We start from the raw sequence: 70,755 nt of genomic DNA, 5'->3' as shown, positions 1-70,755 counted from the left end.
ACTGTTTCTGCACGTCAGAGCTGTCTCAGCTAGTTTCCTGTGAGCTGGAGCAATAACCAAATAAAACAGGTTTTGTGTCATGATTGCAAAACAGTGATTCCCTGTGTCTGTGTGTGTATGTGAACGGTGACCTCTTTCAGAAGACTTAATGGGAAGGTTATAAGTGGCACCTGCTACCCGATACATTAAGAATGCAAGGTTTTATATACGGGAGGCAAATATGTTTCTCCCCTCTGGCAAAAAAAAAGGAAAACAATAAAACCGGAGGGGAGCAGCATTAAAACAGAGTTACGGTAGTGGCTGTCCCCCTGACACGTGCTGACAATACATTAATAATTTGTGAGTTCCAATTCATTACACTCACAATTAATTTGTGAGTGTAATGTGGATGCTGACGTGACCTTTAGAGGCCGTTCACCAGTGACAAATCACACATGGAGGGAGGCCGAGCGTGCAGACGCGCCCGCCGGGGCAGGGCGTGGCCACGCCGCCAGGGCGACAGACTGACGAGCTGGCGGCTCATGGAGCGGGTCACCAGCCTCGGCCGACCCATGATCCTCAGGGAGACGGGCCTGGCTCCCCGGGGCTGCTCTTCCTCCCCGGCGTCCCCTCCCGAGCAGCGGGCCCCTGAGCTTGGGCCAGGGGTCATTCAGGAGCCCTGTTCCTGCAGCAGGGCACGGACAGGCCAGAGCTAAAAACTGGATAGAAAAGCAGAGCTCTTCCTTGACCCCTCTGGGGAAGGAGCTGCCTATTTTACCTGTTAATGCGCTTGTGATACTTATCCCTCAACAGGCAGCTTGTTAGCCTGTTCAACACTGTTATCTGTAACATGAAAAGAATGAGGCCACAGTTTTTTTTTACAGCTGCCGCGTCTGCATCTGCAGTCAACGAGTGTCGTTTTTGCTCTTTTAGGGCCAAAAAAGGACAAATCCAGCCTTGACTTAATCTGAAAGGGGGGAAATAAGCCTTCAAGGCCCGGTTTGGCCTTTAAGTTGCTGAAGAAGAAGGAATCCATTAAAAAGAACGGAGGTGCATGTGTAACTAAGCCTATTAAAAATCCCATTTTAAAGCTCCCTGTCCTGACTGGGTTTCCTTTCCTTCTTTACAAAATCTGATTTGCGACAGCGAATTAGCTTATTAGCTCTCTTCATTGGTAGCTCTCTTCATTGGCTTCCTGTCAGGTGCAGGGCGAACTTCAAAATCCTTCTACTTATTTACAAGGCTTTCTGAGGTCAGGCACCTGTCCATCTAGTGGAACTTATTAATGTTTACCATCCAAGTCGCCCACTTAGATCACAGAATGCAGGTCTCCTTCATATTCCATGCATTAATAATGAAATAGTTGGCGATAAAGCCTTTAGTTACAGGGCCCCTAGCTTATGGAACAGTCTTCCACCCCATATTTGGGGTGCCAAGTCAATCTCAGTATTCAAATCCAGACTGAAGAGCTATTACTTCAGCCTAGCCTACTCACACCTTACATTGTAGCCTGCTGCAACCATGGCTGCTGGTGCTGCTGTACATGCCATTGTGTGTCTCTGTGTTGGCCCACCAGGTAGATACATCTGTTCTGACCAGACTATCCTATTCTCCTCCCCACATGTCCTGAGTTGGATGCTGCATCACTGCCATGGATCCAAGAGGGACATTGTGGATATAGCTATCGTTTAGGGGGATTTTGCTGGTCTACAGGGATCTACATAGAGTACTGACATACAGAAGACATGATGGATGGATTAATACCCTCATTCATGTATTTCTTTTTTAATTGTACGATGTTGTAGCATGCTCAAAGGGGTTGGGCCGCCAGTTGACCTTGGACCCCTAGAGGTTTTTTTTGGTTCCTCTCCTCTGTTGCCTTCTGGTCTTTTCTGTTCTGTATTCACATGTATGGTCACTTGCATTGTTAAGCGCCTTGGGGCAACCTTGTTGTGAAAGGCGCTATATAAAAATAAATTGAATTGAATTGAAGTGAGTGAGTCCCCGTACTCCCAACATCTGTCCTACAGGAAACGAAACTGCAGCTTAATGAACGGGGTGCTTGTCCTGTTCAGCTGTGCTAAGAGAAGGAAAGGCTGGGGGTCAAGAACATGTCCACTATACAGTGACCGGAGGCAGAAAGGTAGGACATCCTTTGAGAACCATTTTTATTAGGAGCAGATTTCTCCCCATAGACAAATTGAAACTGTGCGGAGTATTCGAAGAGTTTTCCAACAGCATTTCCTCTTTGTTTTCAAATAGCAGCTTCAGTCGTTGAGAAATAACATGTTGTCACTCACCAGCTAGATCTAAAGAGGCTTAGATTACAGCTGGAATGGGCCATGTGTGAGGGGCTTTATTCTGTGCAGTGTGGCTGTCAGTAATCACATGCACAGTGTTCAAAGCTGGCATTAAACTCAATAAGCCAGTATCGATTCCACCCCCAGGACGTGATCAAGGGGGCAGTTGACAGGCTCTTTATCTGTATCTTACCTTGTAGTCTTTACCTTTATCTGTGTCTGATTTCTCTTTACTCCTAATAAACTGCCAACACATCTATTTTTTTCCTGTGCTGGCTGGTCTTTAAAAAATGCCCACACAATGGTGTGTTGGCAGTGGGCACTTGAACCATGAAACCGCCAAACCTGATAGTTACTTTGTCATCTCTGTCACTTGTGTCCTGCAAGTTTGGGAGTTCAGTTTTCATCGCGGGAGACATCACTGTATGCAATTGTGATTCCCTGTGAAAGACTCCAAAACTCTGCTGAGATTGAAACAGATCTTGAGCTACTTTTCACTTCACAACCTTGAGCTGCGAGAAACACAACATACTGACAATATTCATCTAAGCAAATGAGATATATGAAAGGTAATTCACAATAATCAGAATGTAGAATAATTATGATTAATGATGATACAGTAGATGCCCTGCAATAGACCTTGCATCCCGTCCAGGGTGTACCTGCCTTGTGCTCATTGCTTGCTCTGAGCAGTCTCTCCTCTAAGCCGAATTCTCCCTGCTTGCTTTTTGTTTCTTTTTGTTATGTTCTCACCTGATTTGGGATCACCTTTTGCGGGTGAATGGCTCACAGGTACGATACTGGCACCTACAGGTGGGGGAGAATGCGGAAGCTGTGTGTCAGGATGGGCCAGTCTCTCAGCTCCTACTGTGGCCTCCCGATCTCCTCCTAGCAGAGACGGCCCTCCTGGTGTTGGCTGTGGAGCTCCTACAGTGTCAGAAACAGATAATGGGGTGGCTGAACCTCCTTGCTCATTCTGTGTAGGCACAGGGCTCATTGCTGTGAGTCAGCCGATAATGCAGACACAATACAGCCACTTCAGATTTCGCTGGGCGTTTTCATAAAAAATTATTAGCTATTCTGAACTTTCTATAAAGAGATTTATGCAAACTGGAGATGGGTCTTTCATTTGAAATCAGTTTTAGTGACTAACATTTAAAGCCCAGCAGTTGTACAGCACACATACAGCTATTACTGTAGTGTTCAGCATATGTTTTGTAAGATTTCAGGGTGTAGTTTCCCTACAATTCCAATCTGAGATTCTGCTCTTTTTATGACATTTCTAGTCTGTTCACTAAAACTGTATTTTAGTTTTCCCAAAGGGTTTTTAGAGTTTTGGAAGTGACATTATTATTTTTTAATTCTTATTTAGAAATAGGATCATGAGATATTATTGAAATGGTATCACTTATGTATCTTTAATGAAAAGGAAATAATATTGTGATGAAACCACAGTCTTGTGGCGCAGAATTGTCAGGGAGTGGTTTCAAGATGGCTTCTCATTACAACACATTAGTAACGCATGCCACTTTGTGTTATTTACAACACAAACAAAACAGATCTGTGCATGTCAGGCTGCAAAGGAAACTGCCCAGTTAGCTTGCAAAACAACTGTCGAAGAGACATACACATTGCATGTTTTGTAAAGACCACAACTGGCAGGGCAGTAAAATCTACTTGATGCGGCACTACAGCCATAGCATTTCAGCCAATGAACGGTCCCTGAGTGGCAATCAGTATCCTTAACATATTGGTTATTTGAAAAACCGTAACAGCAAAGGAGGTTTCTGACGCAGGGAAGAACACAACTCGGAACCACTTGAGTTTCTTCAGCAGAGAGCCTGGCTGCCTATGTAGTATAAGTAGAATATTGGGGTCCTTTCCTGGTCTTTTTCAAGCTGCACACAGTGCACAACAGGTACAGTGGCTTTCCTGTGTCGGTAACTCAGTTGCAGAAATGGTCTGAGCCAGAGGAGTTGTGCAAGAGGGGTAAAAGGAGGCAGCTGGCATCATCAACAGCAGTCTCTACCTGTTCCTGGTCTAATCAGCGCAGTTTAATGCCTCCATCAACAACATTTTAGAATACACATTCATCTCACAATCGTGAATATAAATTGCTTGACCGTGGAGCAAACCAACAGTTTTGAATTTGTACTGCCAGTACTTCTGGAGGACGCTGTATTTATTTTTTAAACAAAGTCTCCTCTTTTCTTTGCACATGATGGTCGCAGTTAAAAGGATAAACGAATAAGTAGATAGGCAGAAGGATAAACGGCTAAGGTTCTGGATGCATCCAGGATGTACATGGAAACAGCGCTTGTGTTGGTCTGAGTGCTTCTTCCATTCCTGTGTGAGAGGAGTAATAATCAGCTTTTCACTGACACCACCAAAGGCCTTCCTCACATCTGCCATCAGTGAGAACACAGGAGACATAAACACTCTCCGTTTGATGTGAGTCCCCAGCTCTTAACTGCGCTGTTGAAGGGGTGTAATTACTCTAAGTGGACCACTTGTTCATAAGCCTTCAATGTCCTGAAAACAAGGACTAAAGACTATAGGTGAAGAGTTAGCTCTCCTGCAACATGGTGATGAGAGAGAGAGAGACACAGATGGATAGACACACACTGCGACAGCTCAAGCAGAGGGAGTTTAGGCCCCATGTGTTTTGGTGACAAAAGCCCCCCTGATCAGGGTAGAACAGTAGGGAATGCAGGTATCTCTAACCTTCTGCACTGCACCTGAATTCCCTCAGGCATTCTTGTCTGTTTAGTTAAAATGGCCCAGGCCTGGATCAACACAAAAGCTCGGCCCCTCCGGCCGCCCGCCAGCTCCCAGCGTTGTGCCCGATCACAGTGGCGTTCCTGTAGGACTCAGCAAGTGAAGTGGGCTTTCGGATCAACCTGGGTCTTAATTTGACAAATCACCTGCTCAACTGCTCAAAATGAACTTGCCCCAAGTCTTTAGTGAGTGGTAACATGAGGGTAGCTGATAATCTGCGTCCGCATTTTGGCTCTCCGGATGCGTGTTAAAAACCCCATGGGGCGTGTTGTTAGCAGACAGCAGGCTGGCTCAGGTTGAGCACTCTACATGCGGCACAGCGCCTGGAGTTTACACAAGCCATTCAGGCTCGGTGAGACTCCCACCGCCTTAATTACAATGGCTCATATTCCTCTTGTTCCCACTTCAGATAAACAGCAAACACCAATACGAGTGAGCCGGAAAATTTCTTTTCCTGTCAATAGGATCGTGTTGGCTGCCTGTCAGTGGTTAAATGGATTGAATTGTTATGAACTGAATTGCAGTGGTGTGATTTGATTTGCCATTATTGAAATCAATAATAATCCTGAATTTTATTACACTGGCAGTATGAGTCGTACAGCAGCCGGCCCTGCCATCAGAGTGCTGTTTAAGGCAAACTGCGCCTGCTGATTAGATGGATTGGATGAAGAGCTGCTTGACGCAACGTGCGAGACTCTCATGTGGATGTAACTCTTTAGCTCCTTGAGTAAAGGTGGACTGGAGCAGAGGACAGCAGCTAGCCATGAGCGCTACATCTAAAGGTTTCGTCACAGCCAAGACCTGGCAAATCTCTAATGAACCTACTAATATATTCATATACAGAGTCCTACCATATTACTGCAATTATTTAATCTGACCTTTATTTAGAGCAACATCAGCTTCATTCAGCAGCAAAGCTGTATTCTGTGCAATAAACATTGTTACACTATGTGACTTTTACTAGGTTTTACAGTGCAGAACCCCATGCAGTTTTGCAGTGAACTGCAGGATGTACAGTAGCACAAATCTACCTATTGGGCTGACAAAAGCAAAGCAATTCCTGATGCGATTGTAGAACAGCTGCCGCAGATCAGGCGCAGGAGTCTGATAGGCTTGAACAGCCAAGTGAGAAATGATATCAGTAGACTGAGAAAAGACATGCAGCGCTGGCGATGACTGATTGGAGATTGCAAGGCAGCAGGATGAATCATAGAACTGCTTGAAGATGTGGTTGGAACAGTCCTGAGGAGTTCTGGGAATACCACCGGATAGGTGGACACAGATGGTGCAGTTGATCAGGAACTCAACCACCACTCCGAACCAGAGCTTCATAGAACAGATTCCCTTCTTCCGCTGGTTCTATTTTAAAGAGACTTCTAGACACTCCCTGGGATGAAAACACAAACTTTAATAAATACCTGCTGTTACAAAACAGAAACAGGGAAAAATGTATGAAAGGACAAAATACATTTCCCCATGTTTATGAGGCCGATAACATCTAATTCGGGAAATTATCCATCAAAAATCCTGATCCTGTCATGGAGATTAATTCAATACATTTTGCAGCGGGAGATGCAAAACTGCAAAAAAAGCATGAGACTGCAATGATCCTAAAACCTGCGTCTTAGACTCACTTGTCTGCTGGATAGAGACAATCTGACATTTTCCTATACCCTTTTTATTTTGCAAAGGCTCGTTGGTTGTAGTTTTCTGTGAGGTTCCACTCTCTCTTTTTGTCCAAGGGTGCAGTGACACACTCAAGAAACCACTTGGAATTTGTTCAAATAGCTTGTTCTTTGACTAATACCTCTCCTACCCAGGAGCCTGGTTTATAGTTTCCTTTTCCCCAGACTGTTGCATGTCATCATATCTTGCAGTGTTCTCTGTTTATTACTGCAATTCTTCTTTGTTGGAAGCTGTTGATGCAGACGATGAGGGTTTTCAGAGCAGCCCTGTGGGGTGGAGGCAGGAATGATGGAAGAGGACGTAGTTCCTTGGGCAAGAGAAGGGAGGTAGTGAACTCCTGAATGCACACTCAGGATAAGTCATTTTGTTACTTCTGAAATGAGTTGTCTCTTTAGTCTCACAGCATTCAAAAATGAATATCCTCTGCAGTACGTGAAGATTTCTGATAGCTGGAGGTTGCTGGCTCCAATCTTGTCTGTGCCACCAATCAGTTGAGACAAGAGGTTCCACTGGGGACAATTCAAAGTTGGCCGATAAAAATTGTTGCAGTTGCAGTTTTTTTTTCTGATATTGGTGCTGGCAACCAGTGGGACTCTTCATGGATTCGTCTGCTTGCTGTGGCTACACGCTGCAGTGGCAGAAGATTCGTTCGATTGTTTTAATTTCTGCAGTGATAAATCAAATCGCTCATAGTTTAGGAATAAGGGCTACAGCACAGTCCTGCAGAGAGGAGGATGTGTAAATTCATTAACACAGGCGATGTGCAGGTCAGGCTTTGCAGCCCCCCCTTCACTACTCCACCTAGTCATGGGATTACTCATCCTGCATGTCTGCAGACTGAGTTCCTATCGGTATGTCTGCTCTGCGGGACATCAAAGAGCCAGGAAGATCAATGGTGTTTATTCCTTGATATATCCAAGATCTACAGCTTGTCCAGCATGGCTCTTATCATGCCTGGGGCAGTTCTTCCATGCTGATCCCTCTTGAAAGCTTATCCTGGAAAACCGATAGTTTCACTGTGGGTTTTTCTGCCATATTTCCCCATTCTTTCCTGGTGCTTTCCTTCACTAGGGCACTATGGCACGGCCGATAAAAAAAACCCTGCAATGGTTGGTCATGATGCTCAGACTTGGTGTATTAAAACACAAAGGCAGCATGGTACATGTGTCAAATCCATAGGAGAAGCATGGTGAGATTAGGAACGGCCCCTAGAGGGGTAAAGAGTCTTTATGGTGGGAGAGGACGGCTGCAGAGATGCGCAGGGACAGGGATGCAGGCCAAGGGTTCAGTCAGCACAGGTGGGAGAGGCACCAGCAGCATTTCAGCTAAAGCCTGTCCTCCCAGACTGGCTGTTCGGAAAAGTGTCCTTGCTCCCACTTCCACATGCAGATCCGATCCCTGAGGGTGCTCTTCCAGTGTTCCTTCCTTTCCTTCTTCTTCGGGATCGCCACCAGAGCCTTCAGCATCCCCCTTGCTCCCTGCTCGGCATCGGCAGGACCAGCACCTGTGCGAAAGCAGCAGGAGAGCGGTATTCCAAAGGAATGGGGATCAGTAAGAATGCCCTGTGACCACAAAGCACAAAACAGCTCAGACTGATGCAATCCTGAGCTGTCTCTGGGAGGACCACAGCTGCTTCCTCCTGAGCCCCAAAACACACACACCCACCCACGCAGCGATGGACACACACCCTAAGCCACTGCACTAAAATATGCACGCAGAAAAGAGGCAGAGGCCATTAATGGATGTGAATAAATGAAAGATGAAAACACCAATTATCCTGCCCTGTGCCCTTAATAAATATGCACATGTGACAGCTCCACTGGTCTGGTTTGTAAGATACCAATTATTCTGCTTGTGTTTCATAGAGGACCAGTTTGTAGATGTCAGAGATCATTGATGCAGCAGGAAATGGTCTCTAGCCCTGACAGGCTGAATTCTCTTTTTGCCATTTTCATTAGTTAGGAATTGCACTGTTTTCATGAAGGGGAACAAGGAGACAGTGGCAATGCCTGTAATGTAGCATTTCTTTGCTAAAGCACTTTTAATTAAGTCCCTTTGTGAAAGCAAACAAAGCTCCCATTTGTTTGTGTTTGTAAGGGCTGTGGTTTGATTTTCTATGCTATGGCTATGCAGTTGTACAGGTGAAGGTCCAGCATCTGAAACATCTGGACTCCCCAGTCGAATGTGCAGAGGCAGAGCTAACACATCGCCATTGCCCAAGAGTGACAGGTGCAGAGTGTTATACTGTATGCCTTGCTGACACACCCATGATATACCCCTTTCAGGGCTGTGAAATATTGGAAGCACCACTCTGTGACCAGAACATACTGTATTTCGTAAGACGTTTTAGGCCACAGTTGGCGCAGAGCTTTTTTCTGTATATTTTGCCTCGTTCTATAAAACCCTCTTTTCAAACTTACATCTCTATGATAAGCCTTTAATGATACACTCAGGACCTGGAAGGGAACTTCAGCTGCATTAACTACAATTTTCAACCATTTACACAGTCTTAGCCTTTAAAGGTCAGGTTACGTGCCAAAGTTTCGCCAGAATGTGTAAGATTTAGGAAAAGATCCCGGTTTTGAGAGATCAAGTCTCTTTAAAGTCACATGATGCCTTTAACAGAGAGTTTAGGAAATACTTCTTTAGCAGGCTGGTTGGAGACATTTTTGAATATATCTTAAAAAACAAAAGCGAGGAATTGTGGGATAAATGCAGCCATGCTGAGAATTATGGATTGTCTTAAAAAAATAACTTAGAGTAGTTCCATATGTATTTCATTCTAAGTTGATTGATTTAAATAAGATCATATTTCAAGAACAATTAGTTTCATGCCGCCTCAGATCGATCTGGTTAGTGCAAAGATTTCTTCAGTCATTTCGGGGGCTTGCTGGTTGAGTTAGAGGCACAAACTCAAAACAGCTTTTCTAGGCAAATTCTTCAATGACAAAAAAAGGATCTTGATTCCATCTTTTCTAATCTTTTACCCTCCTGTGCTTGACAGGTTTTGGTTTGGCCTACGGGGATAAGCATCCGAAGATGATGATCACAAGACAAAGGATTATGCGGAGGGGGAGGAGGAATTCTGTTAACGAAAAAGGAGTTTTTCGTGATAAAAATGTTCCTATTTCTCGGAATAAAAAGAAGAACGAACTCAGTCTGACGGTGATCTCAGTGAAAAAGAAGCTCAGGTGGCTGAGCAGGAACATGGGGATCCTGGGTTTGTGTGGCTGTCTTGATAAATCAGAAACTCTTTTGCACATGGAAGGTCTACCTCTTCAAAAGACAGATCACATCATCCTCTTTGTGACAAGAAGCAGTTCCACTCCATTAATTTATTTTAAAAAGAAATGTTTAATAGATTTGTCTGATAAATTAAATACACACACTGAATAAATAATTCATACGGAAAGAAAAAAGACAATCAATTTAATATTGGGTGTATTTTTGTGGGGAAAACAGATATCAGTTACCAGAAAGGAATTCACATTGACCAGGTCACAGAATGTACTGAATGGGCATGAGAATAATTGACATATTGCACTAGGTATTCTCTCTTGGAACTTCTCCCTGCTCCCACCTACCTACCTCTTCAGCACCTCCTGACACATTCACAATCTGAGCAAGAAACAGAGATTTAATCCTTTATGTACAGTAACTCAATACTTCAACTCAGAGACAATTCTCAGGTATAATATCCCAGTCATTCAGAATCTCACCCCAGTGCTCCTTATCTCTTAGGTCCAGACTCCCAAACACCACTCATGGTGCTGCCAATGAGATAAGAGATGTTTACAACCTACCAGGTTAGTAGTCTGTAGTTAATCTTATCCAACTGTTTCCTGAAGGACGCCAACGTATCAGCTTCAGCCACATGGCTGGGCAGCTTGTGTCAGACTCCCACAACACTTTGTGTAAAGAATTGCCTCCTGTTCTTTGATTTAGATGCCCTTCCACAAAGGTTCCACATGTGGCCCCTGGGTTGTATTTCATGGTTCATTTTCAAGCAGTCCTCTGGGTTGGCTTTGTTGATCCCTTTGAGGATTTTGAATACTTTTATCAGGTCCCCCCGTAGTCTTCTCTCTTCAAGACCAAAACGGGCCAGTTCCTTCAGTCAGTCAGTGTATAAGTATTCAGCAATCTAATTGCACATGGTTTTGGAGGTTAGAAGGAGAGGTATGGAGGGACACGTGTCTGTTGACTCTTACTCATGTGGTGTTTGATCATGTTTCTCTCGGTACCTCTGCCCTGTGCTGCATCTCAGTTTTGGATATGTTTTGCCCAAAAGCTGCATGCCCTGCCACTCTGACCACAAACACACCTGAGAGGACATGGGCAAGGATGTTGTCAGTATTCTCTGGGGGCACTCTTGGAAGGACCTCAAGTCACAGCGAGGCACATTAAAAACAAAAAAACAGGCAAAAGCAAACAGGGATTCATGCAATCAGAATCCCTCTGTGCAATGTCCAACCATGACTTGGATATGAACATTTCCCAGATGTTTGGCCTCTTTCTCCGGGAAGGGAACACCATGCATTTTAATACTGGCTTGTCTTGAATTTGTTTAATCTCTCCTGGAGTCATTAGATCTTCCTTAGCTCCAAAAACACCCACCCCTCTGCCTGACGAGTGGCTGAGCCACAGTTAAGGGCTCCAGAATGCTGTCGTCACTCTGGGCTGATTGATCCTTTGACAATCCATTAGGACCAACTTGAGCAAATAGCACGGAACAGCATTTTAGCAAAGAAAAAAGCAGAACCTATCAATGTACACAGACTGAAAGTCCCTTTTACTCATGCAGGAGGTATTATACTGTATGTACAGTATATTGTATTTACTTGTATTGTATGTGTACATGGATTCAGCCTCCCAACACAGAGTGCTTATCCTCTGTGCCTTTAAAGAAAATCACAGGCACAGTAAAACCACCTTCATGCCATCTTTATGTAATGTAACAATAAAAACAGCGCTTGCGTAAAATGTATCTAAAATAAATAAATTAGGCTTCAACAGTACTCTGTGCAACAACAGAACACTTTTTTAGGCTGTTGTGGTGCCAAACCATTACTTTTAGAAAATGAAACTAGTATAAAATGATTTGATTAAATTGTGAAGCAATGGCTACATACTGTACAAGAGAGGGAGGGATTCTGATAAAGGTGCTTTAAAAAGGGGAAATGGATCAAAAATGCTCTTCAACCGCTGTAACCAGATATGTGCAGAAAAATATTTTGATGACATACTGAGAGAGACCTGCACATTAAGGTTAGAGTTGTCACACTCAGCAACAGAAAGCCTGTGTCGACCAGGAACGTTTCACTGATGAAAGTCTTCCACGTTATTCGGGCAGCTCTGACCCCAGATACATTTAGTCCTGCGCATCAGCGGTTTGGGTTTATTCTGCCCGCTCCAAGCCAGACTCCCTTTGCTCATCTCAAAGCTCTACTTTATTGTGGAGCTATCAGGTGATTACAGAGAAGTCTTTTGAAGAATGTTATCCATTACGTGCCCGTTCGTTAAACCTGGCAGCCACGGGCGGCTCACGGTACTCCTGGTAACAGAGGACCGCAGTTTAGAAACGCGCCCCGGGGTGTTAATTTGCAGACACCGCGCCCGGAGGCTGTGAGGAGGAAATGGGGGAAATGTGTCACCGAAGACACTACATCGACGCTTCCGGCCGGCGTGGTGAGTCTTCCCATTCGTTAGCGTCCCGTCTGGAGCTGGTGGTGACAGGAGAGCTCGGTGATGTAGGGTGCTGTTTATTTACCCTAATTGTTTTCTCTCGTTCAAGTCTCGGGGCTGCGGTTTTCTAAGACGTTGATTGAACGCACTGCCCAGGGTTCAGTCTTGCACGCAGCCAGCGAAGGTGGCTTAGAACGAGGTGCTTAAAAAGTCAGCAAAGTTTGTTTTTTTTCCTCTTCCAACCTACTTGATTTTAAAAGTTGCGGCAAGAACTGTTTTTACTGGCCCACTTGAGCACGGGAACGATGAGTCTGATGGTTCTGCTAATGAGATCCAAAGCGAATAAAATACCAAGAGAGACCTGCAACTCAACGTCCAAGAGTGCTGTTCTCTCCAGGAGGCTGCTGTGCGATATGTAGAACGGAGATTCGCGAGGATTGATATTGTAGTGTATCGGCAACGTTTAATGTGAAAAATACACTTTTCAGGGTAATACAAGATTAACATCTACTTTTGTCTCTACTTTCTAAACTAATTATGATTGAAGATTTCAAAAAACAGGTACAAATAGCCCCGTGTTGTGCAAACTGCGCAGGTTTCGTTTTGCGCTTCACCGCCATGTTTTGTGCTGCATTAGACAAGTGAGAGTCTGAGAAGAAAGAAAACAAAAACTCATCTTGTTCATATGTTTTCTCGTTACATAATGAAGGTCAGAAAGGGTTATTTTAATAATTAAAAAAAAATCTGAATTAACCAAGATTTGGGATCCAAGAATTTGGCAGATTGAGCGACCAGTGTATTACAGTCCTAACAACTGGACCAGCAGTTACTCTAGACAGCTCCCTCTGCTGGTCAGAAGTAAGAAATACCGCGTTGTGAACTCACCCCAAATTGAGTTTGGGACAACTGAAGAAGTTGTGATGGGTGAAATCTTCACAACCTAAGAAATACCACTTGCTCTTGGTTGTAGAGCAGGCGGTGTTTAAATGGGGGGCCTTAAATACCTTTCCTTTATGTCTGTGTTTTACAAGTGCGGTAATTGTGCGGTAATTCAAATTTAGCAAACCTCCAAAATCGTTCAAGAAACGAGGCATCACTGGATACCATAACTTCAAACGTTCTGTGCACAAATTTCCACAGAGTATGGAATTTCCCTCAACGTTTTTTTAAATTACAGACATATCTCCATTGAGCTCGATGAGCCCAGCTGATGTGCAGCGAACAAGAAGCCGAATCTAATTAAGCCTTTCTTTGCCATTTTTAAAGGTCTAGTTAAATTGTGGGCAGAATGTTTTTTTTTTGTTTGTTTTTGTTGGGCAGTTTCGTTGAACGTGCTCAAATCAATTTCAGATTGAAATAAATTCAACACACAGAGCTGGAATGCGCCGGCGCAACAGCGAACCCCCTGCTGGAAGGTGTGGGTATTGCACTGTAATGTGACAACAGAGCAGTTCCCATGACCTGGATCAATAAGGTCTGAAATGACCAATGGGTGGAGACCTCTTCACCAGGGCCTTCGTGGGTTGTACAAACAGCACCTGGCATAACTGGCGAAGCATAATGATTGAGCTTGGAAAACAGGGACAGTGAAATATTAACTGATGAACTTGCCCAGCAATGTGACCACCATCAGAATGATGATGACAGGAACTGGCCTTTCTACAGCAGCTGAAGAAACACACGTGAGAAGCACTCGCTTCCCAAATGTCACTGTTTCAAGTTGCATTGGGAAAAATAAAAGGAGGGTGCCGAAGACAATGTTCTGCACAATGGTCAGGTTTCGTTTTCGTTTTTTAATTGGACAGCAAAATGAGTGACCATGGTACCTGAGAGTGCACAATTGTTCCCCACCAAGAGTCTTTAATTACAAGACCAAATCACAGAGTGACTACAGCAACCATAACAGAATCGACACAACACACCTGAAAAGGAGAAATCCCAAGATCTCATGGAACACACTTTCACTCTTACAAATTATCAATGCGACATGCTGCTCTTTTTTTTTCAGTAGGCACTTGTGTGAGATCAGAAAACCTTCTTTGGTCACAGTTGAGTCTTCTCAGCTTCAGTGTCAAGGGATCAGTCCGAGCGGGGGTCGTGTGACGAGGACCTGTTGTTGTCTTCTGCTGCTGTTGTGACCAGGATGGCAGACGAGCGCAGGCAGCCTCACCCTGCTGATATCCCCATTTCCGCTGTTGCTTCCCAGGGATGAGGATCAGTGGCTGGACTGCCTGGGAGTTGGAGCACAGTGTTGCAATCTGCCCATGGCACCCCCATACTCCCCCACCAGCTGTCTGGTCAAACACCCCAAAACATTGAACAAGAGTAACAGACCATCTGTTCTTTCAAATTAAACATCTATCCATTTTCTAACCGCATTACCCAATACAGGGTCGCTGGGGGAGTCTCTCAAATTCAACAGAAATGTTAAGAATAATAACACTGAAAAATACAGAGCCATACTAGCCAACATTTACAAGGGTTAAACAAAGAAAGCCTCTAAAAACATTCAAATTAACGTCCACAAACAAGTTTTTTCATTTGTTTTTTTTTTGCCTTTAAAAAAAAACTAAATCCAGGACCTTTGAGAGTGCAGTGCAGTATTATTTTTACATTTGAAACTTGTTTGTCGTATTGCACTTTCTTCGAACATAATGTAACTTTTTTTTGGCACAGTCTTTTTTTAAAAAGCAATTTCTTAAAAACAGTCTTTTTTTTTGCAAAGGTGTACAAAAGTATTTGTATTTTTGTTTTATTTATTTTTTTCAGGGGGGGCAGGGGGTTTCTGGAGTGTGAACGGTTTGGTGGGGAACCTCATGTCTTCTGATCCCTGTAGGAATGTGTAAGTGTCGTTCCTCTCCAGGTCCTTTCCAGACCTCTGGGCCTGTGTAAAGTTGTGTTCTCTGCTGCTGTGTCCTTACAGTCTGCGCAGTGCAGCTCATATCATGTTAATTGTACATTTTCTATTGCTCTTCCTTCTAATCCGAGCAATGTGTATCTCCAGTGTACAGCAGAACACCTACACAGTTCATATACATTTCTATGTTTAATGACTTGTATATCTTAGTTCAATAGACGTCTCCTGATGAGTGTCCAGCGGAAGAATTTTGGCAGTGATCGTTTCCGTCGTCTCTTGCTCACAAGACACACAAAAAATGCAGCATGCTTTTTAATGCCTCCTTGTTCACAAGAGGATATGAAAATGTAAACATGCAAAATTGTATCTCTGATGATTTAGGTCTGCTCCTCTCGAAAAACCTCTGAATATATTCTATTCAGCAAGGGTGAAAGCCCTTGTCTAATCATTTTAAAACCCAATATGGCACATAGGAATTTTATGTGTTGGTAAAAATTCTATATGTTTTTTTTTTCTACAAATCACAACCTTCCGAATTCAAAACATATTTTTACCATTTTTGTTTTATGAAAATATATATTTTACATTTCTTTATCTGCATGTAATAACACCTAATAAATACAAAATCTGCAATGCATGTACTTTGTCGTCTGCACTGCTGCCTGCCAAAACCTACAGAATGTACAGAAGTCCTTATATTTTATAAAGGAATCTTCTCTGTCTTTACAATGAGATGGGAGAGCTCCCTCACTCAGATGTACCTATAGCTACACATGATTTATTAAGAAGATAAAAGTTAACAATTTAGGCTTGCCTTAATACATGCAAAGCTTTAAGTTAATATTAGTCACTGTCATGTTAAGTAACTGGACCTCTAAGCATCTACATTAAGTAATCCAAAGACTCTTTCAGGACATATATTGCTAAAAGGAAATTAGATTTCAAACCTAATGCTCCTGAAAGACTGTTGTTAGGTTTACTGTAATAATTAATCTTAACAGTTCAATAAAAGGAGTTCAATGGGGTTTTTTTGCGTTAATATTTTCACTGCCTTTTTTTCTAAGATTCAGATTTCTGCTCCTGGTTTAGCCAGAAGAATACAAGAATTTAAGAAAGGTTAAGCACACCTAGCCCGTTTAGTTTTTCAGTCGCTAATTGATCCCAGGATCTCATTTAGCTGGTTTCTTGAAAGAAGCTTCAGGATATCAGCTTCAGTGACATGGCTGGGAATCTCCTCCCAGACTCCCACCAGCCTTTGAAACCCTCTAAGCCTTCATCCTTCTGCACTAGGCCAGTATATTGTCCTAGAATAGCCGTCTTTCAGCTGTCTGAACACATTCACATCTGCTATAACAATTTGAAGCAAATGGCAGGAAAATTGCCCTTTTTTATTTTTTCTCGCTGGGGTTTCACTTAAACGCCCTCCCCAAAAAGCAAGGAAAAAGTGGCAGAGATAGCAGCCTCCTCACATTCAGAACTACGAGTATATCTAAAGCCCTCACAGTACCACTGTCTTTCCCTTCTGTCCCTCTGGCCCCCTCACATCTTGTGCCAGGGAGCGATACAGAAATCAGGAAAGCTCACTGATATCAAATGGGGCACGCACATGACTGACATGACTACAACCCAGCAAGAAGCTCTGCTCTTCCACTTGAGACCATAGACATATCAGATTCTGAATAAATGGGGGGAAACGCGGGTATTTGTGTCCCAGAGACCCTTTGAATTGCACCACCTGAACCCTCCCATGCTTCAGCTTAGCTGTTTTGCAGAATTCACAATCGTTTTAAAGCCAAGGCCTATTTCTCTAATTGTCATGTTCTTAAACCCGTGTACTTTTTGCTCTACAGATCGCAGGGTTCCCTTTCTCTTTATCATTTTTAAACCACAGGCAACAGTTGCCTCAAGCTTTTCTGGCAAAAGAATCATGCACACTATCCAGGGAACCGCAGACCAATACTTTTATCTCTGATTTTGTCGCGTGCTCTCGGTTATTTTTCTCTGAGGCCCTGATCAGGACGGTCGCCGCGCGGATTCTTTTGCACTTGCACGCGTTTTTCACTTGTGTTTGATTTTGGGTTGGCCTGTCCATTTTTTTTTTCTTGTTTTTTCTTCTGTTTTTTTCCGAAATTGAGCTCCGCTCCGCGTTATCCTCACTGCTGCCGAGATCCCGGCGGCCCCGTCGGCCCTGCTGCGCGGCCCCGCTACACCAGCCCAGTCTGCATGTGAATGTGCAAGGGGTAAGGGTGGTAGACCAAGGGCGGCTGCCCGTGAGCCACGTAGTAGTTGCTGAAGTTGCGGTCCGCTATGTACGGGGCTGGCTGGTAGAAGCAGGTGACGTTGGAAGTGTTGGGGATAATGTTCTGCTCCCCCAGGACCTTGAGGGCCAGGATGGTGATCATGTTGAGGGTCTGCCGCCGCTCGTGGCCCATCAGGCAGACGGTGCTCTCGTTCACCACCCTCCGCAGGGTCATCAGGTAGTCGTACTTGCTCTTCTCCTCGCCGATGAAGTGGTTGCGCAGGTAGGACTCGATCTTGCGCTGCTGCTCGTTGACGTCCGGGAAGTCGATGAAGAAGCGCGAGCACATGTAGCGCTCCAGGGTCTTGATCTCCGTCTCGCTGGCCGGCTTGAAGTCCCGCACCAGCAGGTTGCTGTACTTGAGCAGCCCCCCGCCGCGGATCTCCTCCGGGTTGCGGGTGGCTATCAGCCGGTACCGCAGGTGGTCCATCGCCTGCTCGAAATCTCCGTACATGCTCTCTGCCACCACCATGATCTCCGGCAATTCCCTGCTGGTGCCTTGAGAATTCCCTGCCTCCCTGACCTGGCTTGGCAAATCTCCTGCCTTGCTCGTTGAATCCTTGGCCTGGCGAGCTGGCTCCGATGCCTCGGGCAGGACCACAGGAAAGCTCTCCCTCTCCCCCATTTCTTGACCTTCATTGGCTTGGTCTCCTGCCTTTGAGTCTTTACCCTGTAGGGGTACTTCAGGGGCAGGGGCAGTCGGCTGAGAGCTCTGACTCTGTGTTCCTCTGCCCGCGGCCAGTGTGTTTTTGTCCTTTACCGTGGCGTTTGTGGCTGGGGTTGGCAAAGCCGCACCATCAGCACGCCTCTCCTTGGCTTCGGCTTCGGAGCTGTTAACCTGAGACTCTGGATGCTCGGAGGGAGGTTGTTTGGCTGTGGTCATGGGGACCTCTCTCAAGGATTCTGGTTCTTGAGATGTTGGCTCTTCAGCAAGATCTGGTAGTTTAATACTTTGGCCTCGTGACTCCTTCTCTGTGAATGTCTTTACGGGGCAAGGGAGCTGACTAGGCACAGCTGAGGACTTTTTAGCAGGGGCCTGTGACCCATTTCTGGGGGCCTGTGATGGCAGTTCTTTGCTGCTGTGATTCTGAACTGGAGCTGGCAGTTCAACAACCATGTCCTGTGAGTCTTTGGTGGGAGACGTGTGGGTCTGGGGTGGTAAGACCTTTGGGGTGGTAAGCCCTAACTCTTCCTGGTCTGATTCTTGAGCAACACATTCCTCTGCTTCTGGTACCACGGTCAGCAGTTTGTTCTGGTCTGTCTCCGGAGTCTCCTCTCCGTCCTTCTGTGGTTTACAGAGTCTGGCCTCTAACTCCTCTCTAACTGTTAATAACACACTATCCTCCACCTGCAACACTGTGCCCACCACCGGTTCCTTTCTTTCTGAGAGGGGAGTGCCCTCTGTTTCAGCTGACGTTCCTTCAGCTTGGTGGTGCTGTTCTTCGTTCTGAGCTGGCACATCCTTGGAAGGGCCGGCCGATGGGTTTTCTAGGCCTAGCCAGTCCTGTGGTGGAGTTGGTGACACCATGCTGGGGACAGCGGGTCCCTCACTCTGCTCATTTGAATCTTTGCTTGAGGACAGCACTTCCTCACAGGCGGCTGCCGTTTGGCTGGCACCCTGGGTTAAGGAAGCATTGTCCCCCAGGGCCCTTCCTCTGGACCAGGCTGTACTTCCTTGCCTCCGTTCCGTCTCCTGGTATGACTCCAGCATGCGGTCGAGGATGATCTGGAAGGAGTCCACACTGAACTCGAACTGGCGGCGCAGGGAGTTGACGAACTTGAGCTCCACGTTCTTCCCGCTGTTGTTGGACAGGGAGATGAGGCTCCAGCGGTCGTGCTCGGTGAAGACCTTCACCATCTTCTGCACGTATGCCTCCTTCATGGTCAGCGCGGTGATCTTGTCCTTGTTGACGCACTTGGGCAGGAAGTCCAGCAGGCAGCCCAGGACGACCTCCTTGATGATCTGGAAGTCCTCCTGCTTGGGCAGCTCCACCCCGAAGATGATGTCCAGGTCCTTGTAGCTGGTGCCATTCTCCTTCACGAGGACGTGACTGGCAGTGGAGCCATTCAGCCGGACGTCACGGACAGTGATCTCCTTCTCCACCAGCCTGTCCTTCACCACGTGGATGATGTCCTTGGGCTTCACCTCCAGGGTGGGGAAGTTGCCCCTGCCGTGAATGGGTATCACCTCTGTGAGCACCTGATCTAGGGTCTCCACCTGCTCCCTGGTGAGGTTGTGGAACCTGCGGTCCAAGTGCTCCGTCATGTTTTATAGCTGTGAAAAAACAATCAAAGCAGAGAAGAAAACAAGCTGTTAAAACCTGGTTTGGGCAGAACATGCATCGTTTATTATATTTGTCCTTGGAAAGTGAACATATGTAAGACCCTGCGGTTGCTAAGCAGATCTAAAGTGCGGGAAAAGGGTAGGCTGTGCAAATAATAAAACTGTTATGTTTGTTTTATGTACTGAGAGAAGGGCTTGAAATTTTTCCAGCAACAGCTTGAATTGATACAACTATGACATTGATTTTTAAAGCTTTCTTTTAACCCCTTTGTTAATGCTGTGCTTGCTTTCAGTATACAAAGCCATTCCTGATTATCTGTATAAATTCGGTGTTGAATTATACTCCTTTTCTGGTGGCAAAGCATGGTAGGAGTGTGTTCCGTGATAGATAATAGTTTGAACAAAAAGTGCTCCAGTTACTAAATGTCTGGGGGGTGTTGCAACTATCATCTTGCTGTTGTATTAATTACTATTTATAATGATCATGTTGCATTAATAATGCCTTATGTCATGACTACCCCGGCATAATGAAACAGCCCCGTTAAAACACAGTTCTGGTTGTACAGGCAGAAGGACTAACAGGGAAATAAAATTTGGAAGGACACGATCAACATGGTAGATAGTGATGTGTATGCATGACATGCAACCCCCTGCATTATTAATAGGTTCCTGAAGCTTCCATGATGCTATTATTAACGCGCCCCATATCTCGCGTTCCGTGTGAAAAATGCACGCCTTCAAGCAACACAGAGAGGTAAATTTAGCTTTCCTTACAGTGAGCGACAAAGGAACATGGAAATGCAGTTGAGAAAAACAGGGAATGGGAAACAGCTGAAGGCCCCGTGTGCAAAACTAAGATAAATCACATCTAAGAAACTCGCAGCAAAGAGAACAGTATGTTGGCCACAGCCAAGGCAATGGGACTATGTACCCATGTGTAGTGTGGCATGCGGTTCCCTCTGGCACAGTGCCCTCCACAGTGGAAACGCATGCCTCAGAATGAATGGACATATGCTAGGAGACTTTGTGTGTCACGTAGTCCACGCGGTTTCCTCTCCAAGACAGATACATGCCAATATGTTTCTTTTCCCTTCCAGGGCTCATTCCTTATTCAGTTGCAAATGCGTCTCCACAAAGCAGTGCCTTGTAGTCATGCTTTTATTGAAATCAGACGGACTGAGATCTTTTTCTCGACGTGTTCTCTGTTTATCGCACAGTTCTGTATCGTGTCTGAAAAAAAAAACCCGACAGTGTGTCACCTTCACTCTCTGCCATCATAAACAAACCCAGCAGAGACTGTGCACAAATTCAGCCCCTGGACAAATTGCATGACTACATATATACTGTGCACATAGTAGGACTGTATCCATAATGTGGGATTGCTGGTGTGCTGTTTTGTATATTTTTACTGTTATGCTTTTTGCTATATACTGTTATATGCATCCTCTTGCAAATATCAGTAATCAGTAACTATTGATGCAGTTCTACTCTGTGTAGGTACATATGTAGCACTATATATCGTCCATATGTGCAAAGTCTGTGACCTTAACAAAACATTTTGTGTATTTTGGACTGAATGCAGCTATAAGATGCCCAGGATTTGCTGTGCAAATAATTAAAAATGATAACGAGATAAGGTCAGGCAAGATGAGAGGAAGTACTTTGATGCCTACTGTAGATATTCCAAGGCAGATTAAAGTTTTAAGAAATTAAGTTGAAGCAGATTTACTCCTTTGATGCATTTTTATTTCATCGCATGTTATAGAAAAAAAAGACAAATAAGAACTAAACGCATTTCACCGAGGTCCTAGTCACAAACCATCAGGTTCCTGTGGGTATGCAGTATTTCCACTTATCCCATGCTACTCAGGAAATGATGGAAAACAGAGGAAGGTACTGGTCTCCCTGCAAAAGCGCTCATTTTCAAATGATTGCAGGCTCTGAAATCATGTATAGTGGCACCATGAATGAGTAGATAATTCCCCTGAAAGAACATTTCATTCTTTTTCAGGATATTTTGTTTTCCTTTTGATATAAGTAGCTCTATGATTATTCTATCAATGCTGAAATCCGTGTTTAAGTGGAAACGAAATGAAGAGAAAAGTAGATTTCCCCAATGCAGACCTGCTGCAGGTTCTTTCCTGTCTTCTCCACAGCGTGTATTGAGGGTTAACCTCTATGACTCACCTCTCTGCTGGCTCAACGCATTAATCATAGCTATGTCATTGATAAAAAAAAACCTCTCTAAACGAGAGACAAACCATAACACAACATACAAACCCCTTTCATCCCAGCACCGTGCAACTAATACACCGCTTTCCACAACAAACGATGTGTTGAGCAGACAAAGCAGTAACCATGACAATAATATTCATCAGACTTTTTTGAATTTGGATTGCAATGAATGGTTGAAGATAACTGCATTGAGAATGACTCAGAGTTATTGCTTTGTTATGACAGGGACATTGACTCCTCAATTCCAACTCTTTTCTGTCATGCGCTCATTTCATTCAGGACGAGAAAAGGGCACTCCTTTGTTTTTACCTAAATGCTGCTTTTGACATAAACTAGAATCATGATAATGAGGTGTTTCTTCCATATCCTCTACATTGAATTCGTATGCAAAGCAATCAGTGAACTAGAACCATTATTATTTGTGTTGCTTATTCTCTAATTAAAAAATCGGGTGCTGAAAGGGGGATTCAAATGAAATTTTAAGGGATTTAATGGGGGGTGAAGAGGTGGGGAACATACTTTAGTATCAGCCTGTAAACTTACAGTGTGCACCCCACCATAATACTCCATAACAGAAATGACAAATTTGTTGCCTTTGCATAATCACATTGTAGCCAAACACATGAAAGCTCCTTGATTACATATTCAAGGCTGTTGGAAATTTCAGCTGTGTTAAGATAAATATGTGCAAAATTAATAGATGAAGTTAACAAAGATCATCCCAGTAATACATTGTAAAAATAATAATGAGTATTTTTGACAACTTAAGTACGCTGCATCATTCAATTTTAATGGTGGACTGATGCAAAAGAGCAATATTTGTTAGTGGTAGAAATGGATGTTTTAAAGCTGTGGGCCCTGCTGTAGGACAGTAACCATAGGGTTTCCTGTGCTGTGCAGATGAACATGTTTAAACTTGCCCATTATGAAACACAAAACCCCTCATACCCTCATATCATGACCCAGTTGGGAATAACCGTTAAGATGACATATTGGGATAAACTACCTTACACACATTTTGCACAGAAACTCATAACCCATGTATATGAACTTCAACCACATGAAAAAAGCATCTGTAGCTTTCAAGTGAGTGCAATACCTTTTAATAACACTAATTTTCCACATGTCTCCAGTATAGAATAACCCGAGGTTCTCAAAATGCCCAAACCCATCTTGCATGTGAACAAATCTCTGCCCCCACTTCCTCTCTAAAACCAGCTGTTTAAAAAGACAGCTCAAACCTCATTCTCAACTCCGAATCCTGCCTTTGCAATCTGCTGGACTACAAACATGAAATGGACCAAGGTAGTACTTCTAATGTGATTCGAACTGTCCATTTCACAGCACGCCAGGGTGTTAAATATTTGTAAAACAGTTGCAGTTGCTGCTGGGAAGCATGACAGTTCTGCCTGTTGCACACTGCTCTGATTGATGATGACGCATTTCTATGGTAATGACAGCTGTTCTTAGCTCCCTGCTTTAGTCTACAGTAGCTCTTCAGTGTCTGTGTTTATGAACAGGGTCTCTCAGATCAGGATGAGTCCTACAATGAATCATTGGACTTTTTATATTTTTAGGTACTGCTTATAGTGAGAGGGCACTCCGTTGGGTAAAAAATATATTTGCTCTATTAGTTATTAATGGATTAATAATGTATTCATAGATTTTGGGAGTGTGGAACAGGCTCCAGTCATGATGTTGAACCGATACTCTGGGTTCTTTCAAGAGACAGCTGGATGAGACCGTGGGATCATTTAACTACTAGAAACCGAAGGATCCAGATGGGCCGAAGGGACTCAACTCGTTTGTAGACTTTCTTATTCTTATTTTTTCATTGTGGCAGAGATCTGTGGGTACAGTCATTTCTGAAATCGAGCTCTCTCTCTCAATGCTGATCTTCCTATGCAGCCTTTGTGAGTTTGCCTACAGCACAGTTGCAGCAACACAGTAGAAATATCTAAATTTTGAAGTAAATAAACTCATGATAATGCACACAAATTCAATGACCTTTAATTTTGATCTTTATTATAAAGAGGCATGCATCTGCAATGGAATCTACAGCAAAGCATTGAATAAAAGAAATTGAATAATCGCAAATCATGTTGGTCATTCAGGGGTCTTCAATGCATCAATGCATGTGTCTGCTCTCCTCACAGCCCATCCCACCTGCATTGCTTGGGTCCATGTCTATCAGCCATTAGCATGAGACAGATGATGTCTTTACACACGAGCCTATCACTTTATCAACTCCTATCAGGTGCTGCGCAATGTTATCTGGTATATATGCATTTGATGTATATTTGCGTTTGTGTGCATACTCACAAACTGGGTAGATTGTCGCTTCATCACTGTGGTGTTGTGCAATTGACAATGGAGCTACATCAGCTTGTCACAATGCACATTATTTTCTTAACACAATAAAATAAGCCTTGGTAAGGGGGCAGATTACTTCTGCTTCTTTTGATCACTTAAATGTTCTGTATCCATACACAAGCAGTTCCTGCATAAGATTTTTTTTTTTTACATTTTTCTTTTTTTTTTTGTACTCCGCCAACAGGTGGCCGAGTTTGGACTTCAGCCCGAAAACTGTGGGAAGTCTTTCTGGAAAGAAAAAAAAAAACTTGTCTTTGGCAAACTAAACAAGACTCGGCCACAGTGCAAAAAAAAAAATCTCTCTCCTCTCACCACCTCGCGGAGACTGTTTCTGCCTTTGCCCATCTGTCTGCAGACTGGGCGAGCTCACGAGGTGCAGTGTGCTCTGCAGTGTCCCCTGACACAGCAGCCTCGCAGATAGTAGGGCGCCAACCTTCCCCCATGAACTCTGGCAGGGCTGCAGAGGGGTGGGAAGGGGTCAGAGCCTCACTAGTGCACCTTGTACAGCACAGACCTAATGCTCTCCCTGCAAGGCAAACCTGCTTGCTGAATTACATGTGATACAAGACCAGGGGCTTTTCAACAGGAATGTATACTGTGTATTACAAAATCTGTGTGTCGAGTGACACTCTGGGTCCGTTGTAGCCCTGTGAGCTTATTTAAACAGACAAGGCTCTGTTAATTCATTTCAGTACTCTAAGGGTGTTCCTTTTTGACTTGGTTTTGTGTTCACATACTGTACTGGTTTTACAGGAAAATCTGTCCATCTCTCGGGAAGAGCCCCGTGCAGGGCTCTGGTGCTTTATTTCTGCACACAGAAAATATATTTTATTTTTGACTGACAGAGAGGAGTCTTCGAGGAGGTTGACGGGGACAGAGAAAGGCACAAGTCAGCAGTTCAGTGTTAGAAGTGGACAGGACACCTCTCGGGCACGTTGACATCCTGAAGTAAAGTGTTTTGACCAGATTTTCTCTTTAGCCCTTCGGTCTCCTTTCCCACCTTTCCGCAGGTGAACAGACACTATTGCGCTGCGAGAGACTGTGTTCTGACTCAGACCAGTGTCTACGGAGTGCGAGCAGGTTCGTTTTAAACGATCGTTCGTTTCGTTTTGACCCTACGTCTCCGGGCCGTGAAGATTGGGCCAGGGAGGGCGGGGGTGACCGGAAACAAAGAAAACAATAACAGTGTTTTAAAGTGTTGACTTCCAACCGGTTGAGAGGAGTGTGAGTGCTGCTGGGGACGATGAAGAGGCAGCGAGCAGCGAGCCAGACGGGACAGAAGCGCGAGCGAGCCGGTTCAGCCGGGCAGCACGTGGCGCTGGGAATACCCGTCAAACAGAGCGCGGATCTATCGGCCCCTGCGTGGATATGCGCCACAGACCGTCATCGATATCACAGAGACAAGACCCCAGAGTTTTACTGTAAAGATGAGCTCTGCAGGTCGGTAATGTGCAGCCATGCTGCAGGATTTTTTTCTGCTTTTCAACAAACCCCCACCCGCCCCATCTCCCTCTCTCTCTCTCTCGTTTTCTCTCTCTCTCGAATCAGCTTGTGTGTGAGTCATAGCTGGGAAAAACGCACCCAAGATACGTTTCTCTACCTGATTCTCTCTGTCCCCCGCTCCCCACCCCCCTTTCTTTAAATAGAAATGCAAACCGGGGCACACAAATAATTGTAAATCAGCTTACTTGCCATTTTAAAGCACGTGAATGGTAGCCTTAATAAAAAGAGTAAAAAAAAAAGATTTCTTTACGCTGTTTTTCACCGTGATCGACCGATCAGCAGGAAAACTCGATTCCGCGAGCCTGCGGATGTCATGAGGCGACGGGTTTCTGACACGGACAGCACGAGAGCCCTACGGACCCGAAACACGGAACTTTCCAAACGCGGAGCCGAAAGCGCGTTTGATCGGCAGCGCTGTTGGTCTGACCCGGAGGGTCGCGTCATTTTCAGCACGCTAAAGCCGAATAAACAACACCCGAACGTCGCCGTGGAGATTCTCGTGTCGGAGAGGAACGGAGTGTTTGTCTTTAAATGCCACGTGAAACCCCGAATGCCTCGGATGTCAGAGATGAATGCAGACCGTTCAGCACCGCTTCGTTTACATTCTGATTTATCCCGCTGCCACGCTCGTTTTCTGCGTTCGAGTGAAAAAAAAAAGCGACAATCAACCAACCAAACCAAACCAAACAAAAAAAGTCATTCAAGCCAACTCCATCTATGAAGTTATGTAAGATAACTTACGGCAACGAGGCCAGTGCGCGATACCCGGCTGCCCAAACACAGACGCCTTATTTTAATCATGTAAATTACAATTTACTGTCTCGAACTTTTGCAAAACACAACAGGTGGTTATCCCGCTTGCAGGGACGCGACGGTTATGCCAAAGAAACAGCGAGGAAACGTCCTGTTGCGACTTACTTCCGAAAATCAAGGATTCGTTTGATTTAAAAACGTGGGGTTTTTTTCCCCCTCAAGTTTACGCCGTAGCCCCACTCCTCCAACACGAAACCCGCGCTTTCTGCTCCCTCAGACACGGCTTAGACGCACATTATTGCCCTTCTCTGTTTCTAGACCATGGGTGTATGAGAGCCCAGAAGCGGAGATAACGCAGCAACAGCAGGCATACAGTTTACCTACAGCGGAATTCTTCTTAACACTGCGGCTCATACTTGCTCATACCTCATACCTGCAGGGTGAGGGTCTTCGCTCCTACCACCTGAGTCCGTCACACACCACGCAATGCAACCAACAAGACGGAGAAGGAGAACTACCCCCACCCCATAATTAAAAAAGTGACAAGAATCGCGAAACTTACTTACCGAAAGACTTCGGCAGTGCAAGCCTTTTGGGGGCTCCGGGTGGTTTCCAGTCCGCCGTGCCAGGTGAGGAGAGCGAGTCAGGTAAGAGGACTGCGGGAGAGGCGGGCTGGGGTTGAGAGAGAGCAGTCGCTGTCCAGGCGGAGCGTGGTGCTGAAAATGAAACTCCTAAATGTCTCGCACTGTTTTCTCGCTCGCTCAGACCCAGTAGCGTAAACCAGTTTCCATGGCAACCTGGCGTCACAGTTTTAAGGTAGTCCGGAGTAACACAACAACAATGGCTGCGTTAACAGGTGTCCTGTCTCTCTGGCTTTCTGCATCTGCACATTCGTGGTGCGTGATCTGACATACTGTCTGCTGTGTAGACGCGAACGCAGATACGCGTACGTGCGCCCGAAATCGCATCTGCACACGGACGCGAGACGGACGGGCTATTCCGAAAGGGACCGTAGATATAAATGGTTAATTTTCTTTCGCTCCCGTGGTTAGTCAGATCTTTTCCATCGAAACTTCTCTTTTGCTGAATGAGAAGCGACGGAGAGGCGTGGCTTGTAATAAACCCGTTAATGCGTCGAGTTCCCCCCCCAACCCGAAGTTATTAAATACTGGTTGGAAATCAACATCACATGAGAATGGAATAGCCGGTCAGTGGTATGTGCGTTAGGGGAGAGGGGGGAGGGGTTGGAGGACAGATTCTAGTGCCTTCTAATAAGCACGCAGAGAAAGAACAACTTCTCCTAACTAACTCAAAGTTCAATGTGTAAAAGAAATGTAACTCTTGTAGATTAAAATACTAGACAATAAAGACAGCTACGTTGTTTTTTTGGTCGTGAACAATGGGGTTCTTTTGCCATCCATCTCAATGAAAACAGGCTGACAAACGAAAGGACAAATGACGATAGTCATAGCAATCTATCACAATTCCTACGACATGTATAACGCCAGTTTACTGTAAGAATTAATTTCAGTCTCTCCCGGCTGTTTTCTGTTTTGAGAGACCGATTCTGGATGTTGACATCACTCCGGCGTCTTTGTCTTTTAAAGACCCTGGGGGCTCATTACTGTGGTTGGTGCTGCCACCCAGATAGAACGAATTCTGTAGCGACAGAGGACAGAAGCAGGCCGGGCACGTCACCGGCAGGTTCATCAAGTTCACTGACAGAGGCGGAGCTCGTCCGAGTTCCGTCAGCTCTCATCAGAGACTCCCAGGAACCCCTGTCAGAAAACTGTGGCTCGAGAGTGCAACGGGTGACTCTTTCCCGACGTGAAAAAAAAGCATATTGTATGAATCTTGTTTAAATGCACTCATTCAAAATCTTAATTAATTGATTAATGAGCAAAGTAATGCAACAACTTCCTTGTAGTTTTCTCTGCACAGAATATCACTTCTTAAATCAGGAGGAATATAGAAGAAGGAATGTATTTAAGAATTTTGTTTTGAAGACATGACTTGATACAGAACTGTCTTATAAGGTGTGAGCCCGATCAGTACCCGGATGGGAGAACTCCTGGGAAAAACTAAGGCTGCTGCTGGAAGAGGTGTTAGTGGGGCCAGCAGGGGGCGCTCACCCTGTGGTCCATGTGGGTCCTAATGCCCCAGTATAGCGACGGGGACACTATACTGTAAACAGGCGCCGTCCTTCGGATGAGATGTAAAACCGAGGTCCTGACACTCTGTGGTCATTAAAAATCCCAGGGCATTTCTCGAAAAGAGTAGGGGTATAACCCCGGCGTCCTGGCCAAATTTCCCATTGGCCCTTACCAATCATGGCCTCCTAATAATCCCCATCTATGAACTGGCTACATTACTCTGCTCTCCTCCCCACTGATAGCTGTGCCGTCACATCATCCAGGTGGGGCTGCACACTGGTGGTGGTGGAGGGGAGTCCCCATTACCTGTAAAGCGCTTTGAGTGGAGTGTCCAGGAAAGCGCTATATAAGTGTAAGCAATTATTACTTCTGCTTTTTGTATAACTTTTACTATAAAACTAGATTTTAAGGAGGGGAAGGATTCTGCAGACTTTAAATCAACATCGACTTGTATTTCCATGCATCTCGGTGTCAGAGCTCTGTAGAATGTGTTGTTCTTATCAGGGAGGAAGTAGGATGAAGGCTGCGTCCTTTAGAGGGAACAGCCTGTCCCTGGCATGCCCGCCTTTCTCTCCTAAAACACAGATAAATGCTTAGGAGCCAGTGGCACTACCCACTCTGCAGCTGTAAAGCTTTTCTAACCCTACAACAAAAAGCACAAAAACAAAATGTGTCTGCCGAGTTTGAGTGTGATTTTAAGGATATTGTGCCTGTGGACTCAAGCAAAAATCCTTGAAATGTGTTCACTCTTACCAAGCTGAATATTGACTGTTGTCTTTTTCATCCCTTCTGTACAATTTAATCTGTAATGACTATTGTTCCAGCGTCTACTGACATGTCATCCTTTGTGGTTTGACTTGTTGCCTCTAATGTCTTGACCATTTATTGTTCCTTGCTGGGACATTCTATCAGAAGCACTGCATACCCCCTCAGTGTGGGAGGACCTGAAAATAGAAATCTTAAACATATTTTCTCTTGCTTTCTATCACATTGAATTCAGTATGCTGTGCACTAAAGTATTTTCTGTCCCTATTATTGGATTATTTGTGAAATAAGAGACCCAATTAAAGCCAGTCAGATTAGACAGATGCAGACTTTGAGTAAAGCAGGGTTTAAATGCGAACAATGAGCTTGTGAGGAAGGTCAGCAGAGATAACCCCAGGCTTCTGTGCCTTGTTTCAACCAGGCTGCTGCCTTGCTATTATAAAACAGGTCTATGGGTCAGCACGACAGGGGCCTGCCTTCAGCCAATATCAGCAACCGTATTGGAGATCAATACTGCAACTTTCAAGATCTTACATGCTTTGCAGTGGTTATTGAAGTACAACACAGGTATTGACTCATTTCCTTAGTTAAAGAGCTGTGGGGTTCGTAGGGTTCATTGGCCTGTCTGCATGCTTACAAAAACATCCTGTACCACCTGCTTGACACAGAAAGGGAGCTTCAACACAAACAAGACGATGCATAATTGAAGTGTCTGCACTTCAACAAATCCTCTTTTTCTTTTCTCTCCGTGGAAATGGAAATGCTTCACATTCCTTGTGGGAATGAGGAGTTTCCTCAGAAATCTGGAGAGAGGAGTTTCTCACTTCTGCCTAGTGTGCCAACGGTACCCATTTCTAGTTTCTCTTTATTTGGAAAAAAAAAAACGTATCTGCTGGCAAAAAAGCACACAACAAACACGAGAAAAGCAAATTCCTATTTAATTAGATACACCCTGATGAGTGAATGCTGGAAAAATACAGAATGGGCTATTTTATTTCCTGGCAAATTCAAGCCGGATTGTTATTAATCATGGAGCCCACTCACGGCATTGAGACCTAATCGCTCTGCTGGCCGTGCTGAGAACGAGCCGCTCTGCACACATTACAGCAGTGCACAGCTCCCAGGATGAGTCACACAGTTGCCAGGCAGACCCCAAGGCCAGAGACATTAGTGTGTCGGTGGGGGGAAAGCAGGAGAAATGTTAATTATTTTGAATGACAAAATGCTGCAACAATGTCTCTCAGCTATTGTCTCACTACCAAAAAGACTGGTGTCAAGAAACAACTCTCAGTTACTCTTTTATTACTTATAATACTTCACTTGCTTTGTCAATGTTTTGAATTGCATTCCTAAAATGTACTGTCCTAGAATCTGACTGACTTGTGCAAATATCAATATAGAACTAGCTGCAAGACGTAGATATTCCCAATGAAAGCCATGCAGTCAAATGTATACAGATATGTACACTTGTTAAGGTTCCTATTACAGATTGTGCTAGTCCTTTTCCTCAAAGACTTGTAATGACTAGTGTTGCTTCACTGTTGTGATTATTCTAGGGTGCACAAACCAGGCAGGGCTGTTTGAGCTGCACCCTAGCTAGCACTGCAATCAGAGTGAATATTATATCAAGCCCTGGTGATGACTCATCCCTCAGTTCCCGTGATGTAGCAACACAAACGTAATCATCAATCAGCCAGCTCTCCCCAGTCAGGACACCTCACCAGGGGCAAGACACGAGAGTCACATCTCAGGCCCTGCCTGCTGCAGGCTGTGAACCATCACGTTACAGAGTGCAACACTCCACACAGTGGGAGCTGGGATTCAGGAAGGAAGACATGCTTATCCTGAAGCTTCTAGAATAAAGCCTGTGCAGGGAGGGCAGCAGTTAGGCCTTTGATACCCTATGCATCCTTCGTGAAGTGCACATGGCTTTCTCATGAAAGGTCCCTGAATCAAGAGTCAATGTTTGCTAGCAACTTCTTTACAAAACAAAAACAACAAAAACATTTGATTAACCATGCACATCAGACAAGGACGATTGCAGTCATGCAGGAAAAAGCTAGAGCTTGATTTTTCCAGGGTTTACTCGGTTTACCAATATCTGCTCAGTTGTTTGAAAGAGAAAAACTGGAGTGTGGTGTCTCAGGGACACACACACACACACACACACACACACACACACACACACACACACACACACACACACACACACACACACACACACACACACACACACACACACACACACACACATCAAACACACACACACACACACACACACACACACCCTGGCCAGGACACCAGTCCATCACAGGGAACACACAGACACACACTCACACACCCTGAACAGGACACCAGTCCATCACAGGGCACACACACACACACACTCACACACCCTGGACAGGACACCAGTCCATCACAGGGAACACACAGACACACACTCACACACCCTGAACAGGACACCAGTCCATCACAGGGCACACACACACACACACTCACACACCCTGGACAGGACACCAGTCCATCACAGGGAACACACAGACACACACTCACACACCCTGGCCAGGACACCAGTCCATCACAGGGCACACGCACACACACACATTCACACACCCTGGACAGGACACCAGTCCATCACAGGGAACACGCACACACACACTCGCACACCCTGGACAGGACACCAGTCCATCACAGGGAACACACAGACACACACTCACACACCCTGGCCAGGACACCAGTCCATCACAGGGAACACACAGACACACACTCACACACCCTGGCCAGGACACCAGTCCATCACAGGGCACACGCACACACACATTCACACACCCTGGACAGGACACCAGTCCATCACAGGGAACACGCACACACACACTCGCACACCCTGGACAGGACACCAGTCCATCACAGGGCACACACAGACACACACATTCACACCACGACCGATTTTCCCAGAAGCCAGTTAACCCACCAGCATGTCTTTGGACTGTGGGAGGAAACCAGAGCACCGGGAGTTGAGCTGTGAGTTAGGAAGAGTTGGGAATACTTGGGAATACTTGGAAACCCACAAGCCTGGGGAGAATTCCAAACATGGCCTGTCAAGAAGGAGATCAGTATTTTAAATCCCAGTGCCTCTTATTCTTGAATAACAACGTGGAAAAACTATTATCCCAATTCCTGCATTTCTGCTATTTAATGTTTGTTGTTGTTGTTTACTATGAGGGGAGTTATTTATTTCTGAGAAGTGAAATCCCCTCTATGTGGGTGAAGCTGAGATCCCTTTTAAGTGATCAGGGTCACTTGATTTTTATTTCAAAGGCGAGTCCTTCAAATGTATTAAATGGGAGTCTTTTTATCTTAAATCTTTTCTGTTTTCGTGTACTTGATATTCTGTTCGACAGGCAAACACAACTCGTGTGTGGCTGCTTGTCTCTCTATATATAGAGCACCAGAACTAGTTGGAGGAACATACGCTCAGTTGTGCACAGGCAAAAAAAAAATAAACCGTGGAAAGCACATGGATTATAAGGTTAGCCAGCCCGTTTCCAAAAATAAGATCTGACGTCACTAAACTTCATCCACTTCCCAACTTGCAAAAACCGTGGAGATGTAAAATCAGAAAAGCGCGCACTCGCCCGCCAGTCGCGTTCACGAATCCTCTGTGACGTAGGTAATCGAGAACACGCCTTGAAACGCGTGACGGTGATGTCACTGTTCCAGGCAGCATTGTAGCCGGAAGTATCTGAAGTAGAAAAATAGAGCTAAGAGGAAGTGTAGAAACATCGAAGCTTTTACCATCTACTATTTCTCTTAATACCTGCTTACGGTTAATAGTGGACGGAACGAACGGTGCCTTCAGAGATGTCGAATATGGACAGTATCCTTTTGGAGTCGTGAAAACGAAAGTGTGAGTGTGAGTACGAGAGGCTGTTATGGCACTGGGGCCCTGTGTGTGTGAGAGCTCTGAAGACTTCAGAAATACCCAGGTTTGATCCAAACTGCGAGAATCGCACCTCTCACTTGAGAGGTCGCTGCCACAGAGACTTGCTGTGACGCAGCACCACTAGAGCCGGCGAAGGAAGTTTTTACCTTCATCATCTCCACAATAATCAGGTTATTGTCTCCAGAGCTTGAGGGATACTGTTGTTGGGACAATCTGTCATGAGTGTTGACGTTGGCCAATATGATGTAGTGTTCAAAACGTTTGTAAAAAATATTCCAAATGTCCGCTTGCGTATCTATGTGGACGTAATTAGTATACTGTTTTATTTTTGTGATACGGTGGCCCAGTGTATCAGGAGACAGTCTCTTGGTCTTAAAGGGACCGAAATCTTTCGTTCTTTCAGTGGCCCGAAGAGAACTTTCTTTAATTTCTTTAACTCCTTTGCATTTTCTTCTATGCTTCAGGTTTGGCCAGGTTCGTTCCGAAAACGGTGTCCTTCGCTTCGTAGAGAGACAGGAATAAAAATAATGAGAATAATGGGCGTGTTTTTGTGAGTGACAGAATGTAACCAATCAACTAGCTACTCTGTGAAAAGGGCACGGCTTGCTTTTTTTCCAGAAGTGTATCTGAAAACCCGGGTGATCGAAGATGAAGAAAGATATCCGTTTAGTCTTTGGTTAAGTAACGTACTAGACACGGGACAGAAAAAGAACAAGAAAAGGAGATCTTGTCGTTGGCTGTGGAATGCGATTTCATCTTCCATCCGCCCTGGCTTTGTTCACGCCTGAAAGGCGACTCCGCCTGCTCCGTCCTCCGCCGTCACGGAACCTCTTGAGCGAGAGAACGGCGATCACGTGATCCAGCCTGCGTCACCCGCGATGTACCTTTTAATAAGCTGATTTAGTTTCTGCGTCTTTACGGTTCCCAGTTTCCAGTTTCCTCCTCAAAGGCGAGCCTGAGGAGGCGCAAGATGACACCGGTGCGTGGCCGCACGGACAAAACCTGTGGCACGCTCAGCGCGCAGTGTGGAAAGGGAACGCATTGCTTTTGGTGATGCAAATACTGTAAAGTACTTTCCCGTTTGCTTCCCCGTGGTTTGTACAAAAAGCACAAACAAAGGTTCGGGCCGAGCGATTGTTAGTAATGAAAAGCCTGGTAAGACCGAGCTGGGGGACGGAAAGTTAACCCTTAGTCCTAGGCTCTGAATCTGCCGCCATTCCTAGAAGACCCTCTCTGAGGGTCGACTGTGGTCTGTTCAGGTCGGTCCTGCTTTCCTTTACTCCCTCTGTCAGAGCACTTGTTCAATCTGAAGTTCGCCGCGAAGGAGTTGGTGAGGAACTCCAAGAAATGCGACAAAGAAGAAAAGGCAGAGAAGTCCAAAGTTAAGAAGGTAAAGAGCTCTTTCTTTTTACCCCAACTCTCTCACCCTGGCCCTGTCCTGGCCAGGAGCCTGTCGTGGTTTCTCGGGTAGAGAGCCTGGAAGCAACAGTTCAGCAACCCAGAACTCGCTTGTTCACCTGTTCGGAACGAAGGTTCAAGACTCCCAGTCCCAGTCCCGGGGACCTGAACACACCTGCTGGCTTTTGTCCCGGCCGAGCCCTCAGTGACGCACTCGGGCCCTCTGTGACTTCCTGTTGACCCTTCCCTGCCTTCATTAGATCCATCTGAACTGCTCCTCTGTCCCCCTGGCAGGCCATCCAGAAGGGCAACATGGAGGTGGCCAGGATCCACGCCGAGAATGCCATCCGGCAGAAGAACCAGTCCATCAACTTCCTGCGGATGAGCGCGCGGGTGGACGCCGTGGCTGCCAGGGTCCAGACCGCGGTGACCATGAACAAGGTACACGGGGGGGGGGGGGGGCCCGGGTTCGAGTCGGGTGTCGGTGGGGCCAGGCTGGGGGCAGGGCTGCAGGCCTCGCAGCACGTGCTCTCCCTGGCACCCCAGGGGGGGGCAAGAGAAGCGAAAGCTTGGCTCCCCGGGGTGGGAGGATCGGGTCACTGTTGAACCCGATGGAAATTCCTCCGCTGATGGTAATAATAAATGGAAATTCATGCTGAACTCCTTTGTATCCTGCAGGTGACGAAGTCCATGGCAGGCGTGGTGAAGTCCATGGACGCCACACTAAAGACCATGAATCTCGAGAAGGTGAGGACCTCGTGACTGGGCGTGCCGGGACGTGGCCCAGCCGCGGGGCCGCGCGCGTTGGGAGTTTCGGGTTTCGGACGGAGGCCGTTCGCGTCCGCCAGCTTTAAAAGAGCCCGGTGTGATGTTAGCTCCCAGCTAAAATATAATAACCCGTTGCTGGTGTTTCTTCAGACCACGTCCTGTCTGCGTAAAGAGACAAGTACATTGGAAATTACCATGCAGAACGCACTCTTAAGTTGTGCTTTGAACAGGTCACTTTATACTGTAGTTGTGTGGGGGGGGGGGAGAGGGGGGAATTCAACCTGCTCATTTGCATCTTAAGAGAGAAAATGCTTGTCCCTTGAGTTATCTTCTAATCACATGAATGCATAATTCCATCATGATTAGCCAGAGACTGTGTACCACAAAGAGTGACTGCATTTGCTCTGAACAAATTATTCACTCATTTCACCAAATCTACAGTCGCTTATTTCCAACTCCAGAGCAGTTAGCATTTAATGAAAGCAATCAAACATAGGAGAGTGGACTCGTTCTGTGTCTGCTGCAAATTGAAGTCCCTAAAATGGCAAGGCATTGATTCCCAGAATCAGGACGGCGAACCTGTGCAGTTAAGGCAGAGCCTGCCTACGCTCACTGAGTAGGATAAGAAATAAGAGATTTCAACCCCTGCCGTGGTTTCTCTTGATGATGCATCGCTTTTTATAGAACAGCATGCTTCCATCTTTCACGACGTGGTCAGTTAGTCTTTTCTTGCTACTGGAGAGTCGTTGACTTTAACCAAGACTTTAATATTTAGGATTAGGATATTTAGGATAGGTCCTCACAGTGCACTCAGAACTCGGATCGCAGCATTATGACACCTGGAGAAGATCAACCTAATTGTCCCCTAGGGGAAAATTATATGGAAGCACATTTGCTTCTGTATATCTGAATACGTCACAAAAAAAACATTACATGTCACATCTACCACTATTGCACGTACAAAAAGGAAAAGTAGCGCTGTGTGTGTCTGGTGCTGAATGCCTCAGCGGCAGGGCTGTGTGCCGGTTTGCAGTCGTGCTGACCCCAGGCTGGTGGTGCTGCCATCTCTGCCCGTACGCTGTCAGTGAGACGAGCTGCATCTCCCTCCGCAGATCTCGGCTCTAATGGACAAGTTTGAGCACCAGTTCGAGACGCTGGACGTGCAGACGGCGCAGATGGAGGACACCATGAGCAGCACGACCACACTCACCACCCCCCAGGTGAGGCACGCTGATCCCCGCCAGAACCCCCTACTGCCCTGCCGTCACCCTGGGCTCCCGTTAAACCAGAGCTCTTTGATTTCTTACTGGAAACAGCACACAACACTTTAAAACCATATCCTCCCAGGGAACCCATTAATGCATATATTGTATTTATTTGCTTTTGTTGTAGCATCCGTTAACATTTATTAATCATTATGAGCAGTCTCCTTTCATTTCTGATCAATATATCTTTCGCAAATCCTGTAGTTTTTCATAGGGAATGATGGATACAGGCCTCCTCTTATTTTGGCACATTTTAGTCCTCAACTGTGTAAAAGCTTCGAGAACAAGGGAATGTCATTTATTATGTTATCTGTTACGCTGAAACGGAACATTAATAAGGTTTTCTAAACTTCTAAGTCTCATTGAACTTTGAGAGCTAGGAAACGTCAGTTGAAGTGTTTTGGAAAAAGTGCTCTGCCAGTGCAACACTGCCCCCTTGTGTTAATCCTGATGAATTTTTTTATTGGATTTAATTAATTTGTGCTAATGAAAGTGTCCTTCATGTCCCTGTCTTTATATTCTATATGTGTTTCCATTTTTTTTTTCCCTTTTCTAAATGCTGGATTGTGTGCAGTGATATAGCAAAAGATTTTAGGCAATGGCCCTGCCCTTACAGACCATTTCAGCCCAGGTCTTTTAGGATATTCACAGCAATTTCTTTTTTAATGTCCCAGAATGAAGTGGAAAGTCTGATGCACGAGATGGCTGACGAAGCTGGGTGAGTGATTCAGTAACGGGACCATTGCCCTTACTGGGAAGAGTGCAAGTGACCAATCACAGCGGTCGTGAGACCGGCAGGCCCTCTCTGCGCTCACGAAGGCACTGGGCAGAGCAGAGATTTCACTGCAGAGAAAACCTCTTTTGATGCAGTGTTATGCCGCCAAGACAACAGACTACAGAACCACTTTAGGGAAATATTTATTCCCAGAAGAACAAGGAGGGAATAGCTGTTGATAAGCAGTGTGGCATTTAAATTGGCTCATATTTCTACAGGTCTTTAAGAATGCCTTTCTGGTTTTGAGACAGCAGTTGGTAGTCTATCAGAAATGAATACTCCTATTCTGGAGAATCACTCTAACCTTTCAGACTAAGGCTTTCATGCATGCAATGTGAACAAATAAATACACTCTGGGTTACTAATAATAGGGTTAACTCTGGCAGCAGGCTGTCATATTTGTCCTAGCTGAGCTACAAAAAAGGAGCTCAGAGGTGCTTTCTCTCAGACTACCAGACTTACATCTTAACCTGTAGCTGTCCCCTTGTCATTGAGTGATTTTGGTATTGTTTAAAAGAAAAAACAACAACATTGGAGGAATCATTTGTTACATGATCAGTGTTGTCCATCCTGGTTAAAAAATAAGGATTGAGACGTTTGTGTTCTGTATTGGGGGGGGATCTTGCTTTCATATTGTTAAATACCCTTTGTGTTCTTACGGCACATGTTGACAATGTGTACTTGTGGGTGTGTTGTCTATAAAGACTATAAAAACCCAGCCTCAAGGTAACAATAGCACAAGGAGCCCAGTTCTGGTGCTGCAGAGCGGAGAGGTTTGTCTGTGTGCCACTGAGTGTCCTGGCTCATTCGAATCCAACCAGCCCGGCAGGTTCAGTCAGGACGGTACCAACAGGGATTCTTATTCTTCTCCGAAGCATCCACCTCTCCAGATAGTGCAAGCCTCACCATCCCCTGTCTCTCTTTTTTTTTTTTTTTTTTTTTGCTGATTCAGGAAAGAAGTCAGTGTAGGCACTGCTACAGCTCATTTCTTTCTCCCCCTCCTCATGGTAACGGCTGATGCACTGATCACACGCCACTGAGCTGTCCAGTTAGCGTGATAATCCCATTCTGTCCTGGGGCCGGCCTGCTGCAGACAGGGCCTCTTTGTTTGCGGGAGGTTTAAACAGCTGGATGGGATCTGAGCTCCTCATTGCTTCCCTGCAGGCTGGACTTGAACATGGAACTTCCCCAGGGGCAGACCGGGTCCGTCGGTACCAGCGTGGCCTCGGCGGAGCAGGTAAAGGGAGTCGGCGGGTAGTTTGCGCTTACTGGGTCATTTTAACCCTTTGTTAGGGGCTGGAAGGGGGTTTACTCCGCCTTTTTGTTTCATGCCAGATAAGGTTCGGGAAGGCAGGTCCTGTGGTGAGTAGATGAGCACTGCTGCCTCACGGGCCCCAGGTTACTGGGTGTGACCTCCAGGCCTTTGGTGCCTGTCTGTGTGCGCTGCTTCTCATTGGACGCCCCAGTTTCCTCACTCCTCCCAGCCTTGTGGAGGTTAGATGTGATTGGCTATTCTAAGTTGTCCCCTCCACTTGCCGGGTTTATACCTACGGAAAGCAGCTGAGCTCCCCCAGAAGGGAACAAACGTCATTTCTGTTTTGCCCCCTTGTTGGATGGGCGAGCTTGAACTTTATAAATGGCTTTCAGGGTAAGGGGAAGGAATTTCTCTTCTCAGGCCTTGAAACTGTTCTAGCAGTTCAGGGCTAATTAGTTGGTTTGGTTTTCTTAATAGGGGAAAGGCTTACAAATGATGCAAGAAGCTGTACTGGCAGGGAGCAGTGATTTTTTTAAGTAACTGTAAATTGTGTGAACAGCACAGGTGGGGGTGAAGAGCTACGAAACAACGTGGCTGTACTGGCAGTCTTGAGCGGCCATCTGTAAGCCCCTGTTCTCCCAGGGGCTGCAGCAGCTCTGAACAGTTGGGGTGGGCTGACCTGACCTGTGCCGTTTGTGCCCCTCTCCCCAGGATGAGCTCTCCCAGAGGCTGGCCAAGCTCCGGGACCAGGTGTAAGTCTGTGACGCAGCAGCTTGGCCCCGCTGAATCACACAGTGCCGCGTCCACAGTGGTGCAGCTGAAGTGGAATATCTATTAAAGCTCCCTCTCCCTCTGTCTGCCTCGTCGCAGCTCTGTTCTCAGACCTGCCCGCTTCTCCCTGTCCCTGTGCTGGGAGAAACGCACAACGCCTTCGGGATTCAGCCAAACATAGATTTTTTTTTTTTTGGCGCCCTGCATCTGTAGTACTCTCTAGGTACAGCGCTGCGAGGAGGAAAAATAATAAAAAAAAGCCAAACTTCAAAATGTTCTCTTCCGGCTATAGAAAATTAAATAATAGATCGCTCATGAATGCCACCCTTAAGACAGCTCTTAAAAGGGTTGTTCCTTAACCGCTGTATTATTGTTAGTTTTCGATAGATTTGATGGTTGACTGATCTTATGTTAAAATAATTAAATATGTTTCATGATTTTTTTTTTGTAAAGGGCTGTCTTAAGTAGGGGTGTTTTCGGAGCCTCAAAAGCCAGGCTCTCGTGGGTATATTGAAGTAAAACATGATCCTGACTTTTAATCTGCTGCTGAATCCAAAGGTCGTGTTCAGAGGGCCGTCTCTGTGCTGTACAGTGGCAAACAGGTGGGAAGCTACATGACACTATTTCAGGACTAAGTCCCTTGCAGTAAAAACATTTGCAGATCCCTGTCCAGCTACTCAAGGTGTTTCTGACAGGTTCAGTCTCATTAATTGTCGCCGTTTTATCCTTTTTAGTTGTGTTTGCTTGTCCACACTCCCAACATACATGCAAAAAAAGTTACACTGACACCTGCTTGGTACTTTGTTTTTGGATAAATGGAATCTGCATTTCCTTCCTTGATATTTATATTACATTTAATGTTGTTTTCGCTGGACTGGGGGGATTTTCTTTGTTGGAACAAAAAGATGACAGAATGGCTGTTTGATTGCTGATATCTCCTTCTTTTTACTTGTCTCTTGGTCGTGGTTGCAAACAAAATCTGGGGATAATTGTTCCTTGGATGATTTAGGACTTGCAGAGTAAATAAAATTATTTTTTAACATGAAATGCTGTTTTTTTTTGGGCTGTTCGCAATAATTTGAAATTGTGGCCATTGTAGCTTTTTAGATTAAAAATTTGCACTGCTAGGTAAACAGATTTCTTCAGCAACATGCGGCTTGTTTTTTTGTTCTGTCATTTTTGTTCACCTTTTCTCTTTCATCTCCTCCCCTCCCTTTTTCCTTTGTGCTTTTCTTGCTACTCTGACGAGCTCGGAAAAAGGTCTTCTCTTTGAGCAGGGGGACTGGCTGATAATGATGTAGTCTTGTTAGGCCACAGGCATTCACAGCTTTCCAGGAAAAGGGTTGTCAGGGATAATGGGAGTGAGTTTCTGTAGCGCACTCTGTCTCCTGTGTGGGAATGAATAGGTCTCTCTCTGTTCGCTGGGAATGATGTGTAAGCAGTGCAGAGATTCTGGGGCTGTCACTTGTGCGCTGGAAGTCAAGGTCAGATTCTTGCCAGATGTTCGGCACACGGCTGTATCCTTTAGTCTGGTGTTGTATTGTTGTTTACAGCCTAATGCCCTCTTTCATCTCTGGAGTGGAAGTTGGGGGATGTGTGTCTGTTTATGCTCCATGGGGATTCCTTTTGCAGAGCAGGTCGAGTTGTGCTTTTAGCAATAGCATTTTTTCCACACTGCTAAATACTGGTCAGGCTTCAGGCTGTATGCGTTTTTACTTCTTTAAATAAGATTTATGGACACCTGAGGCTCCCCAGATATAAATTTTACGCTGCAGACAATGGTGCAGGTTAGGATACAGGGCCAGTCTTTCACAGGTACAAAAACGTGCAAATGAGTAATTTAGAGATGCCAAGTAGCTGAGATTGTGTGTCTTTTCACTAGTGGAGGAAAACTCTGGAAGTACAGTATAAAGATGGGCGTGTCCATGCAAACTCCATACACAAGGTGTTCCAGATTGAAATCAAGCCCAAGACCTAACAGCGTGAGGCAGCTCCACTACCCACAATGCTGCGCTGTTATCGTTATTTTTATTCTTCTGAGCAGGCCGGTTCTTGGGGATTGTCTCCGTTTAACACCATTGTGGAAGGATCTCCCTGAAACCCTTCTCAGCTATTTTTTTTCAGAAAGCATTATCTATAGAGCAGTCTGGTTTTCACAGTTAATGGTAATAAAACTCCCTGGACTTCATGTGTGAAGGTTCTGATGCATAAAAACTAAACGGAAACCTTTTGGACCCAACCCATGAAACGCAGCTTGCAGACCAGGTCGGGTTTGCCAGAGAAATGTGGTTTGTTTGTGCACCTGGTTTTAAGAGCTGGCTAGCCTGTTTTATGACCTTCTGTCAACAGCGGCTTACTTGACACTAAACCGAAAGAAGCCAAGGCTTCCAGAGAGAATGTCGTGCTGGTTTTCCAGCATTTTAGTGGCCTTAAACGTTTAAATTAAATTGCACTTGAACGAGAAGGTTCGGTGCCTCACTGAAGGAACTCCACCAAGCTTTTAGGCTGTTCGACCTCCTGCTCCCTGAGCTCCAAGTGTTGCCACATCCACAACGCCTCCAGAACTGCCCTCCATGGACCATGATGCCTCTCTCCTAATGTAGCTGGACCCAGGCCATCGTGTCCCACCGCTCCAGCGGAGAGACCAAGCTCCCCCTCTCCTCCAGTCCTTCAGCTGCAGGCTAGACTCACAGTTCCTCCACCCGCCCGCGCCGTCTCCCCCTGCCCTCTGTGCTGCCTCCTTCCTCTCCGCTCGACAGGAACCACACGAGGGGTCAAATGTCTCACCTGCGTCGGAAACGGCCCTCAGTCAATCGCATGCCAGACCTTCATTACCATTGCAATGAAGGAAAAGCTCTATCTGCCTCATCTGTTACCAATTTCGGGTGCCAGTTGCACCGTGTGCGGAGCAGGGGCGGTGCTGACAGGACCCCGGGCGCGGGGTTGGATCTGACCTCTCCCTCCAAGGGAACTGCGTCCGAGCCAATTATAATCAAGGGCCCGTGACAGGCAGGCTCTTACAGAGCCTCCTTTTTTTTTTTGTGTCTCGGGCAGAAGCTGCTATTACTGTTATTGCTGCAGACAATTTTATTGGCAGTTGTTATGCCATTACTGGGGATAATGCACTCAATCCCGGAAAGGCAAACATTTCGTAATTTCTTCCAGTTTCTTCAGATCTGCCCTGAATGAGAGGGGAGGGAGGGTGATGATGGGCCCCAGCTCATCTGCCCTTTGCAGAAGAGGGAGCACCCCCACCTCCCCTCCCGCTGCACAGCGCCTCCGGAGACGAGCCGGAGACGGGCTCCAGGGGGTTTGCGCTGCCGTTTTGGGGGAAATGGGGGTTTAAGATAAAATAGGAGATTGTTGTTTTAAAAATACCTACACATAAAATAAAACCCAAAGCAATATATTGACCTGCCAGCTGGGAGCAGGGTTCCGACGAGCGCTGCAGAGACGGTCAGGGAGCATGGTTCAGCTGGTGGAGGTCAAAGGTGCCACAGTGCTGGCTCACTGACTGGTGGCTTTGTCTATGTCTTCCATCTAACTGGTGGAGCTGCAGGTGTTGTTCCTCCAGCCCGCGCGTGTCAGTGGTCTGAATTCGATCTGAACCAATAACGGAAGGTTTTGTTCTACTTTTACGAAAAGCATCGATTAAAAAAAAAAAAAAAAAAAGACCCATGTGGCACGGACCATCTATTCTGAAACATCTACTGCTGAATGTGTGCAAGATTAAAACGGAAAATTTCACAACAGGATTCTCGGAAGGCCCTTGACCACCCTCTGGAAGGCATGATTTCCATCTTTTCCTTGTTTTTCTAGCTCGTTTAGATGCCGTGAACGATTTGATGGTTTTCTGATATTATTCCCTTCAGAACTAATAACATTTCTTCCTCTCCAGCTTGCTGTGTAACGGCCAGACACCCAGGCAGCTTTGACAGATAAATATCTCCTAGCGGCGCAGCCTGATGACAGAAAGAATTAATTTGCGCCGTTCAATTTTTCTCAGAGGAGATTGGCTCCATTTGCACATCTCGGGGAAAATGGGCGAGGTGTTCATCAGCGCTGCGTATTCAAGATTTAGCACACTGCAGTGTATGGATGAAGGCAGCTTGTCCAGTTTGAACCCCAGTCGTGACCGATAATGTTCTTTATCTCATGCAGAAAGCTTTCAACACCAACAGGAGAAGACAGGTTTTCAGAAAACAGTGGAGCGTTTTGTATTTGGTCTTTGCACCGTGGCCTCTTGAGTCACTGGTGTGACAGCAGGTGAAATTGTGTGGAAAATGGAAACTAGGAATCTGATGATCTGCTTAGGATGTACCCTTAGAGACTGCTGAGCTGTACGGGCTAATGAAGCGTTGATGTTCTTCCTCCACATTGGAATTGTTTTCCAGTTCCGGCACGCTGTGCTCCGAAGCACCCCTGCTCCTCTGTGTGCTGGACAGGGCCGCTCCCCTTTCACGCTGGTGCTACGTCGGACACGGGAAGCTGCAAGCATTCGTTCCCTGATCGTCTTTAGAGGCCTTGGGGGGTTTCCCGACTTCCCCTCTGGCCGTACCCTCGTCCCCCCTGGACACACTCGCAAACATGGGGGAAAGCAGCAGATCTGTCATGGGGTCGCCCCCTTGCGGGCCTGTTAACAGGGTTGTTGGATTTTTACAGGGTTGTGGTGCTGCAGCTGCTCCGCTCACTTACAATCACCCCCTCTCTCCTGCCTCTGTCGGGGGGAGCTCTCTCCCCCCTGATCCAGTTACCAGCCCTGCTTGAGTTTTCACTGCCTGATTCACTTACCAGAAAACCTGTCAGTCAGCTCCAGAAATGAGCGTTTTACTGCCAGAAAGTGATATACAGCTCAGCTCTTTGAAAGAGAGCTAGAGTATCACGGTAGGGTTTTATCCCTTTTTCTCTGCTAGACTGCTTGGCTGAGAAACCACAGCCGCATTTCATTTGAGTTAAGGGGGAAGATTAGCAGAGGTAAGTGAGATGCACTTCCCAGTGGTAGGATGGTGAAAGGCCAGGATCCTGATGAAGTCTTCAGGACCCTGAGGCAGCAGCTCGGCTGAGCGCTGAGCTGCGGAAGAGGAATGCATAAAAAAGGAAATCTCCGAACGAGCTGCTCTGGTAGTTGGCAAGAGTCTGCAGATCAGTCCAAGCTGGTGGCACCTCGTGCTGTCCTTTTCTGAAGACCTGCTGGATTCTGCAGCAGACGCACGATTTGTTGTACTGGAGGTGAGACGAGAGGCCCGGCACGCTTGGATCGAGTGTGTGTGTGTGTGTCTCTTGGTGTCCAAACACGAGCCGCGCTCCTGCACAGGGAGAGAGCCAGAAGAGCAGATGGTAAAGCACTTGATTCAGGAAAAGTTAGTCACACTCCTGCGTCTCTAATTGAATTACCGTTGACAGTTCACAGCAGGCTTAGTGGGTGATCTACTGCAGAAGTCCACAATGAACCCAGCAGAGAGGACACTGGTGTGTGTGTGCGTGTTTATGTTTTCCGTGTATGATAGAGAGGGCCGGCCTTTTTCCCTAAAATCAATTACCGCCTCTCAGAGCCGGGTAGGGGTGAGGCACATCCTGCAGGTCAGAGGCTGGAATGACAGCAGCACCTGGGAGATGGGACAGGAGTGTAAAGCCATCCGCACTTTCCTGACCCTGGCGAGCACATGAAAGACGAGCGCGGGGCTCATCAGCTGCCCGGGCACAGGGCAGCACTAAATCACTGGAGCAGCTTCTCCCTCTTCATTAGACACATCCCGCCCGCTCGCCACCCGATACGCCATGGGGCAGCCCCCTCCGGGTTCCTCAAAGCACCCCCCGCATGGAGCCGCAGAACCGTTCCCCTGCCGCCTGGGGGGCTGTGTGCAGGCTGCGCTCTGCCGTGGGGAAGAAATAACCTGTCGCACACGGGAAGCTTGCAGGCTCCCTCAGGGCAAACCTTTACCATCACTGCTGCTGGTGATGGTATCAAAGTGGGGATACATATGGGACAAGGGTCTGCTTTACCTCCCCTTGCAGTTCTTTCTTCGTAAATAACGACTCTTCACTTCTTACAGTCTGGAAAAAATACTACATTCTGATAATCTTCTTCTAAATATATGAGAACAGAAATAAAAGTGTATTTCATTCACTACAAATATTGCACTTTTTCCTGAACTCATGTAATGGTATGCTGGGTTTAGATGCCTTTGAAAAAACAATCATAAACTTGCCTTCCATTGTAGTCTCTGGACCAGGGAAGCCAGAGTTTCCATATTTGAGGGTTTCTAGATTATTTTGCATGTCATTTCCATGGCTGGCCTTCAGTTCCGTCTAATACCCCTCCATGTTGTTCGGGGAGAAAAGGAAGGAGGGCTGATCCAGGGTCTTTCAGCTCAAGTGTCAGCCGTGAGGAAAGATGTCGTCCCGACAGCGTGGCGCTTGTCGAACTGTCTGTCTGTGCTTTCACCATTGGCCCCCGCATCCCGCATCAACAGGCCACCCTTGCAAACAAGGCGCAAGGGCTGCATTTCTGGGACACTTTACCCCAAGGGTTGCAGGAGTATGGAACAAGCTACACTGCCATGCTGTTGAAGCTGATACCCTAGCTTCTTTCAAGAAATGGCCGGATGAGATCATCAGATCAATTAACTACTAACTGCCAGATGGGCCAAATGGCCTCCTCTCGTTTGTAATTGTTCTCATGGCTTTTTTTTAAACCTTGCCAGTGGAGTCTTACCCCCTCCCTCCTCTTGTCCACACACTCTCCTGCTGGGCTCGTTGCCTGGTGGAGAGATCAGAGGCTCACACCAGAGCAGAGCAGGGAGCCTGTGGGAGACACACACACACACGCGAGCTGGTCTTGATTGACGGTCAGGGTCAGAATGTGGAAAGCATTTGTTGGCACTTGTTGGATCCTGGCGACTTGCTGACAGCTCCACAGTTCGCACCCCTTTCACAGGGGCTGGGCCTGTAGAGAACCAAGTCCAGGGGAAAAAAAACATCTCCATGAGGTGTAAATAAGAAAGGGGGGCGTTAAGAGTAAAGAGATGTTAAGGGAGCTGAATAAAACCCTCGATCGAGAGAAAAGAGAATCATTGAACTCCGTCTCTGTAAGGTGTCCATCTGTGCAGTGATCTCCTGCGATGGGGACAAGTCTCTCCTGTCTCATTAAGACCAGACTAGGACCAGTGGTGGTGTGAGAAAAGCTATATTGTCCAGAAATGGAATGAAATGAGATCAGCTTGCATGCACACAGTCCACCTGGCAGTTTGCAGTCTCTTCACCATTTGGCTACAAGCGTGCACCACTTGTCTGAGTTCTCTATTTTTCCTTTTGCCCTTTTCTGCAACAACGCCGCTCTGGACCAGCACTCGGGTCCCGGCCGCTCGCCACGCCCCAGGGCCAGTGAGGGATGGCGTCGGTCTCGGGGCGAGCCCCGGCAGAACACCACAGGCTCGGCCGGGTTGGGGTGGGGGGGTGCGACCCCAGCCCACGTAAATAAAGGCACGCTTAGAGGAGGTGGCCACAGTGCCTGGAGCTGCAGGGCTTGGCAGCACATGTTAACAGGACGTGCTGCAGGGCTGTCAGAGCTGCCTGTCCCCAAGAGCTGGAATCCCTAGGCAGGGCAGTAGTCTGACATTGCCCCCCCCCCCACCCCACCACTGACACGTGACTGTCAAGCCCCCACTTAACCTCTCAGGCCGGTCATTTGTTCGCAAATTTGCAGTAAGACGGCTCACGTGGAGTCAATAAGAAGACATCCTAGACTATTTTCTCTCACATATCAAAGCCTGGGCTTCCTTCCCTGGAGCAGTGCGTTGGAGTACTCCTGGGTTTCTCTTTGCGCCTGTAGTGAGAGACACCAATGAATTCTTATCTCATCGGCTCTGCTTCAGCTCCCTCTTGTACAGTAACTACGCTTACTTGACCTGCTGCATTCATGTAAGGTGCCTGGCTCTTGAACCGGGAACAATTTCCGGACTATTTTGCTTTTCAAAAACAAAAACCTTTGCAGTTCTTAGAATGCAACCTGGTGGTTTAAAACTCTGTTTTAAATTGTGAGTTTAATTTAGCGATAGAAATCCGTGCTCTAAGTTCAGCGCGGCATCGCAGTCACAGAGAAATGAGGCGTCCACCAAGCACGTTGTCCAGTCTGAACCTTTCGGCAGAGGGCTGCACGAGTGTTTCAATGCGCTGTGGCTCGAGTCCTTTGGATTACACAAAGGATTTGTCCTGAGGGCACAGCGGTATCGCGCATTACTATCACAGCAGCGATGTTTATTACAGGCTGGGACAGCAGCAGTGGTTGTCAAGGAATGTCAGGTGTCAGTCTCACCTCATCTTCGGTTACTCGTGGAAAGAGAGGATGAGCCCAGCCTGTGGGGGACGCCCGCTGTGCCTGGGGACAGGGATGCCTGATGTTCACAGGCCAAGTCCCAGGGTGTCCCTGTGGGGAGAGGGCTCCAATCGAGCTATTTAACAGTCCTGCTTTTCGCATTACTCCGCTGGGCGTAATTCAATTTCTCCCACAGCTGGTTTTACTTTAGCTTTACAACACCATTCAGTCACATCCTATAAGCTGACCCGATAAATAACCTTTTTTATTGGGTTTGAAGACAAAATACAACCCATGTAAATCTAGTCTGACCGGCCTCCGCCGGTCCATACATTGGTCACTGAGACGGCAGTCCCAGCGTGTACTTGGTCAGTGAGCCTGCAGAGCACACGGAAAACAAGACACACAAAATAAAAAAAAAGACAATAAAAAAACCTGCACAGCTTCTGCCACCCAACACACCGCTCCGGTGAAGAATCGACACAGTGCCTTCACATTTACCACGCATTCTCGGGGTACGTGCATCGCTTTGTACTTGCACACGCCCTAAACAAATTCCTTTGTGAGATAATACCGTACTAGACTGTGTCCGTATCGCATTGCTGCCCACCTGTCATTTCCCCCAGCACTGTGCTTGTGCTCACATGACCGTTACATTGAACAGCAGTGTCGTTACAGGATTTGCTTTCTTCTTCTCTGCTTGGGCTGATAGAACCCGTTAAAGGATTCGCCTGCTGCTCTGTGTTGACAGCCCTTCCCTTTGGACGGATCGTGTTTGCCCTCTTCCAGGGCAACAGCTGGCCAGAGGAGGCTGCGCCCGCTGACGGTCCTGTGTCTCTGGCCAGATGCCAGAGTCCTGGTTTAAAGACGTGCGTCTATTTCCAGCACGCTGACATGAAACCCAGACCTTTTAAGTCATTCGGGAATGTAGAAGTTCTCTGGGCACTTTCTTCTGGAGCAGGATCAGTTCCCTTTCCTGCCTCTGCGTCCCTTCTTGTCCCCCGTTTAGTGAACCGAAGAGCATGCTGGGCAGGACTGTGGAGGCCAGAGCTCTCTTGTTCCTTTATTTCCACAACTTTGTGGAAGAGAGCTGGAGGTTGGAAATGACTGCACTGCAGTCGTCTGCATAAGTATGTTTCAACATTAAAACTGCTCTCGGATCGCTGATGTTTCGGTGCTCTTGTTAAGATTCCTCGTTCTTGTTTTGCCAGTAAAGTGGAGAGTAATGTTTGTACCATGTGCGAGGTGCCTCTGCTGAAAGTGAAAAGGAGGGCAGCCCACAACCTTTTGTGCAACTTTTTCATCTCTGTCTCTGTGCTAAACCCCTGTCTTAGATTCCTCTCCGAGCAAAAGGATTCAATTAAGGACACGTCTTGTGTTTTGAGTGTCTGCTGTTTTGCGACATCCTCCATCTCAGCACTTCCAGTGAACCCAGAGCATCGTGAGTAAATAAATGCTTCTCTCCTGTTCTGCGCAATTTTGTTTGTTGCCGTTTCTGTGGGAATGTTTCTGGCCCAAACGTTTCGCTCTGATTTTGTTGTACGTATCAAGCAGTGAAGATGAAAACAGCTCCGCATTATAAAACCCAGATGTCTGAGTGTGTTTAATGTGACCTAAGCAATTTTGTCCTGTCAAATACGTGAAATCACATTGCATTATTTTTCCTATGGGCCTGCCAGTACCAAAGCTTTCTTTATTTGTTCTCAGTGACTGGTAGCCTGGAATTACTTCATGTACAATAGGAAGTAATGAAGTGAGACTATGATGCAGTTGCACTGTGTGGGGAGTTGCGCTGTTACTTTAAGAAATGGAATGGAGATGAAAGGCACAAACAGCATCTGTGCTTAACCCATATCACAAAATCTATGTAGATGAACCAACACACATCACACTTAATAATACCGTAAGGATCTGCGCCCGTGGCTGGTAGGTTGCTGGTTCGTATCCCCCAGTCAGCAGAGGAATCCTACTCCATTGGTCCCCTGAGCAAGGCCCTTAAACCCAACTGCTCCAGGGGTGACGTATAAATGTTTGACCCTGTGCTCTGACCCCCAGCTTCTCTCCCTGTCTGTGTGTCTCATGGAGAGCAAGTTGGGGTCTGCAAAAAGACAAATTTCTAATACAGGAAATTGTATATGGCCAATACAGTGATCTTATCTTATGAGTTTCCTCAGGGATGCCAGAGTCCAATAGTTTGTAGAGCCTTTGGTAGCAACTAGAACTCAAACCATCTTGCTATCACTAGCCAGTCATTTCTTATAGACGTCTGATGGCTAGTTTCTTTTTTCCTCCATGCTGATATGCTGGCTCTGCCCCAGCCCCAGGCTGCATTCTGAAATATTTTACCCTGCAATCTTGGATGACATCCAAGGATGTCTGGATGCCAGTCTCAGGTTCAATCTCTCTGAATCTAGAACCCTCCCTGTCTCACGATCGGCCTCTCTGAATCGAGAACTCGCCCAGTCTCAGGATCGGCCTCTCTGAAACAAGAAATCATCCTGAAGCACGTCCTCCAAAAACACTGAGACATGCTTGCGTGTGTCGATGCAGTTTCCCAAAGGAAGCTCGTTTTGGAGGGCAGGTATGGTGACAGAGGGGCTTTCTCCTAACATCACTGTTTATTTGCATTAAGATGTTGTTCAGCAGCCGTTTTTTTACATCAATATTTGTTTCATATTATCATCGGTTCCAAAGTATTCTACCTGTAAAACGTGCTTAGATGAAGAGTAATACCAACAACCCAGACTTAGTCAAAATCTCATCTTGAAATAAGTAAGCCCACTTTAAACCTTGCAAATTAATGACCTGTTATTTCGGCATTTCAAGGGGAGTGAGTAATGAAAGCCAGACCTCTAATCACAGCTCTCCGAGCCCAGAGAGCGAACAGCCTGTCATCTGTAGGCAGGGAGAAGACAGGTGGATCTCGTTTGGCGCGATGGGAAGTCACGTGGAGAGAGGGGGGTGGGAAAGAGCAAATTGATTAGACAGGTGCATATTGTTGACACATGGTTATCAGAGCAAAACCAATTACTTGGGGATTGAATTTATGGGCCTCTGACAAATAGGGGGCATGGTGCCGGGGCATGTCACCATCGGTTAAACTCACGCGGCGGACATTCCGCAATTGGCTCGCTTGATTGGAGTCCGTGGACGCCGCGTGGGTCGTTTAAATAATGATGCGCCCGAGCGGTTTGAGATGTAACGATACGTTTTACCGGGGGCCTCTCCCTCCACGGGGGGGGGCGGCGGCACAGACGTTACCCTCCTGGCTCGCGGAGAGTCCCTGGCAGCTCAAATTGTGTTTTCGGTTTTCCCCCTCCTTCGGGAAACGAGCCATTTCCCCGCGGTTAAGGTCATTCTCATTCCTGAAAACTGGCAGTTCAGGCGTCGGGGGGGCGAAAATAGCCCCACTCCTTAAAGAGCAGGGAGACGACGACGGCACCAGGGAAAGTCCGAAGAGAAGCCTGAGGGAGACTGAAACGTTAAAAGAGGGTTTCGCCTACAATCCGACACGCACCCGGGAGATGAGCGCCGAAGGAAACGGACAGACACATCCGATTAGTTATTTACTTTGTTCTTTATTGTGTCCCGGGGGAGAAAGAGAACTGTTACGAATTCGTTAATGATTCTGGTTGTGAAATATGTATATATACACGCTTCTTTGCGGTTTGGCTGTGGAGAGGGAGCTGAGCTCTTATCGGGGAGCCTGCGTTCCGCGTTTGAAAACATCCTGCCAGTCATCTCGATGTTCGAGGTCTTTATTGGAACACGATGTGAGAGGCTGGCGGACGCTCAGCCTCAACACGGTCTTAAAAACCTGGCAGCACTTCAAGAGATCCGTTTACCTATTTGTTCCACGTTGCTCTGCTGTTGAAGCCCTCTTTGTGTTTTGGGGGGGGCAAGTAGAGAGACTCCCTGCCAAGCACCGACCCACCCTTCTCAGTCAATGAGCTGCGTAGATCCCTCCTAATAAATAACCCTCCCCGGTATTAATGTCCCTTTGATATGGTCTCTCCCTCCGGTCTAACTAAACTGAACAAATTCTGTAATTGCTTGTGCTCAACGAGCCCCTGTGCCCGCAGGAGACGAGCACAGAAGTGCCATTGACTCACTTCAGGCACGAAAAACACGTGTTTGGACAGCAGTGGGAGCATCGATTAGTCTTTACTGGCGTTACAACACAGTATTTACGTTCCCGGTGTTCCCGGGACTCGTCTTCAGTGCTTGACGTATTGGTTAATATTCGCCTCGTGTCTCTTCTGTTCATAACGCAGGCAAATGTAGCTTCAGCGCAAACCCGGTACGAATGTTGCGCGTTTGTTGTCAAGAGCCGTTCAGAGCGATAGGGATTATTAAACAAAAACGAAAAACACATATCAAGAGTGTCATATTCGTAAATACGGTGTTGGGGTAAGTGAAGAAGACGGGTCCGCTAGAATTAATTTGTGATATTCCTCTTCTGTTCGGAGTATTTGTGCACCAGCAAGACGACCAGCATACTGTAGGGTTATTGCAGCGATGGTAATACTTGTGCCGTCAGCTTTCAAACCCGATTAATAGAAATCAAGACTTACTTCCTGCGCAGATTACAGTGAGTTTTAAAATGACTTTTTTTTTCTTCCTACATCTAAATCACCGCGGGCAGTTTCCCGAAACTGTTTCAGCCGGGCCCTAAACGGCAAAGGGAAAGTAGATACGAGTCCTCCAACTCGCCCATCAGTCGGGACTCCTGTTGCGGGAGGCGATAGACGGTAAGCAGTCGGGATGCAGGTTCCCTGTATTGGTAGCGGCTTCTAGTCGGTGAAGAATATTGAGCGCTGGTGAGTCGAAGTAAGGAAGGAATGGTTTTAGCGTCACGGAGAAAAAAAAAAGTAATTGCATTACCTCGAGATAATAATGCACTAATTGCCTTCCGTATCAAAGCCCTAGCCCTTTAGAACAGGTTTAGAACTGCGATTTTTTTTTTCTTCCAGTGGTGCTGTATAGGCGGCGCAAGCGGCACGCGTTTTTAATCCCACTTCTTTCCTCCTGGAGCCTGGCTGCGATTGCACCTCCTTGCTGTGGAACTTGCACACCAGCGCTATTACACGAAATACGATCCGTGTTGATTTTTCTATATGAAAATCAAGATCGCTTGACAAATCCGCCGACCCGACCCATGCATGTCGTGAGAGGCGGTTTTTCTGTACCGCGAGAAGGAGCGCGTCTCGTTGCGGGTCCTGCGCGTCTAGCATTTCAGCAAGGAGAGCTTGCCAAGAGCAGAGGCCCCTTGAGTTCAACGTATCTGGCAATCTGCAGGAAGAGGTAAACTGTGGAATTATTTAAGAGAAGGCGAGTTTAGATTGTCGCATGAACGGTGTAAACACCACTGTTTAAATATCAAATGTGTTGGTCTCTCTGGAGAGAGGAAGAAAACGCTCCCTGATGCACAACTCGCACGTGAATTGGCCACTAGAGACTCAAAGCGCGGCGTGTGCCGTGTGCAGGACACGCAGGTATGTTTCAAAGCTGAGGATTTGGAGAGGCTCGTGATGTTTACTACACGCTTTTTTTCGTGGGTCTTTTCACATCAGAGAGCTTAGCGTTGCCCCCCCACCCGAGGACAGGGTGTGACCCCACAATTCGTTTCTGACTGGCCCGACCCGGCCTGCTCCGTTATTGTCAGGCCCAGCTCGTGGCTGGCCGCTCCTGACCGCTCCAGAAGAAAGACCTGCTGAAACAAGCAGGTGGTGTGACCTCAAGACCCCCTGGACCTGCTGCTGCTGCTGTACCGGCTGGAAGTCGTTCTCTGGGCCCTGGACGGTTTCCGAGGCGCTGAGAGTGTGGTCTGGGGGGCCACGCTCTTGAGAAGAGGGGCTCTTTGGGGGGGGGAGGGTAGTAAACGAGCCCCTGCCTTCTCCTCTGGGAGGGGCTGTGGTTCCAGGCACATTGCCTGTAGGAAAGGTTAGGATCGATGTGGTTCCATTAAAATATCCCTGGAACCTTCATCTCATTCCCAGGGCATTCCACAGTCCCATTCCGACCTCAGGAATGGGTTACTGAAGGGGGACGGAGGGGAAGCCTTCCCTGCGTTTACGGCTCGCCTCGCTACATGCAGTAGAGGTCTACTGAGGCTTCATCCCTCTGATCTCCTCCCCACGGAGAGCTGGTGTGTGGGGAGAGTACTGGTGCACTCTGGCTGCTGTCACATCATCCAGGTGGGGGCTACACAGGTGGTGGAGGGGATCCCCATTACCTGTAAAGCGCTTTGAGTGTAGTGTCCAGAAAAGTGCTATATAAGTGTTAGCAATTATTATTATTATTCTTCTTCATGGTTTTTGACATCATAGTCAGGAATGGGAGGTGCCAACACGTCTCCTTAGATATCTGCCCTTCACAGGTACGGTCTGGGGCTGTTTGGGCTGAAAGACCGGCTCTGCCGACACACTCGCTCCATCCCCCCCTCCTGCACGGCGGAACCAGATCGAGAAACCGGACTCCGGCCGGCCTCTTGGCCGCGGTGTCGGATCCATCCCGTTACTCAGTCTAACCTCCCTGCCACAGGGTGAGAGCGTGACCGCAGAGCTCGTGAGCCCCCTGCTCCGTCGTCCCTGACCCACGAGGACAAGGTCGTGGCCGGCTTTCTAGAAGGATGCATTTGCAGAAAAATAACGAAAAAAAACTCATTTATTTAACATTTTGCTGTAATTTATGTACAGTGTATTTAAAATGTACAAAGTGCAGAGAACAAGAATGCATAGTCTTATTTACATGTGGCATAACTCAAATTATGATACATCTTTTTTTTGGCAGGTGTGGACTATGCTTTCTAGGTCATAGAAAATGTAAAAATGCCTACAGGTTAATACGAAATACTAACAGGAAACCTCTAGTGGTTATTTTTAATCTCTAAAGGGCACTTAAGTAAGAGCGTAATTTCTTCATTCATTACTATTTATAAGCAACCTGATTGTCACTAGGATTAGCTTACCTCAAGCAGCCTTAAGTTGTTTACAGTCATTGTAAATATGCACCTGTTAAGGTCTTAAAGCCTTCGTTTCGCTTTTGCGAAAATGAGCTCTGTCATGCTGGTCCAGCCCTCTCCCCTGGCACACGAGGTGAGTTTGTGAACTCGGTCTGCTTGTCTTGTTGCGTCACGTCCCAGAGAGTCCCTCTTCCACCCGCGTCCTGACGTGCTGGGCGCCTTGGCCGCACCGAACCCGAACCCGCGGCCCGGCGGGGCGATCAGAGGCAGTGATTGATGGCGGGGTGCCAGGGTGTCTGAGAGAGCAGGCCGTCGGGGGGCGTCAGGGACACGCCGCTGGCCAGCTTGAGGTGCCTGGTCACGCTGGCCAAGTGAGGGGGCACGGGCAGGCTGTAGCTGTAGAGGGCGCAGGGCGGGGGGGCGTGGCGCAGGGCGGGCGGGGGCAGGCCCTGCAGGCGGAGGGCCGAGACTCCGGGGGGGGACACCTGGAAGCACTGGCCCCTGCAGTCCGGCTCTTTCTGGCCCCGCAGGGATGGCAGCAGAGAGAAGTCGGAGAGGGACCTCACCCCCGGGGGCTCCTGCAGCCTGTCGGCTCCCGGGACGCTGTAGGGGCGGGGGCTCGCCACTCCGGCGGGGGGGGCCATCTTGTAGCACAGAGGGAGGGCCATGCTGTGCAGGCATGTGTCCGAGCAGGGCAGGCCCAAGGGGAAGGATTGAGGCGAGCAGGAGGGAGAAGACAGGGCTCCGCAGCTCGAGGGGGGCCGGCAGCTCCCGTCTGCAGAATAGACAGAGAATGTGGTCCACGCTCATGAACCCGTCTTCATACAGACAGCTTGCTACACCACCCTGAGAGAGCGATAACTAACACTGGTATTCTGGCGGGGGGGAAGAACTTTAATCCATCCTACTGTAAATTTACAATCAATTAAGCAACTGATTAACAACTTACCTGTTCTCCTCTGAAGGAAAGGTGTAATTTTAACAAAAAAGCCCCCCCTAGTAATTTCAATCAGTCCATCAATCAGCACTGCAGATACTTGAAGCTTTGTCCACCTGAACGTGGAGCACGCCACTGCACGGTCTCACTATAACAGGGAAGGACCCCCGGTACGAAGACCCCTTTCCTCTGTCTAGGAAAGCTGGTAAACGAGGACAAAAGCAAAACCGCCCTCTTTGAATGAATTAATGTCGTTCTCACTTTGGGGGTCCAAGGCAAACGGCTTGAAATCCAGGCTGAGTGGACCCCTCCAGGGATAAGACTCCAAGATCCCGTCCAGGACGCCCCTGCGGACACAGAGGAGCAGCGGTGTTTGTAGGGCAAAGACGGGCTTGGCCTCAAGCTGATCATGGTAGTGGTGCCTGCAGCAGCAGTGAGTGGCATTAAACGTGAAAATGTCAGTATTTGTTCCATGAGGCATTTAAAAGACTTTCAAAGGCTTATGTGAAGAGAAGCATTTCCCACCAATATCACAGCTAAGTTGTTCAAAATAAATCTGTTCTGGTAGAGTGCACGGGTTTGGAGTAGACAATGCTCAACAAATGATCTGCTTGTTACAACAGCTGCCTGTTGCAGAAGCAACTGGATAGATGGTTTACCAGTGATTTACGTCCCATCCTTGGTTCTGGAGGAACACTGTCACTGCTGGCTTCCAGCTGAGCTCCTAATCACCAGTGCCTTATCTAATCACTAGTGCCTTAAATTGATCTTTCTTGTTTAGACTCTTGGCTTATGTGGTTTTCTGCTCTTGGGATTCAAAAACACCCCAGTTTGGGTTCCAGCACCTTCGCCACACTGATCACTGCACGATCTGCCCCCCTCGATTAGACTTACAGGACAGCTACAAAGCCCTTCAAAACTCTTTTTGAGCCGAAAACAAATTTTCAAATGTGCCACGGGCCGAGAAGAGAGCTGAAATGAATCGGCCGTGGTGACAGACTTGGGGGTGAAAAGCAGAAGGGACAGGTGTCCCTCAGGAGACGGGATTAGGAACTGCCTTCCTGCCTGTTGCTCTGGTAGCTCTCGGGCACGAACCTTAACCCAGGACAGGATTCCCAGAGGGGAATGTGAACAAGCTGTAAGAAAAACAATGAACTGCCTCTGTATTGCAGTCTCTCGCCTTCTAAAGATTGACATGTAATGTAAAATAAAAGGGAGCTTTTCTATTGCTGGACTTTGCCCTGACTCCCACTTTCCAACATTGCAACCCACACACAACCACCCTGGCCTGTTCTACAGCATTTCCAGACTCGAGGGCAAAAAACAGTACCTGTTCCTTCCAGGGTCTCTAAATCCTTTAGCAAAGGGGTTTCTGTCGATCTTCAGCTTTGTGATCTGGTGGCGGAAGCACAGAAAAGAAACGGGGTCGGATATTATTGAGACTTCGTGGGCATGATTCATCTCGAAGCCCGCTGGCGTCGTCGGTAGCAGAATTCATGAACGACTAGAAAAGGAAGCATTTTAAAGAGGCCAATAAGCAGGGATATTATTGCGCTACAGACCGCTGCCTATGAGAGGGGCAAGGCTTTGAAACGTGCTCCTCCGACCGTCAACAGGCTTCCTTCCGTAAGAAGTAATTGATCTCGACTGATGCTGGATTTCCTCCTTATTCCACGCAGTGTGTTTTATCTCCAGGCCTCTGCGGGGCGCCCCGCTCTTGGCCCAGTTTAAAGGCAGTGGCTAAAATCCTTACTGGAACCATCATATCTAATCAAACCAGCCTCCCCTGCACCCAGCTGGCGGGTCAAAGCTTGAGATTTCGCCCGGGGAGACGCTGTTTGCCAAATCCGAGCTCCCCCCCTCTTCTCTGCCTGCTCGGGTCTGCCGCTGTGACCGTGAACTGGGCGCACAGGTTGATGAGCCAGCCCTGGGTTAAGCCGGAGTCCTCATGAAATTGCGGTTGTTCCGCTGCTCCAGCGATATAGACGAAACACAAAAGCGAATCAAACGGAATTTCCGTTGAAAGCGGACGGGGCGGAAGCCCTGATAAAATGAACAATTCGTTTATGTGACACAGTCGACCGGTGACAGGACCAATCACAATCACGAACAAACAATCGCAGGGGACAGGAGCAGTTAATCGATACGAGAACTGCACGGGAAGGTGATCGGAATCGCCCAGCCAATCAATTCGGATCGATCACTTCCCTGCGTTGAGCCGCGCTGTCCAGCTGTACTCACAATCACAGTGCAGACCTGACTGAAACATTAGTCATAAATGCCGCACACGACCATAACGCAAAATGCTCATTATCCTCTAGGATCGCAGGAACCGTTCTGGACGACACCCCGATTTCTAATCGTGTTCCTTCTGAACTGAAGGATGAACGGGTTTTTTTTTCTAATAAAAAAGACCGTGCGTACAGAGTATTATCAATTAAATTATGAGGTCTATCCATGATTCGTTACTGTTATCGTTGCCCGACACGAAACTTTCTTTTTTCCCAGCCAGAGGGTTTTACAATACAGAAGTACTGGGCAGGTGTGGTCACAATCACATTTCTGTTGTTTTGATTCGTTAGTATGTGTTAAGTGAATTAACACGGGCGGCATAAAGAAAGCGTAAATAATGACGAACGACAGCTCGACGCGATTGAACACTGGAGCGCGCCGGAAGCCCGGGCCTGGGCCCGCACGGTACCTGCTGGTTCTGGTAGGCGGTGACGGTGGTGAACTCGGTCTCGGGGAAGGAGAAGGTGCGCACGCCCTGGGCCGGCAGGGACTGGATCTGCGACAGGTCGAACCGGGGGTCGTGCTCAATCACGTGCACGCGGGGTCTGTACTTGTGCATCGACTGCAGTATGATCTGAAGCGACACATGAAATCCGGAATCGGTGAAAACGTCAGGTAACATAGTCCCGCAGTGTCCTTTAATTAAGACTTTTAATTAAAACAGACTTTAATTATAACTTGGAACATTAACCTATTTTAACCAATGTAGTTGTAATCAACTGTTATAACTAATTATTACCATTAAATGGGTTACACCAATTTGCATATGTCTTATTCACAATGCTTTACATTTTTAATGTTTTTTTTTTGTTTTCACCCGGTAACTAAAATATTTCTCCTATCGATCTACACGCCCGTTTTCATTTTGTTCTTCGGTTAAAAAAAATCACTCCAGGCACAACAAATATTTAAATCGCGGCCTCCAGCCCGTAGTATAAATAGCAATGCTGGCCACCTGAAATCAAAGCGATAAACGGCGCCTGTTCTCGACTTTTCCTCTGACGGCGGAGAAAGGAAACGTAGCGGAAGAGAAGAGAGTAAAGAGGGGAGTCGTGGCGAAACCCACGTGGCCCTTGTCGTCCATCTCGTTGTTGGTCAGCTTGACCCTGTCGAAGCTGATGATCTGCCGCATCCAGGTCTCCCCGGAGCACGGCGAGTCCGGATGCACATACAGGCGCGGCGTGATGCACGAGTGGTCCGTGTTTCCCGCCACCATCCACTGCGAGCTGTGATAGACGTACCTGCGGGCAGGGACAGGTCACCAGGCTGGGAGGCGGTTTCATACTGTACTGTAACACAGAGGGCTGGCGGACCCCTGAAGCGGTTTTTACGCTTTGTTTTTTTTGTTTTTTACATTACGCTTTTCCAGCATTGTCTCGTCGTTTCCAGAATTTCTAGAGGCTTTAAACGTTAAGCCGGGCGTTACGGGAAAGAGCAGATGACAACAACAACAAACAAAAAAATAAGACCGAAACAAAAGAAATTCACATTCGTCTGCTGTGATAAATGTGGAAGGCCGCAGGTGTGTTCATTGTACAGTAACTCTCTGCGCTCTTGTCTCACAGCCTTCGAGGAACACTCCAGTACATTTCTCCCCAAGACCTGCTTATTTTTTCTGTTTCTGTAAATAACACTCACGTCATATTTTCATTTCTGTGTACTACACAGTATTCGGGGTCCAGCGGTACAGGAACGGCTCGCACATGACGCCACGATTTAAAGTTACACAGTCGTTACAAATCCCCTTTAAAACAAAGGGCGTGGAGTCCGTGTGCCGCCGCGGAGCTGGAGAACGAGGACGAGACGTGCGCGATTTCTATGTAAATAACCTTTTTCTAACTTCTACCACACGACCCGATGCCCTGTTAGCGGCGTGCGTGCATTCCAGCCGCCGCTCGCGAGCTCGCTCGGACCCGGCCAAAGACAGAACGTGCTCGTGTCCAGCCTCTATTGGCAGAATAGATACCCGAGTATCTATCTATACGGAGCGATTCACGATATTATCAGCTCTTTGCACCTCTGCTGTCAGAGTAGCATTGTAAATGTTCTGAAGTTTCGCCTGTTAATATGTACAGTACCGAAAAACACAACTGCGAATATTTTCTTTACTGAGAACCAATGAAGTTATGGGTCACTGAAAGAGTCGTGCCTATACATAATTTATCCATGGGGTTTACGCACAAAGCCGAGCAGCATTATTTTATAACGATTTATTTTAACTCGAACTGCTCAAAGATGGTTTGACTATCCGATTCGAAATAACGACAATAATAGTGTCGTGGAATTTTGCCATGAGTAAAATCCCTAGTGATTTTCTGCATTTTCAGGGGAAAAAAAACAAAACAGACGACTTCTGACTTCTGACGATCTGCTCTGTAAACGCGTCTGCAGCTCCTCATTTGCAAATCATCATTCGTCCTCGCGCCAACCATCTCCGAATTCTGCTGGCCCGAGTGTTTTTTTTTTCCCCGTGGGTACAGCGTCCGAGACGTTACTTACGGCCGACCGATCGGGAAGGCGTTACCTGTATCTCTTGGCATCCACGGGCGTGATGTCCATGGCGATGTAATACTGCCGGAACGGGTCCAGATTCCTCACTTTCACTCTCACCGAGGGGAACATTCTCCTGCAGGCCGGAGAACAGGGGCAGTCGGATGAGCTCTCCCCAGCTTCACCAGGCTGGGTGCCTCTACCATGAGGCTAAAGGGCTCAACGCTTAAAATTCACCATCTGGGCTGATCCCAAACCTGTCCCCAAGTCTGATGAGAGCAGGAGTAAGTCAAATCCATACAGTATAGGGTGTATAATGTTCTTGGATGACATGGCTGCTTCATTTTAAACTATTATATCGCATTAACCTTTACAGAAGAAAACAAATACTGACTTTTCTGGCACTGTTTCTGCATCATTTAAAACAGTCCCCCCCTCAGCTCCACGCACGCACCATCCAGTATTATTTTCCCAGAGCTGTTTTATGTCACCGGCAGTGAGACACCCATGCAGGCAGGGGTACGTTCTGGACGACAGAACCCTGTTTGATCTCACGCAGCTGAAAAGGGGGACACAGATGAGCATGAACCCCTGTTTCTTTCAACCCCACAGTGGCCTCATCCCGCCCGAGTAAAGCACACGTCCGCGACCGGGAGCGACGCTCCCTCATCCCGAGAATCCGGCCGCAGGAACTTAAGGCCCCTGCGAGGTCGGGAAAAGTAATCTGACCCCCGCTGAGCCGAAGGGCGGAGGAGAACGGCACCTGTTCTGCCGGAGCTGGGCCACGAGAGGGAAGGGGTGTCCGCAGGAATAGTTTTTTTAAACGAGGAAGGGAATGAAGGAATTGTCTGACCGGATCCGGATTCATCATCAGTGCAGTCGGCACAAAAAAAGAAAAGGACGGGAAAGGGCGGCCCGTTTTCCCCATCAGAAGCTTCGGATGAGTCCGGATCCTGTGGCTGAGATGGCAGGGTGACGGACTGGGGGAGGCCGACCCCCGAGGAGCTCTCGGAGGAGCACCTGCGGGGTACAAGGGGGTCTGGAGCCAGCTGCCCAGGCACAGTGTCCAAGCCGAGCCTCGGATCCGGTAGCCAACAGCACCCCAACAGGCTGGGCTGGCCTCTGGTCTCCCCTCGTTTGTTAGGAGCTCCTGGAAGAGGCACCCCTTTGCGCCCAGAGGCGTGAGTGTTGGTATGAACTCAGGGCGAGGTGTGTGAAGAGGCCCTGTGAGCGTTCTGCAGGAAGGCCCTAAAGAAGTCGGCCAGTAAGTTTAAATGCAAGAACAATTCTGTTCCAGACCTACAGCACCTCTGGAAGACTGCCTCGCCTTCCCCATTCTCCAGATCTCAACGCAAGCGTGGAGGGTTTTTTTTTGGGGAGGGGAGGTCTAAAGAGGTTCATGGAAGACGGAGAGTGCAGTTTAATCACGTTGTGGGTGCTGGAATAATAGGCAACAAATCCATTTGCAAGCAGCTGGAATGCAGTTTGAGGAATATTACTACATTTCTTGCAAGCAACAGTCATATTAGTTATTGCAGCAAATAATTTCATTTTATATAGCCTTATTAACTGTAAACAGTCACATACAACATCACTGTGGATGAATGTTTCATTGCTCAAATAATTATTTGAACTCGTCCTGCCATAAATGTTTAGAAAATGTTTAGCTCATTTATTGAACAGAATTTGTTTGACCGTTTAATGTTGTATTTATGACCAGATTTATTTTTTATTGTAATTATCATTCCATTTAGAAGAAACTTAAAAGCGTCTTGATATTTAAGCCAAGGTGGATCTAATGTGATGTTCTTGCTTTTCAGAAAACTCTTCAAAATATGCCTTCTCGTTGGCAGAGTACTAAAGCTGTGAATATTAATTAATACTTTATTATTATAATATATCCTTCTTTGTTTATAAATGTCAAAACATAAAAATGCCCATTTTAAAAGAAGTAAAATTTAAAATTCAAGTGCAATCTAGGCCTTAAATCTGTGAACAAGTGGTCATTTATCTGGTTAAGGTAATGGAAAATAATAATTATTATTATTAATATTTGTTTATAATGTTCAATCTTTATCATTAGCAATAATGAAAAAAAAATTCCCGAAAATAAAAGGAGGTCAGAGATCTACATAAAAGTGGCGAACCAGAAGGAACCTATCTGGTGTTTGATCCGTCGGCCATCGGTCCTGAACTGCATGAGAGAAACATCCCCCGGTTCAACACCACCTCAGTACAGAACTACATTCTCTCTCCTGTGCGGCAGACAATACGCGTTTAATTTTCTAACAATTCCAAATGTAATAAGAAAAGGATCTGTGGAATTAAAGGAGACAACCTTTGACACGATGTTTTGCGGCGTTAACGATTTTTTTTTAAAGCGGGGTGTCCGAGTATCGTATTATTTCTTAATACCTGCAAAAATGTATCGCAGGGATCAATGTCTAAATAAAAGACCCACTTTTTTCAAATCATCCATGATCCCGTGAAGGCTGACCTCCTGAGCGGTTCAATGCACAAACTGTCCGAGACCTGTATTAATTTTAAAATAAGTCGACTGCTCTGCTGTTTAAGTACCTGATAACCTCCCAAAACGCAGACAGGGTGCACTGGCTTTCCCGTATTTGTAACGCTGATGCCGAAGTAATAGAAAAAGCAGACTCACAGGCTAAAACGCTCACCCCATCTAGCAAACCGAAGGTCACTTATCACTACCGGTGGAATCGCCAAAGCGTTTGAAAAGAGCAGGCGACGCACTCCGTTAGGAGTTAAAATTAGTACGGAAAACTTTTTTTTTTCCTGACAAAGCTGGTTTTAGCTGCTTTCCATTCCATAAAATCCACGTTGTCCCTGTTTTCGCCACGATGGCGATCGTGGTCATGATAACGGCGACGCAGGGAGTTCGGGTCCGAGCCGTACAGTACCTGCCTGCCTTGGTGATGATCATCTCCGTGCCGATCTCGTGGAAGCGGTTCCACAGGTCGGAGCCCTGCAGCTCCACTCGCGCGCCGCCGGCGCCGCACTTCTCGGCCTCGGCCGTCTTCCTGAGGAGCGAGCTCACTCTTCTCCTTTTCCCTGTTCAACACATGAAGACAAAATAAAGACACAGAAGACCGCCGCAAAATGAGCTTCGAGACTGCTTTTCATCGCAAACGGCTTTCGTGATTAATTTCGTATGATTAAATGAAAGACTGGCGGGATTAAGGAATTCACTCATTCTCCTGCAGTGCGTGTCCTAATGGAACATATGTCACTGTGAGTCTGGTCATTAAAATGATACGAACACAAGTTCACTCTCTCCAGTGAACTCTAACTCATTCTAACCAGCCTGTGTTTTCAAAGTGAATTATTCTCCGTTGCGAGCAGCTCTAATGTTTTAAGTCGCGTGCGGAGGGTCGGTGATCATCTACGCGCAGGCTGTTCGGCAGTCATGAGATAAAAATACATCCAGCTCCTCTCGAGTGCTAAATTCAACTTTCGGGGCGTCTGAAATCGCCCCCAACACACCAGGGCAGCACGCGCGCCTCGAACGACGGAAAACGCCGAGGGCAAAGACGCTATATTGTGAGGACAGGTCGCACGGTGGACAGTAGCGAGCAAGCGCCGGTCCCGGCTCACTAACCGAGCTCGTCCGCCTCGCCGATGACGGTGCAGGCCGCGGTGGTGGTCTCCTGCTCCCCGGGGTCAGCGCGGCTGCCGGCTACCCTCTCCCCTTTGCAGTCCTCGGCTTTTATCCTCTTGCAAGGCGTCTTGCCGACGAGCGCTTCCACGGAGAAAGCGTGGGCTCGCGAGCTCAGACCCTGCATTCTCGAACCCGGATTCGGAGGTCCCTCGGCTTGACGTCAGGACAGCTCGCTCACCGCACGCACAGCAGCCCGGTTCCCCCCCCACCACCACCACAGATGCGCTCCCCGAAAATTGGGGAGAAAATTCAGACCGTTTCAATGGAGTCGTTGGCGGGACACCCCTCCGCTTCAGGCTGTGTGCACAGACATTTAAATCCCCGATTCATTTTCCTAATGTCTCTTAAGGGGCTGGTTAGTGGTAGGATTTCGACTCTCCACTTTTTTTTTTCCTTTCGAGGGGAGAGACCTGCCCTCGATGCAGATCAGCAGGGCGCCAATTGGAGAGTGTAAGATGGGTTAGCAGCGTCTTCAGGAGGACTCCCCTGAACAGCAAAAAAAAAAAAAACTCTCAGAGGAACCTCCCGAGTTTATTTTGGAAACTGGAAGAAAAGTCGCTTGAATGACATCAGGCATCGCGAAAGAGAAAGGAGAGTAACCAGCCCGTTAGGAGTTTGTAGCTGCCTCATCCTGCTGCTGTTTTTTTTTTTTAAATAAAATAAAATTCGATTCCGGTGTCGATTCCTCGACGGGACAAAGACTGCGTTCGTCTCAGCTTTGTAGTCTCGGTTAATCGGTTTTGCTTCTCAGAACCTCACTCCAGATTTACCAAGCAGCTGCACAGTAGCTTTCTGAAAGTCCTGTTTTTCACAGAAAGGAAGGAATAGGGGTCCCGTGTAGTGTATGTTTTAGAATACCGAGCCGCTCCTAAGCTACACAGTGGAATGAATTTTCAATGCAGGCTTACGTGTACAGAGCTACTCCGCATATATATATATAGATCATTAGGGTGCGAGTCGGCCGAAAACGGGATGTAAGTACAGGCCTGTGTCGTTTTAATTGGCAGTTGTCTTAATATATGGCCTTTGGCACTTCGCTCGATCCCTGGAAAGTGAGAAAGCAATAATTTCTTGCCGTCACGTGCGTCGGCAGTCCACTCCGATACACTGCTGTGCGCTCCCGGCTCTCAAAATGTGACTCGTTTGCAGTAATGAGGGAATTTTTTTTTCCGTATGCTGACGAAATGTCACAGAAAGGGACTGTCATTGAATCCAGATGCAAGTGTCCCCAGTGCTCGCAGCTTTTCAATAATTATTTCTGGAAGAGGCTTCAAAAACCAAGAACTGCACAAACAAGAAAATAAATAAAGATGGTCTTGTCTGCTACAGTATGTCAGTGATCCCTCATGTAAGTCTTTTATTTTCTGTTCATTTGGGGGCAGGAAAGACTGGAAACTTTTTAATTACCATTTTTTAATTGCGATTCTTCTCATTCGTGATTGTTTTTTTAACCATTTGTTTTTAAAAATGTCGTGTTTCTAAACTGTATCAGTGCGCACACACACCATAGTTGCGGTAAGGCCTGTTTTCTACATTGCAGTGTTTATTATAAGAATAAAGACAAAAGCAGATTACTCTACTATATGGGTTTACTTGTTAGTCTTTGCAGCGTCCGAACTTTTGCACAAGGTCTCCAATAGTATGTGATAATTCGGTCAACCGCAGGACGCAAGGAATTGAGTTAGCACTTGCCAGAAGATAATTGTGTATCTCAGGTAGGCTACCGCTTTCCGCTGTTGTTAGCGGCGGTCACGGAAGGATCCCAAGAGCCGTTTGTATATCGACGTTTACGCAACTGAATGGCTCGAGACATCCGCGCGCCAATCTGGTCTTTAGCGCGTATGAAAACGTCACAAAGAATTTTCAGGCCGCCATTGACGTTGAATGACGTCACCCTGCCCCGACCCGACTAACACGTCCACGTTGGGACCTGCTGAAAGACCCGCTGAACCTGCTGCAATCCGAATTATAACGTGCCGCTGCCGTTCCCACATTGAATCTGCATCGCTGAATTCTACAAGCTCCGCTTGGGTCGTACTAAATCTCTGTCCATTTCCTACTTAACTCTGAAACAGTAAACTCCTGCAGTTGTATGAATAATAACGTAACGCCCTATTTATCGTCACTCTCGTTTCAGTGTTTCCTCTAGGGCAGTGTAGAACAATTAATCCTCAGGATGGAGAAAGTACGGGCTGGAGATAGGGTGTTTAAAATTGTACGTAAATTTATTTACACCAGACCTCCACATCATGAAGAATTAGTACCAAACTATAATAATAATATTATTAACAACAATAATGATGATGATGATGATAACAACAACAATAATAATAATAATAATAATAATAATAATAATAATAATAATAATAATAATAATAATCGTTTACATAACGGACCAAAAACTAAACTGGGAATGTTTTCCGCTTCTTTTAGAATTTGCCTTGGAACAGGCTAAATGCATTGTGTGTATGAAAAGGTAAGAGATCAGGGGGACACTTTTTTTTTCCTCTCCGGCTAAGTGAGACCAGCTGGGAGGCCGCATTTCAGCTGCTGTCTTGAAATCTATTCCACCTCGAACGAAGCTAACATTTCCTACGCGAGCCTGCGAGCTTCCCTCAACACACATTCGATGTTTCAAGTCACCAGACGGAGTCGTTCCTGCCGCTCTCTGCTCTCCCCCTGCCTCCGCAGGGCTGCGAGGAGAGTCCTGGTCTGGTTTTCATGAGGTACTATCATGTGAAGTCCGGGGCATTGTATGACTGGCCGTAATGACAGGTCTGGATTATTAAATTACTGTCTAACATGAAATAGATCCGTTTTACCCAAATAAAGTTTAGCAAGGCCTATTAAAATTGTTTTTAAAAATCACAAAAAAATAATTATGTCGAGGGCAAAACAAAGTACAGCTGTATTTACACGGGGCGGTGGGTTTAGTCATTGGTGGAAACGTTTTAGACCGCCGTATTGAGAAGTCACAGAGAAGGAAAATGTATTTTTTTAAGACCTGAAATCATGTCCTCCCTCCCCTTTCCATCTAAATTGGTTTTGGCTGTTCATTTATTTATTTTTTTAAATTAAATATCTGGCAACAATCACACAAAAGCTTTTATGATATTGTTGTTTCCGTTCTAACCGCGAGTGAAATTCTGTCGTCTGTGAAATCGAGCACAATCTAAAATCGTAGACGGATGCAACTGGACCCTGAGGACTCCGCCCGGATTCTAAACGCAAATATAAACTGTAGGACAAATACTTGTTATTCTAATTGCATTTTAAAAAATACGACGAATGATCTAATGACAGAATTCATAACACATTTGTGACAAAACGAGAAATCTTCTTTGGTTGGCTCCTAGACTGAATTCAAATCGTGATATTATTATTATGATTATGTTTTTAGTTCTGACCTGAAATCAGTTGTTTCTACTACTACCATACTGACGCACATGGTCTTCTTTTTTTATTTCATTATCGCGAACTCTTGGTTGAAATCCGCAAGTTTATTTAAGTTGCATTTTTATCATTAAATTATACTAAATCGTCAACGTGATCGTGTTTAGGTCCGCGAGGGTAATTGCATTAGCCCCGCCATACCATGTCAGGAAATACCTATAACTTGTTTTTTTTTTTCTTTCTTGAAAAATGAAACACAAATCGCCGTTTGTTTGATTCATCCACGCCGGGAAACGTGTTTCCTGTTAGAATGCGGGTCGCACACCGCTTTCCCCTGTAACACTAAACCCCAACCGAGCAGCGGGCGGATTTCGGTTACAATTACGGAAATGTCTCTTGATCAGCTGTAATTGCTAACAATTCCGATCATTTCCTCCTCGCTGGCCAATTCTCCCGCAACTATCTATGTCGATGTACACTGGTCTGGATGTACTTTGTGATGCAATGAAAGCTGGCTTTTGTTTTGAAACTGTGAGTCCAGTGCGTGACTAATTCTCTGTGCGTTTATTTTATCGTACACCGTCGTTTTAAAACACGCGCGTTAAACACGGGTTTCACGCTGTTGGAGCCGCCACGCGCTCCCTTTTTGAAATGATTATTTAATAACTTCGAATTGTCTATAATCGTGTGCAATAAACAATGCTCAAATGATTTCTGTAATATCTGCGTACTGCTTATTTTCGATTTATTCAGCTTCATAGCTTCTGGCAGTGGATTAATTTAATTGATCTGAATTTTACCGTTCTAATTTAATGACAGAATTACATAATATTCATTGAATTCGACTTTTTTCACGTTTCGTTAGAGACAACATCTAATTCTACAAAGTCTACACATCGTTGGTCGTGTTCCGCCCCGCGTCTTCCTCCGCTTGTCTCAGAAGGAGTTCCCCCAGACAGTCTTTCTCGGAAACCTGAACAGGACTCGCCCGTCTTTTGACTCCCGCGTCCGATTGCGGTTACGGTGCAGTTGTTCTGGATGTACAGTCCCTGCAATCAATTGCAACAGGAAAAACAAACAGCCGATTGAAAGACAGCACTAACCGGCGGGTCGCGTTACACAGGGCTGAGGAAATGACAGGCGTAGCTCACTGCGCTCGGCTGGAGTAAAAACTTCGAATGAAACTGCATTCCACCCTTCATTTTCGTTTCCTTTAGATAAAAAAAAGCCTTAGAAAGAGATATATCACCTCCATTATTACTCAATTATTTTTTAAACAGGAAGATAGATCCCTGGATCTCTGATCGGAGATAATTAACGCTCTGGAATGACAATAGTAAGACGCACCAAAAAAAAAAAAATACTATTGAGAAAAGCTAAGCAAACATTCCCATCCACCGGGTACAAAAGTGGTTCATGGTTTATTTTTTCTGTGCACAGAATTTAAACACCACATTTTCCATCTTTGAATCGTGATACAAGAATGCCGTCAGGCGCCCCCTGGGGCTAGCACCGTGCACGCACTGTCACGGGTTTGTCTAAATATGCATCCCCAGCGTTCACTCCCATGGACCCCAATATTCTCTCCCGTGTACCCCTACATTTTACTCCAATGTACCCCAGTGTCCCCCCCATGGACCCCAACTTTTATTTTCACGAAGCCCAATGTTCAGTACTGTGCACCCCAATAATACATTCATGACGAGGTACCCCCAGTTTTTACTCCATGTACCCCCAAATGTCCACTCCTAGATACGACTCGAGCCCATATGAAATCAGAAATTTGACTGACACCTGCCAATGCTCAACTCGGCACTCAGCAGTTGCTTTTATTTTTGCCACAGGCAAACCTACCATCAGGCGCTAGGTTTCTAATTTTCGACTGGCAGGCAGGACACAGCCTTGATTTTACTCAGGACTGTATTTGCACTCGTGTGCTCCGATCCTAGATTGCTTGTTCAACTTGAACTAGGGACTAGGGGTGGGTTGGAGAGACTTGCAGGCTGCAGCGCCCAAGCAGCAGTGTTTTTCAAGATGGTCTTTAGGTGGCGCTAGTGATATGTACACAGCTTTCAGAGGCATGACGCAAGAAAAACAAAGGGGTGAGATACCTGCCACCAGGCATTTCACAGACCCTGATTAGCACTAACCTTGGACATCTTAATGTCAATTTAGGTTAGTCCAGGACCAGAGCTAATTGGCATTATTTGAGCTGGACCTTAAGGTCCAGTATTAGACTCAAGTTGGGTTTTGGGAGCTGCTCATGATGGATGAAGGTGATAGAGTAATGATGTCCCCTGTGGTGAGGTGGTTTCAAGATTGTTCTGAATCACCTCCTTTTCAGTGCAGGAATGGAAGGTTTGATTGGCATCATTGTAGAGGTCAGTGTTCAGCAACAGTGAGAGGAACAGAGTGTGTTCCAGGGCTTGATCTTATCCTGGGACGCTTGCCTGTCTCTTAGTGCTACCCAGTAACACTCGCAATGCAACAGGGGTGAGGAAGCCCAAGTTTAAAGCTCTGTGCAAGTCTTGGCTCCTGCTCACCCTGAATTAATTTAAGTGATCTTTGCAATCAGGGTCTGTTAATCACTCTCATTACTCCAGCATAAATTAAAACAGCTGTAATCACGTCACTAAATTTCTAGAAGTCAAGAGATTGAGATGGGCTTAGATTGCCATTTGTCTTTGTAATCCTCTCTGAGTTTCCATGTAGAGTTCAGTCTTGTTAAATTGCATAGCCTTGACAGAGAGGTAACTGAGCTGCGATACAACACCAGGCACACAAAGGAGCATGCTCAAACATGCCCTTGCACGGTAACTTTGCTGTGGGCATCCAGCGTGACGTGATGCAGGTAATTAGAG

The 70,755-nt window shown here is 46.6% G+C and overlaps 3 protein-coding genes and 1 long non-coding RNA gene across 5 annotated transcripts; 2 read left to right on the top strand and 2 right to left on the bottom strand.

The window, feature by feature from the left end:
• Positions 1-12,079: 12,079 nt before the first annotated feature.
• Positions 12,080-15,915, top strand: LOC148653986 (uncharacterized). The gene is made up of 2 exons (XR_015924896.1): positions 12,080-15,267; positions 15,493-15,915. It is a non-coding gene; the product is annotated as an uncharacterized LOC148653986 (long non-coding RNA).
• Positions 15,916-17,226: 1,311 nt separating this feature from the next.
• tent5d (terminal nucleotidyltransferase 5D) lies at positions 17,227-27,968 on the bottom strand. 2 transcript variants are annotated; one of them, XM_088597126.1, is made up of 2 exons: positions 27,292-27,968; positions 17,227-19,856 (listed from the first exon to the last, which is right to left on the bottom strand). In XM_088597126.1, exon 2 carries the CDS (start codon positions 19,845-19,847, stop codon positions 17,487-17,489), a length of 2,361 nt encoding a protein of 786 aa, XP_088453252.1. In that variant the 5' UTR covers positions 19,848-19,856; positions 27,292-27,968; the 3' UTR covers positions 17,227-17,486. The 2 variants fall into 2 exon arrangements, with proteins under 2 accessions (XP_088453252.1, XP_088453251.1); XM_088597125.1 differs by having other exon boundaries at positions 27,296-27,963.
• A 5,371-nt stretch (positions 27,969-33,339) lies between these two features.
• chmp1b (charged multivesicular body protein 1B) lies at positions 33,340-40,869 on the top strand. The gene is made up of 8 exons (XM_088597124.1): positions 33,340-33,524; positions 34,883-34,980; positions 35,283-35,429; positions 35,667-35,735; positions 36,869-36,976; positions 37,696-37,739; positions 38,961-39,033; positions 39,763-40,869. The coding sequence occupies exons 1-8, from the start codon at positions 33,509-33,511 to the stop codon at positions 39,805-39,807; spliced, it is 600 nt and encodes a 199-aa protein (XP_088453250.1). The 5' UTR covers positions 33,340-33,508; the 3' UTR covers positions 39,808-40,869.
• A 13,915-nt stretch (positions 40,870-54,784) lies between these two features.
• On the bottom strand, positions 54,785-65,036 carry tbx22 (T-box transcription factor 22). The gene is made up of 8 exons (XM_088597123.1): positions 64,442-65,036; positions 63,744-63,894; positions 60,854-60,955; positions 59,396-59,570; positions 58,739-58,903; positions 57,368-57,432; positions 56,299-56,384; positions 54,785-55,875 (listed from the first exon to the last, which is right to left on the bottom strand). The coding sequence occupies exons 1-8, from the start codon at positions 64,623-64,625 to the stop codon at positions 55,361-55,363; spliced, it is 1,443 nt and encodes a 480-aa protein (XP_088453249.1). The 5' UTR covers positions 64,626-65,036; the 3' UTR covers positions 54,785-55,360.
• Positions 65,037-70,755: the final 5,719 nt, after the last annotated feature.

The sequence above is a fragment of the Lepisosteus platostomus genome, chromosome 10, assembly GCF_059453375.1.
Source record: "Lepisosteus platostomus isolate fLepPlt1 chromosome 10, fLepPlt1.hap1, whole genome shotgun sequence".
Taxonomy (NCBI): domain Eukaryota; kingdom Metazoa; phylum Chordata; class Actinopteri; order Semionotiformes; family Lepisosteidae; genus Lepisosteus; species Lepisosteus platostomus.
This window is presented reverse-complemented; position numbering and strand designations above follow the sequence as displayed.

Bases quoted from the DNA above. Each gene is read 5' to 3' on its own strand.
- chmp1b (XM_088597124.1), top strand. The intron at 35,430-35,666 runs GTACACGGGGGG...TGTATCCTGCAG, and splicing joins CCGCGGTGACCATGAACAAG to GTGACGAAGTCCATGGCAGG. The intron at 35,736-36,868 runs GTGAGGACCTCG...CTCCCTCCGCAG, and splicing joins AGACCATGAATCTCGAGAAG to ATCTCGGCTCTAATGGACAA.
- tbx22 (XM_088597123.1), bottom strand. From the start codon at position 64,625: ATGCAGGGTCTGAGCTCGCGAGCCCACGCTTTCTCCGTGGAAGCGCTC. The intron at 56,385-57,367 runs GTACTGTTTTTT...CTGTGTCCGCAG, and splicing joins AGAGACCCTGGAAGGAACAG to GGGCGTCCTGGACGGGATCT. The intron at 55,876-56,298 runs GTGAGAACGACA...TCTATTCTGCAG, and splicing joins GTTTGCCTTGGACCCCCAAA to ACGGGAGCTGCCGGCCCCCC.
- tent5d (XM_088597126.1), bottom strand. From the start codon at position 19,847: ATGACGGAGCACTTGGACCGCAGGTTCCACAACCTCACCAGGGAGCAG.